Consider the following 68,714-nt stretch of genomic DNA (forward strand, 5'->3'; position numbering starts at 1 on the left):
CTAATGCGAGTCTAAATCGGCAGCCCAGCTATCAGAAGACAATCCTTGATTGAAGGCCGTTACCTGGTGATCTGTACAATTCAGTTCGCAATTCGCGTCGGGATGGATGCAGGTATGGGCTTGACTTTTCAGGGGCTTTGACGATGGTGTGCCATTCTCATTCTTCATTATACCGTTCTGATGCTGGAAAAGGGTTATTATTCCGATTCGATGAAGCCGGCCCAGGATACATCTCACGAGACTTAGACGATGCGTATACTTATTCCACGTTCAGTTTTTATTTAAAGACCGGTGATTATATATCTTTGCTCTCTCCTCCTCTAGCTAACATGCTCTTTCCGCAGTACCTCTTTCATGGTTCTCGCAATACCAGATGTGACGACTTAGTCCCTCTGTATGTCTGCAGCTAGTGGATTTCGATATTGTCGATGTTCCCGTTCGTGGTGTTTGCCATGATTATTGGTGGGTTCGACGCTCGACTCGAAGGACAGCTACGTTTGACATCAATAATCCTGGTGAAGAAAGGTTCGTCTGGATATCTATTATGTAACCAAGTACGTCGCTTTCACTATTACCGGTTCAATGACCAACATTGGATCTCAGGCTCTCCAATTTGGAAGAAAGTGATGGTCTTCCTATGTGGGTGTTCCGACTCTTAGCCGGGCTTCTACCTCACAAGGCGTGCAGACAACTATATCAACAATCTATTCCTGCGGACCATGGCAGATCACTGTCAAGATAACGCCTCCCAATCGATTGCCGGACCACGATCAGCTATGCAGCTAAGCCAGAAAACGACAAAAGCCATGTAACTTCGGAGTGCGGGGAAATAATAATAGGTCGAGTTACATCGAAACTCGTGAGTGCATACAGTTCTCTTTGCACAATAATTCATTACTAAATTTTCGTGTAGACAGATGGAGCGTACGCCAGTCCGCTGCCACCGAAAGACTAGTCGTTATCCAAACTTCGACATAAAATCAATGGTGTACTACCTGGAACACATTTATCACGTATGGTGCTAACCGTGCATTGATGTACTTGTCTATATGTCAGTATCCTTTCGTCTAACGCCTGATTCTTTGACTCATATGGAACATTACAGATTGTATTCGTGTATATTTTGATCAAAAATACGCCCTGTATGAGACCGTGAACCAGAGCTAGCATGCATTGTCTATGTTCGCTGCTCGATGGTATGGAATCCTGTACTTGGGACGGTACCCCCCTCCGGAAATGTTTATCAACAAACTTGGAGCTCCGGTTGACCGCTATGAGGGTTCCATGTAACGCTTGCGGTCCTGCTCTTCGCATCGAAATGTATCCTCAATATTATCCGCTGGAGGCATCAATCTATCTGTTCCTACCTTCATTTCGCTTCGTTGTGTTACACTTCAGTTCAGGACGTCTTTCAACATCGAAGAGTCAAGCCCGCTTTACCTTTGCTGACACCATAAGCACCATGAAGATGGCGAGGAAGACGACAGCGGCGTGCATCTCCGACGCCGAGAAGAGCGGATCACCGTCACACGAGTTTGTTTTCACATTCTTGATGCAAAGATAGATAAGTGAGCGATCATAAATACGATAGATGCATGGCTGATGACACTATTGTACATAATTACACTTGCGCAAAGAAAGCTATTAGCCTATTTCAACAAAGTAATATTTTATCATAGACTTGTGCATCATGAAAGGGCGAAAGATTTTGATGCTGATCAAGATCTTCCATTCGGATCACCGACACCTTCTCAAACTTCCCATCGTATCGCTGCCGCCCTACTACCCAATGCTCTGGGACTTCGTACGCAGAAGTTGGGTTGCCTATGAATGAATACGAGCCATCAGGTATCGGGTATGCGTGATCAGCCACGATCTTGAAAGTATGGGGTGTCCCGTTGCTATCTTTAACCACAAGCTCGCCCCGCCGATGCTTCAATTTATTGGATGCCGTTGCCAGTCCCAGTACTTCGGCTAACTTGATACATGGTCCCTCACAGCAGTCGGCACCTGCGTCCCCGGTCCCTAGGACCCCCGATTCCAAAATAGAGCAGCTTTTCGGTAGATCTTCCATCGCCATTACCTGGTTCCATGACGGTCGCCAACGTTTGTGTCCGTCCCCAGGCTCAGGGTAGAAAAAGAGAAAATCAGTGTGATGCCGCACAGACATCACGTCTACGAGCGCTCCCCAGGCATCTTCTTCGGATTGAGTCTCGTGGTATAATGGGATAGACTTCAGGGAGAGAAGATATGCCAAGCCTGCGACTCTATCCAGGGGCTTCGTTGATACGCAAGTGTTTATCAATGATGCCCCCACGTACTTTTCCCGTCCAGCTCCAGGTGGCATGTCCCGCAATGATATACTCAACACTGACCTCCTGTAGCGTCCATGCACGCCTGAACCAACACCGATCACTTTCCAAGTCCTCCGCCTTCAAACAAAATGGTCGACCAAGCCCACTGAGGTAATACACCATCATCCTCTCGGTATTGCGATAGATAGCTCCAATGGTGGGAACGTCAACCTTCCACTCTTCTCTGCGTAGATCCTCCCTCTGCCCACCCGCTTGCCTCAAACACAAAACATCTAACCACACATACTCCGCTCCAAGGTTCAGCATCTCGATCCGGATGAGATTGAGGTCTGCATCTTTGGGAATCGGCACAGGCCATTCATAGCCATTGATGGGTGTCCACACATCCTTGCGCTCCTCGTCAGACACCCATGCATGCGATATTGCACACAGCCGTGGTTCATCGGCGACCCATAATGGCACCACCCGATTGGCATACAGATCCCAAACGCGCCGGGGTGGAGCTCTCCGTTCGGAAACCCTGTTATTGATGATCATATTTTTTCGCATTTTGCGATCCCGATTAGACGCTTTATAGATGTGTTTGAAAGATGTCAAGTCGCCCCAATACGGACGCAAAATAGCATAGACATTGCCAAAGTCATAATTGTGTGAGATGAAGGATTCGAGAGCGGAGCGCAAGATGAAGTCATCTAGAGTATACAATGTCTTGAGTTTTGCATTGAGCTCCTTCAAGATACCATTGATACCCAGGTCGACGCAGGGAGTATTGGCCAAAGCAGATCGTATGACAAGCTTTCTACCAGTGTGGGACCGTTGTTTCGGCACTGGAATGTTTGATTCTGCTTGACCGGTCTCAGTGAGGGCGGAGAGGGTGACCTTGGGGAGTTTCTCATAATTTTCCATTGTTAAATCCCTCTGGAATATGTTATTACTCGCCTTTCTATACATACATTGAAGTGCTTACCAATTCAGCCGACTTACTCCCCCCACCCAACCATTCCTCCTCCTTCGTCCGTCCTAAGTAGTAGCGGAATAAGAATAGCAAGTATCCAAAGTCAGACAACAATACATACCCTCGACGATGTGAATTGGCGTCAAGATGTCGTGCATACAGATAGTGTTACTCGTGCTGTTCTCGCGGTAAGAAGGAAGCTATGCAGAGTAGCGCCCGGACCATCAACCTGTGCTACAGCTTTCCATCAGCCGCAATGCCGAAGGATCCACGGTAAAGCATCATGAACAATCAAATACCTGTGATCTTCCTCTCTGTACTGGCGGTGACTGGAGTAATCAACATGTCAGGGAGAAAAACGACCCATGTCTTCCTCAAAACTTCCTTGTATGTGGGGACTGGTTCGTTCGCTCGCTGAGCAAATAAACGTAGGAAAAACAATCAGTTATCTGACATTTATGCGTCTGTCGCTCGCTAGAGGTGCACCTGCACCCACGACAATCATTCGTCGATGGATTCGAAAAGACGAGCATCGAAAACTTACCAGAGGGTGACTACTTGGCCCTTTAATCTTGTCTTCAGAATTTCTCATGCTTCCAATATGCTACCAACTAAGTTCAAGAATTAGATAGCCAGGACCATAGCCTTGCCATGCCGTCGAAGAGATATTATCCAGCGTATCAAAAGCCTTAGAACGTCTCCTGTCATGTCATAATTAATATTCGAATATCGTATCCGCTTGATATCGCAAATTTATGTGCTCAAGGAGTACCTTGTGCACCTCGTTGAGGTCGCCGGGCAACAGATTGTTTGAAATTCAAGCTCACATTGTCACCAAGCCACAGCACTGATCATTAGCTGGAGTTCTTTGCATTGCCCCTCTTATATCCTCCTGCCGGCCGCCAGAACATGCGCCTCTGTGACACATTCGTGCTTTCAGTGCAAGCCGAGGACCAATAATATCCAGTGCCTGTAGCTCTGAAAATGCGAGATTACCTTGATGTGGCGACGCCAAAACACAGAGACACCCTTGTCTCAATTGTACTATCAATACACAAGTTAGCGGTGGAACGACTAAGATGGACTACACCCACTACCGAGCGTGAAAATAGACTGTGTCGCATGTGTCTGGCTGACGTCGAGACCCCCGAACACGTATTATTTCGTTGCATCGGTGACGACGAACTGGGGACACATGAAGAGAAGGCAATCGTGGTGAGAAAGTTGCAAGACTTATGCAAGAGCTTCTGGAGTGATCTCGCTCACATGGCTCTGCCCTCCGCACCCCGCGAGGATACAGCACTACTGAAAGCTTTGGTGGCCCATCGTCAATCTATCGAGGTAACTGCGAAATATTGCTACCGAGTGCCGAAAAACGTGTATAAGCTACCGATGCACCGACCTTAATGAGGGACTGCAGATAGCAGTCCTGGAGGCCTTCAACTGGACCCTAGGTTCTACCCAGCAACTTAAAGTTGACCGTGAGCTCGGGCTTGGGTTCGGTTGGGGGTATCAGTGGATAACTAAGTACATGAATGTGATGCTAGAGTGTTAGTGTACCAATCATGTATTATCTACACCCGGCGTTCCCAGTTGGACCGTGCCGTGTAATACTACCTACCTACCTACCTACACAAAACCTTATTGTCAACCCACGCAAACTCTCCTTCAGAAATTCCGCCCTCATCTTCTCCCAGTACGAATGGCCTGGTGGCCAAATTCCTCAACGCATTCCTCGTCTCGACCATCCTCGGCATCTCCTCGAACCAACCCGTCTTGTGCGTGATACGCAAGGCCTCGGGATGTAGAAGAATCGTTCAATTGAGCATATCGTAGACGCTCTGGTTGCTTATGAACAGATTTAAGCACAGGAATTCGACGAGAGAACGAGTGCTGATGGTGCCGTGTGCCCAGCTGATTGTGGGTCGATCACAGGGTCGGTAACACATTTTTAGGGTGTGAAGGATGGGGAAGGGAATGTATGCGAGGCTTTTAGAGATGCCGAGCAAGTTATAGGTGTTGGGTAGGGCGAGGAGAATTCTGCGTTTGCGTGCTGCGTGCTTGCGTTTGCTTGCGTTTTGTTCGCGTTCATTTGCGTTTCGGGTCCGTTCATTTGCGTTTCCATCATTGCGTGTATATGGTGTCATGTGCGTGCCATTATCTACGAATGCGAGTGCTATTTAATGTTCTTGAGTCCTTCGAATATATCTTAATTTTCGGATGAACATAGCATGTCAGAACAATGTTATATATACTTAATGGAGGTAATTCAGTTGTTTCAGACACAACATACATCAAATAAGTTACATACAAGGTGCCCCAGATACACAATTAATCGACTGCAGGCCTAACGCAAGTCCCATCCTATGAACGCAATGCATCAACTTCGTGATGGTTGCGTCTGAATCATTAACGCACGCGTTCACTTGATTTACGCATGCGTTCACATGGTAACGCAAGCGTTTTGAACATTCTCGCAAGCGTTTAAATATTCACGCAAATGCACAGGCAGCCCACGCACGTCAAGAGACAAAAACGCATGCGTTACAAGGTTTGAACGCAAGTGTGACATACTCGTCACATTTGCGTTTCACTGGAGTTGAACTTGCCCAACATGCTTTTCGTCCTTCCGTGGCCTCGTATTGATTTATTTGGCATATCTTTTACTATAAAATACCTTAAAATCGTCTAAACTTCCCAATCAATATCCATAATAATGGTTTAACGGTGCCTTCAAGGCATTCCCTTACCTACGAGGCTACCATTTCTGTGATAAGAAACAGTACAGTATTCTAGTGTCTACAAGTGAGAATCATTGCTCTCTGGTTGTCTTCAGCTTCGCTTAGCAGGTCGGCAATGATTTTCGTTAGTATCAGCTGTTCCCGAGTCATCCGATTTGGTAGGTATATCAGCCTCAGCCCGACGCTTTCCGGTACCATTTGACAGCATTCTGGGTCATGGATGTGTGGCTTTTTGCACTTGTTCTCTTTCCTCCTCCTTCTCTTGTTCCATCTTATGCCACTGCTCCAGCTCCTCTTTGTCAAAAATCCTTGGAATCGGAATCTGCTTCCAGCAGCCAGGTGCCTATCGCACGCCTAATTTTTTTCTGTTAATTGGAAGCATTAGGGAGACATCTTTCAAGTACATCACTGGGACTTACAAGGATACCCATGAAATTTTTTGAGGCAAGATCTGTGCAAGAACTCGTGGTTCACAAGTGGGCGGAAACTTGAACTAATGTTCACGGCAATTGCGTTAGCAATGCTGTACTAACTACAAGGATTTTACACTACTAGAATACATAGAATGTACTAGAATGTATGACGGTATCACTGATAAAATGAGTGCATCCGGGGAATATGGGGAGAATGAGCGAGAATATTCATGCAAGCTCCGACATCTAAAAATAGCGATCCGTATTCTAACAAGATCTCAAGTTGATGGGCTCCCGCTGCGGCATGAGAGACTGGGTTGTGTCATGCCGCGATGCGTCTGCAGGTGAAACGCAAGGATGTCACACACGCAAACGCAAACGCATTTCAACTAACGCAACTGACTATTTAGGAAACGCATGCGTTCGAACGCAAATGCAAACGCAGGAGCGATAACGCAAGGCAACGCATCCACGCATATGGGTAACGCAGAATTCACCGTGCCCTGTTGGGTAGCTTGAAGTGGGAATGGCCGTTTCGATAGTCGAGGTGAGCTGGTTTGCACCTTTGGGAGATGCGATATATTCTACGTGGCGGATGGAGGGGAGATACTTTGTAGAGTCGACCTGTGCGAAAGGTATGTACGCGAGGCACCCGGAGAGTTTCAAGCAGAGCCGAGAAGATCCATAAATCTGGCTTCTCGGGCGCAAGGTTTGTCGGACTACAACATTCGAATGCTGGGGTGGCAGAGACAGAAGGAATGACGGGCATAACACGCCCACACTCCCGAGTATGCTCCAACGCAAATCCCAACCAAAGAGCTGATGCGCATTGCAGACCACAGCATCTGTTTATGTGCAACAAGGACATGCCGTGATCTACGCATATACGTGGAACAAGGATCGCTTGATTTTTGGATCACATAGCGCTGTGTTCGAATTAACGGAACATTAACATAAGCTGCTTCAGTGGGAGATGACGGATGGCGGCGCACAACGAGCAATCTTTTCTCAAGTGTGAGCCTTGTAAAGGATCTGCCACGGGACGGGTCTTCAACCCAAGACTGAGTACGATTCGGGCGTATATTGCCAAGGTAGATAGAGTCAAAGACACGACATAGTGGTAGAAATCCTAGATGAAGTTGTGAAAAAGGCCAAAAAACGGCGCATACATAGTCATCCAAAGGAGTAGGTAAATAAAGATAAATGAATGATGTAATTATTGGTCCATAGAAATTCGCATCCCTTACAGTGAGACTGGAACTGTCGACTTGGGTGTGTTGGCAGGCGATGTCTGATTGGAGCTGATGGATGCTGTCCAGCCCGTGTTGGATGAGGCTGCCGAGGTTGATCACATCGGGCCACATATCTGACATCGTGATTTTGTGGAAAGAACTTGGCAAACAAAGGCGGCGATATCGGCATTAGAGGTATAGGGAGGCTATTTCGACGTCGTCGCTAAAACCTGAGAGAAAGTTAGGACATTCGTTATAGATTCATGGGAACGTACTTTTGGAAAACTAGTGACAAGGTAATTCTGAAGAGCAACAGCGCGCATCCTAGCGTTTCCCAGTGAACTATCGTTTCCGGTGGTAGTCGTAGTCTTTGATCCGTGGCTTGATTGCAAAGGCGATGACTACACAAAGTCGTCAATGCGATGATGGTTGCATTGTAGAAATGAGACTTACTTGAAGGGACGCCAGATCCGAATTCTGCCGAATTCAATTCGACATGGACGCTAGACATCCTGCAAGCATGTTAAGAATCAGGGTATTTCGAGCTAATACACGAAGTAATGAATACTCGAGTAAAACCTAAGTTGAGAGCGAGGATGTCCGAAAGCCGAGTTCCAACCACCAAGAGGGATCCGTAAGAGTGTTAACAAGCGCTAGGCGTAGTTAACGGGGCGTCAGCAAGCGCTAGGCGTAACTAACAGGGTTTCCGAAAAGCGCTAGGCGTAGTCGGGAAGCAATTGATTGGCAAGCGCTTGGCGTAACCGATCAGAGATGCTTAGTTCACACAGTTAAGTGGACTTCGAAGATGAGTAAAATAGCTTAAGATTCTAATACAAGGACAAGTACCGTATCTATATACCAATATTAAGGGATTGAGTCATTATTATTCTAGTATTAGCAAGAAGAAGAGAGAAAGTAAGAGAAAGTAAGAGAAATTACTAGTAAGCCGAGGTCAAGACCGAGAAGGCCGAGAGCAGGCATGTGGTGACTCATGTATAGACCGAAAAAGACACGAGATCCATAACAAAGCAAAGTATGAGCTGCGCAAAGCGAACAAAATGACAAACGAGCTCGTACCTCTTTCTTCCCGTCGTTCGTTTACCGTGTACATGCCACCAAAACGTCCATACCTAAAGCACAGTTCGAGCATCACGGAAAAACACGAAAGGTCATCCTACTTCCGGCGAAGCAGTGAGGCAGTGGGTGTGGAGAGGGCGTGGCCGGAAGTGGCAATGAGGACCAGGTGAGTACATCCCTTAACGCGTGGAAAGACGAGGATCTTCTGCGTGATACAGGGATCTTCGTCTAGTCAGGAGCGGGAACACATTGCAATTCTGCCCTTGCTGGTGTACCAGTACTGCTCGTGTCCACCTTGCGTGCTCCGTGCTTGCCGGGAAGCAATACGTGGCTTCTGCAGAATAATACGACTCCCACGCAGCTCAGAGTGCCATGGAGATCACCATACTCGTGTTCAAGGAAACCGGTCGAAAGGGAGAATGTGGGAACTTGGTTATGGCAGATTAGCCTCGCCGCTCTTCAAAACTAGTTACCGGGGTTCGTCCAGTTCGTAAACCAAGGTTATGTATGTGACAGTTGTTCAGGATATCGGTGTCCATATCCAGGATGATGGTGGGGCGTGAGATATGCTCGTTGGCACCAGGGTACTTCGATGCGAAGACAGCGTTCTAGGAGCTTACTTGGTACATCCAGACTGGGTAGGTTTTTACGCACAAAATTCTGACGTTCGACTCGAAGCGGGAGAGTTGATTGGTGTCTTCGAGGGAGGGAGATGAGCCGTGGCGAATGTATCATCGTATATTCGATGTTCGGAGGGTGTGTTACAGGCTAAAAAGTACATTTCGAGTCGACCAATATTCAGGGTATGTAGGCGAAGGCACTCGAAAAATGGAGAGGAGAAAGCGTAGCTGAGAAGACGCCCATATCGAGCTTCTCAAGCACAAGGTTTGTTGGTATACAGTCCTTGAATGCTGGGATGGCAGAGCAACAGCGATGGCGCGTAACGTGCAAGAGACATCTACTCTCCCGGATATACTCCGATGCAAACCCGAAATGCGAACAGCCCGTGATTATCGTGGACCACAAGCGTCGAGGTAGTAACAAGGCTACACATTCATGGAAAGGAGTCCTATCTGATTTTTAAACGACGTGGGGGCACAGTTCCACAGGGGAACCGGCAGGAGAGGTTGGGTTGGCGCGTGCAAAGAGCAATGTTTCCGAAGGTTAGACTGGGAACGTCGTCCTGTCGTCTTGTGTGTAGGCGGGCGATTTCTGATGATGGAGTCGTCTAGCTGGCATTGGGCGAGGATGATCACATCAAGGCTTACGTCTGCCATCCTGACTTTGTCCGAAGAGCCGGGCGAACGGATTACGAAAAGGAGGTGATATCGAGATTAGTGGTGTAGGAGGGGATTTGGATCGTGAAGAAGCTCGACATTCTATACCTTAGAAAGAGTTAGATGGCTCCTTAGAGAATCATAGGAACGTACAAATAGAAAACCCGTGACAACTAATATTTGAATGATGATAGCAGTGTGCATTCATAGCCTTTGCCAGTGATATAGGAATGCATCAGTGGTTAAGTGGTACCACATCACATAAAAACATCAAGCCTCTTACCATTCAAGTCCCTTTGCACAGGAGAATGAACGTCTGATAAACGGGGGTGGAGAAAGGCCCGACTCCATAGTTGTGTTCTTGGTTCGTGCCATGATTGCAAAGACGAGGGCTACACGTAGTCATGGTCATCAAAGCGACGAAGACGCATAGTAGGAGTAGAACTTACTACGAGGACCGTCAGATCGAACTCCACCGGATTCAACTTGTCACAGACGCTTGACTTCCTACAAGTGTCAGCGATGTAAAACAATGACTCGAAGAACGCGCACGTACCTCTTCCCTCCCACCCTTCATTTACTGGCTATATACCGCGAACACGACCATCCCTACAGCACAACTCGTTCGTTCACTGACGTAAACGAACGGCCGCTCTGAATTGGGCGAAGTGATGAGATGGAGAGTGCGTCAGCACTAGCACTGGCAGCGAAGACCAGGAGTGTGCAGGCCTTAACGCGTGGAAAGGGTGGGTCTTGCGTGTGATACGTGGATCGTCGTCCTGTCAGGCGCAGGAGCCTTCTTAGCGCACTGCACTTAATGCCCTGCACTCGTCATCCTCCATGCGTGCTCCTGGTTTTCCGAAGAGCAATACACCATTTTGGCAAAAACGTCGACTCGCAGGCAGCCCGGAATGATATGTAGGTCACCGTATTCGTGTTGAAGGAAATTGGTTCGAAGGCGGAATGCAGGAACTTGTTTACGGTAGATTAGCCTCACTGCTCTTCAACTGGGGTTCGTCCAGTTCATAAACCAGTCAGCAGTCTTCGAGAGAGCATAGAAGTCACAGCAGCATGAGGGCGAAAAAGAAAGAAGCACGCTTTGTTTGCTTCCCTGGTACCAAACAAGCCCGGCGCGTAGCGGGCCTGTGCGCATGGGGTGTCTGGGGTACTACCGTCAACACGCTTCGATCAAGGGACTTCTCGTAACCTTTACGTGGTCCCCGCTTCTCTAGTCCATCTCCTTTCCTCATCACTCTTCCGTGGAAAGTTTTCAACGGAAAGTGTACACTATGAAGATGACACGACGCGTCGTCCCAAAATCAGCTGCCCAACTATCCCACTTCACTGACCCATTTCGCTTCATCAATCTTCCATGTACCTGAACAATCTTGGTCCCAAAATCGGCGGCTCAGCTATCAGAGGATGTAAAATGAACGGACGCCCGGTGTCCTTACCTGATGACCTGTACCAAACAAGCTCACAATTCGCGTTTGGGATGGATGGTCCGTGGAGTTAAACATGGGTTGGATTCTGCAGGTAGTGTTGATAATGGTGAGTCGCTTTCTTTCTTCGTTGTAGCCCAACGACGCTGGAGAATTTGATGAAGCCAGACGAAGTTATGATACTGAGACAATGCACTTCCTCGTTCTACGTTGAGTCAAAGACTGGTATATTTATGTATCTTTGTTTTCTCTTCTGCTAGCTAACGTGCTCTTTCTTCAGTAGCATATTTTCTCCGTTTAGTCTGATGGCCCTCGGTGTATGCAGACATTATTCCGTCAGTCGCCTTGCATGCGTGCCGGAACTAGCGACAGACCGGACAAATGCATATCCTCAGGCATTCATTGGTACATATATTTCTCTCCAAGAATGAAATGTATCCTCATCCTCGCTTTAGATTATGAATTCATCATATTTCAGTAACGTGATACCAACAACCGATCCCCGCATGCCATTTCGTCTGATATGCAGATCACTCCCAGTCGATGGACGGACAGCCGACATCAGCTAAGAGGCTAAGCCTGAAAATGACTGGGGCCTGCTTTGGGTCCTGTACCCCGGGAGTGCCGAGATCAAATGGTCCTACGGGGTACACTGAAAATGATGAATGCACACCCTTCCCTTTCACGGAATTCGTTGACTAAATCTTCGCGTAGGTAAATCAAAAGTACGCCAGTCCACTGACACTGAAAGATGGTTGAACCCCTTTCAAATCGACCCAATCTTATAAGAATCTGTCTGACAAATATTCGACGTCGGCCTCCCAACAACAACAGATAACAATACTGCTTGCTTCGAGGTTCTTCCTCTATTTCCTGCGATCTGCTGAGTGCTTGCAGAATAAATAGTGTACCATGACGAATTTATTCATCGTGGATGCTTTGCGTACTGACTGTATGTTGGTATCCTTTTGTTTAACGACGGTTTCGCCTCACATGGAACATTTTAGGTCTGTATTCGTGTACACTGAAATCAAATATTACGACTTCTCAATTCTTCTGCACGCACGGTACACGACTGTCAGCCACAACAGGTAAACACGATCTATTTTGCCACGTAACGTTATAAATTGTGACTTTAAGATAACACGACCTCTCTGCAGCTTCTTATCAACACACTACGGAGCTAGTGGATTGCTTGAGATGTAGTACACCGACCCGTTTGTCTAGACGGAGACTACAGTATCCGTTGTAACCGCAGATATGAACGGTGCGGGGCAGTCAGTGAGGGGAAAGGAGACTCGGAGTTCCTCAAGAAGAAAAAGTAAGGATGCTCCCTGAATCGAGGTGAAGGGGATATGCTACGTGTGAAGGCGGCATCGTCGAACGCAGTCAACATAGCGAAGAAGGGAAGACTTTGACAATGCAGACCACGCACCCCTTCTCATCCAGCGTAATCAAATGCTGCTGACCTGACTACAGCTGCGTAATTTTCTGAGGCCCCAAACCCTTCACCAACATGGGTTCGTAAACGATATAACACGGCGTCTTGCTTCCCGTCGTAATACATTCGCCAGTCATGCCATTTCCGAGCTCGCCTTTCTCCCTGGAACGAAAGGCATAGATGGCAAGAAGAGGCAAAGTGAAAGAGACAAGCTAAAGAATGGTCTGCACCGGAACGATGCTATCTCTGGACTCCGTAAGTAGGGGAGAATGTGGGCTCGAGCAGATCTCCGCCGTGATTCGGAGTCTTTTTGTCCAAGGAATGCAGCTTCACAGTGGGTGCGATGATGCTAGCAATCTTCTGGGAGTCACCCGATAGTATCTAGTAGCAAACATGACAGTGCTCCTTCGAAGGCTTCGTAGATGCTGATGTTGGTTTTGCTACCAGCACAAGGAACGACATGAACTGCTGTATGGCCCGGTGTACGCCCCTCCGGCCCGTTCTTAAGGCCGCGGTTGAGTCTGCCATGGCCGGGCCTTCCATCTTCTCTCCTTGTATTTACTGTATAATTACGACCAAGTGTTCATGGGGTGTTACGCGTTACACCTAGTGTTCAGTGGGCAAAGTGTTCATACAGGGTTCAAGTGCTATATTTAGGCAGTCTTGGGCCGCGCAGCGACGAAAAATTGCTATATTTGTCGTGCACAAGCAAATTGGAGACCCCGTTACCCGTTACAGTTTCCCAAAAGTGTTCAGTTCACGGGTCACCGTTACGTGTTACTGAACACTTGGTCATAATCATACAGTACCTCCACTGATGGGCTTCCAGAAATCCACACGCTCCTCATAAGATATCCACGCATGCGATATTGGCAATATCACATGCATGGATATCTGACGAATTGCCCATGGCATTTCCTGGCAACCTAGAATGGCACTAGCATACAGATCGAGGTGGATTATTTCCGTCGGAGGGACACAAGTTTTTATTTCTGCAATGCATTCATCCTTGCCTTTCAAAGAGCCTGACAAGTGCGTACCAGCGTCGTCCAGTCGAAATCGAACAGTGACTCCGTGATCAACCATCCCTTCTCTTGCATCTGGGGGGTTTTCATCCTAGTGGTAGCGGAATGAGGATACCAAGCAAGGGTCAAAGGTCAGACGACGACACATACCAACGTAAGAGATGACATGGTTTGGTAACAAGCTGTGGTCGCATTAAACGTGTAATTGGTGCTGTCCTCGTGGTAAGAATGAAGCTGTGCGAACTAGCGCCCGGATCATCAAAACGCTCAGCATCTCCCGGCCGGCCGAGGAATAGATGCTGTGTTTGATATCTACGGCCTGATGAAGCCACCTTCGAGGAAACGTGCGCCAGTCGAAAATCTGGGGCTAAAATGAGGGAGGACAAACATGCTTTTAAGAGCAGGTTTTCCTACCAATAGACTTAATATAAACGTAGACGATACGGAGGGATTCGTGAATGGCAAAACTAGAACTGTCGAAGTCCTCTGAACGAAATGCAGGAAGTATCCCATCCGCAACGTTGCGTGATATGAAAACGAGAAGAAAAAGATGTACAAACCGTCGTCTCACTAAAGGCCCCGATTTCTGGAGAGGAAGCAATGTCATCCGAAACTAGAACCGGAAAGATGAACCTGAACGTGAAATCCAGCAACTTATATGAACATTAAAAGAAAATGAGAGCACACAAAAGTACCCGAATCTGCTGTGGAATAAACACAATAGCTAGGCAACGATACAATGAAAATATAAGTACCAGCTCGCTCGTGTTTCCACCACCAGCGGAATGAAACCACACTTGGTTTCGTTGATACTGATGTGGGTTGGTGGATGTGAAGACGAAAATTTGGTCTTATATTTCAGCCATGGTGAACGAGCAGACTATTAAGAGCACCTATCAAGATGAGAGTATATGAGCCGGTACACTCATTATAGCGAAAAAAAGTCTACAAAATCACCACACGATGGAATTATCAGTCCCCACACAACATGACATGAAACCCACGAGAGCTCTCATTCCGAAACTACGCATTATCTGCTCCCGGTATTGCAATCTGAAATCCAAATTCCTCCATGGCATTTCTCGTCTTCACCACTATCGGCACACCCCCGAACCACTTCGTCTTGCACGTAATGCGCAAGTCTCCAAGATGAGGAGAGTGTGTCGGATCGAGCACATCGTACATGCTCCCCCTTCTGACGACGGGATCGAAGTCGTGGATGTGACACGAGAGAAGTCTGGTTAGAGAACAGATGCTGACATAGTCGTTCTTCAACGACAGCGTTGAAGACGAGCATGCGCTTACGCGAGCAATCAACGTTGGCTTGGGATGTCAGATATATCAACATCCTTAGCCAGGGTGATGGCCGGGTGTGGGACCGACAGTGAGGAGGGGAGCACAGAGAAAGATGTATACGCGCGCGCACGGGAAGTTCGCTGAGAAGCATGTTCCAGGAGTTAGTTTGGTACTGCTGAAACTGAGAGGGCAGGCGCACAAAACCCTGACAGTCGACTCGAAGTAGTAAACTGATTGGTTCGAGGACGGTGATGTGCTGAGCAGAGCTGAATCGCCCATTCGAGGTCACGGAAGGAGTGGGAAATGCTAAAAGCTATGATGTACAGTCAGCTAATGCTGAGGGTATGTGGGCGTGGTGGTAGAAGAAAGGCGAGTAGAGATAGGAGGACCCGTATATCGAGCCTCTCAAGCGCAACGAATGCTGGAGCAGCAGAACTAGAGAGGATGACATGCATGACATGTCAAGGCTCCCAGGTACACTTTGATGCAAGCCCGACATACATAGGTGTCACAACGAGCACACCAGAGAACGAGCGGTTTCTGATCCACATGGGACCATGTTGCAATTGACGGAACATTAACAGAAGCGGATTCTGTGGGGGATGGGAGATGGGCGTATACGAAGTGTGATCTTGTTCAAGTGTGAGGCTAGAATGGTGACTTGTGTGTGGAGGCAGGCTATTTGTGATTCGAGTGGATGGATACCATCGAGCCGGCATTGTGCGAGGCTGCCGATCGTTATGTTGTCAGAGAAGGTAGGCGAACGGGTTAGGAAAGGGAGATGATGTCAATATTAGGTGTAGGAGGCTATTTCGGTGCCGTCGTGAATATCTGAGCCAGAGTTACTATCAGTTAGCTCGTTACAGATTCCTGAGGAACGTACGATTGCAAAACCAGCGTCATCTGATGTTTGAACAATGACAGCAGTCCCCGTTCGTAGCACTTTTCAGTGATCTATGAATGTGTCAGCAATTGAACAACAGCATATAATATAAAAACATCAAGAATATTACCTTCAAGATTACCCTCGCATAGGAGAGAAGGGCGGCTGATAAACACAGGTGGAGAAAAGCGTCCGGCCGTGGACTCGCCAGCTGTGGCCTTTGATTCGTGCCATGATTGCGAAGGCGAAGACTACACATAATCGTCAAATCGGTGAAGGAGTATCATACGAGAAAAACTTACTGGAAAGGACGCTAAATCGAATTCTACCGGATTCCATCCGACACGGATGCTTGACATCCTGTAAGAATAGTATGAGCTGCGGAAAGCCAACGACTTGACAAACGATCACGTACCTCTTATCCCTCAACCACTCGCTCCACAGTTCACTGAGCACACCCGGATATCCGGCCCTCCGGTCTAGCCTTTACCGTCTAGATGCCAGCGACACGTCCATCCCTACAGTATCGAGCCAATCAAGATGCGTTGCGTCAGAACACGAACGGCCTCTATCCACGATGAGACCATGGAGGTGGGGGGAACGCTCAGGCAATGGTAGTAAAGACTGGGTGCATGCATCCCTTAATGCGTGGAAAGAGTAAGTCTTGCGTGTGATACGCGGATCGTTGTCCTGTTAGGCGTGGTCCCTGGCCAGTGTACCTTCCCTCCTCGTTGTCCTCCCTCCATGCTCCATGCTGGCAGGAAAGAAATACACCGCTGAGAACTCGACTCCCAGTCATCTGAGTGATGTGGAGGTCTCCATATTCGTGTTCAAGAAAACCGGTTGAAGATGGGACCCCAGGAACTCGATTATGGTAGATTAGCCCTCATTTCTGTCTTCAAACTGGGTACCGCGTTTCATCTAGGTCGGCAGTCTTCGAGAGAGAACGGCAGCTTGGAGGCATGAGGGCGAAAAGGAAAGAAGCGCGCTTTGTTTGGCTTTTGGGGGGCCAAACAATCCCGGTGCCCAACGGGCCGTGCGAACTGCTCTCCAGGGTACCTTCGATCAAGGGCCTTGTCGTAACTTTTATCGCAGTCCCCGCTTCTCTAGTCCATCTCGCTTCCTCAAACCTCCATTCCCGTATTTTATAAAATCGATATTCTACACCATGGATCTTCCACAAGTCTTCGTCCTGAATTCGGCAGCCCAGCTATCAGAAGATTATTAAGGAATGGAAACTTAGCATCATCGAGGTCGCAACTCACTCTAGGGATCAATAACCAATGAGATAGAAATGGCTTCGAATTTTTGAACTTTGAAACTGAGTCATTTTTATTCTCTTGTAATGTTCTGACGTTGGAGAAGAGTTATTGTTTCGTTTCGGTGATTCTGGGCCAGAGACTTAGATGAAGCACTTCCCTATTCCGTGTTCAGTTAAACAAATACTGGTATTCAAATATCTTCATTCTCCTTGCTTGTAGGCAACGTGTTCTTTCTGTGTCAGGTCGTTTCCTTCGTATGGTACAATAATGGTCCTCATAACACCCAATGTGATTTCGCACCCCTTTGTACGTCTACATTGGACAGATTTCGTGACTATCGGTGTTAATGTCCACGTTGGCCGTGATTAACGGCCAGCATGACGCTCGACGCTCAGGATGGCTATGTTCAACGTCAATGGGTATCTCTTCACTGAGTTAGTCGCATTTTCTGTTCATTATTCTATCACTTACCTTGATACTCGGTGGCCAGCCTCTTCACATCAGCACCACCGTCTTCAAGGGAAATCAACTACACACCGGGGTTCCTTGGTACGTAAACCATTTCCCAGAATGACATATATCCTCATTCCAATTCTAGACTATGAACTCTTAGTCTTTTCACAACATAAGATTCCAAAATCTATTCCTTCAACCTCGGCTCTACTGTGAATCTTGCACTCCTCATCGATTAAAGGACCAATGACATCCACTCCGCTGTTAAGCTAGAAGGCAACGAAGGATCGTGTCGTCTCATGGACCTTCGGGATTCCAAAGCAGAATGGCATTGAAAATGCAGGTTACATCGAAACTTGTGAGTGTAGATGCTTCTCTTTTCACAGGCACTCGCTGACCATTTGTCTAGGTACATGGAATATACCCCTACCTACAGCTATTCAAAGACTGGCATCCACACAAAATCGACCAAGTCTCATGGGACCCTGTGCAACCAGCATTCAGCATTGGCACCAGATAGCGATGCGCAGATCCGCATGGACCCTTCACAATCATTGATAGGCATTCACAGATCCATGCGCTCCTCAGACATCCACACATGTGATATCAACGATATTGCATGCATCATCGCCATTCTTCGCGTCTGGTAGCCAAATGGATACACAATATGGGCAGACCTTACCCCATAAGTCATCTTATATGCACACTGGGACCAATGTTGATATTGACGACTGATCTGAAGGAGAATCTTCCTGTCCCATATCGAGTGTTCACTAGTGTGTACACCACGTCCCAGGTCGATATTATCCTCATTCCGACCTTAGATTTTGAACTCTTCATCTTTCAGTGACATAGTGTCCAACTGTGCAATCTTCCAACTCGGACCTCACCATGCAGACCACTTTGAAGATTATGGTCCCCATCAGTTGAAGGGCCAATGATATCTGCTACATGGTTAAATCAGAAACACCGAAGGATTGGGTCATCTCATGAAGCTTTGGAGTGACAAGAGAAAATGATAGTGTAAGTTACACTGAAACTCATGAGTGCATGTGCCCCTCTTTCACAGGCATTCACTCACCAATTCTTCATGTAGGTACATGGAATATACCCATGTTTGCTGCCACTTAAAGGCTTGTTTCGATTCAAAATCAAGGTAGTCTCATCGGAATCTGTGAATATTTGGAATTGACACCAACTAAAGGTGGAGCAGTTCGAGGTTCTTAGAATCTTCCATTTCCTTCCATCTGGTACATGCCTTTATCTGGATGCAGAATAAACAGTGTATCACATGGAATTCATTTATTGTGAATGGCGATAACTGGATTTGGTGTAATTGATGGTACATTTGAATCCTTTCATTTGATTTCAATTTACATGGATACTGATCTAAGTGAGTTGAAATCGTCTTTAAAGATTATGATGTTCTCAATTCTTCCACATGCTCTGTACATGACTACTGACCTTAGTGACAAACATTAACAAAGAAAGAGCTGTGTCCTTAAGTTAATTACTCCTTCGATCCATACAATTCTATATCTCACTTTTGGGAACCTGATTAGCATATGACAAAGAGCCCAACCATGGCAAGGCCAATTCTGCTCTGTATCATCTCTGTATTGTTAGATCATTTATCTTAATAACAACTTCTCTAACTTCTCATGCAACGTTTACATTGTATTCACATATGTTAGAATCATTACTTCAAAATAATATATTCTGCATGCATTGTATGTTGCTAGTGACTAAGGATGGAAAAGATAGAATGGGAGAGATAGGAACAAATTCAAGACTCTCAGGAGCTCTCTTGAGTACTGGTGTAAATGATATCCCAGGACTGTTGTCCATCCTGCATCTCCACTGTTACATGTATATTAAGAAAGCTATTAACCTGATTAAATCAGCAAAGAAACATTCTATGATATAGTGTTGCAATGTAATGTTGGGCAGGATTCCAATCTTGTTCAGGATCTGCAATACGGATGACCGAAACCTTTTCAAATGTCCCATGCCAATGATCCCATCGTTGCTGCCAGTGCCCAACTACCCAATGTTCTAAGATGTCAACAGAAAAATAGCCAGCACCTATGAGGGTATATGAACCATCAGGGATGGGGTATGCATGATCAGTGATGACCTTGAATGTGTGGGATGTCCCAAACAGATCTTTAATCATCAACTTGCCCTTTCGAGGTATCCCTGTGTTTGATACCTCACCCAATCCACGCACAATGCCCCACACAATACAGGTACACTCACACCAGTTGGCATCTGTCTCCTTAGGCCAAGTGACTGCTGAAAACAGAGCAGACCTAGTCTGGGGTAGATGTGGCATTGTCATTACCTGTTTCCATGATGGTTGCCAATGTCTGTGTCCATTCCCAGGCTCAGGGTAAAAGAAGAGCAAATCCCTGTGATGCCGCATAGCCATGACATCTACCAGCAAATCCCAAGCCTCCTCTTCAGACTGTGTTTCATCATATATTGGGATAGACTTTTGGAAGAGAAGGTACACCAGGCCTGCAACTTTATCCAGAGGCTTTGTTGATACCCGATTCTGCATCTCCAGCAGTATGTCAAGCACATTCCAGCCCCTCACATACTTCAATGATTGTAGGCGTTCATCGACAATTTTTCGCATGTATTCATCCATCCCATAAGTGCCGGTCATCCCACCAATGATATAATAGCTGCTAACCTCCTGTAGTGTCCATGCACGCCTGAACCAACACCGATCACTTTCCAAGTCCCCAGACTTGAAACAAAAAGGTCGACCCAGCCCACTGAGGTAATACACCACTGTATCAGTGCCATTGCGATATATAGCTCCAATGGTGGGAACATCAACTTTCCATTCTTCTCTGCGTAGATCCTCTCTCTTCCCACCCTCTTGCCTCAAACAGAGAACATCTAACCACACATACTCTGCTCCGAGGTTCAACATCTCAATCCGGACAAGATTAAGGTCTACATCTTTGGGGATCGGCACAGGCCATTCAAAGCCATTAATGGGTGTCCACACACTAATGCGCTCCTCGTCAGACACCCATGCATGCGATATTGCCCGAGGCCATATTTTATTGGCAACCCAGTATGGTACCACACGATTAGCATACAGATCCCAGATGTGCCGGGGAGGAATATTTCCATTGGGGAGTCTGTTATTGGTGACTATCTTTTGTCGCATTTTCTGATCCTGGTTCCATGATTTGTGAATGCTTTCGACACTGGTCAAGTCATACCAATATGGACGCAAATTAGCATAGAGAGTGCCAAAGTCGTAATCCTGTCTGATGAAGGATTCGAGAATGGAGGGCAAGATGGGGTTATCGAGAGTATATGATGTGCCGAGTGTCGCATTCAGCTCCTTCAAGACCCCACTCATACCAAGGTCGGCGCAGGGAATGTCAGCGAGAGCAGATGGTATGACAGGCATGGTACCAGTGTAGGACCGTTGCATCGGCACTGGAATGGTTGATCCTGCTTTCCCGGTCTCTGTGAGGGCGGAGAGTGTGACCTTGGGGAGTTTCTCGTAATTGAAACATGTTAATTCTCTCTGAAATGTGTTATTGCTTGCCTTTCTGCACATTCATCGAAATACTTACCAATTGAAGCCAATTAAGCGCCCAGGTCGGCAATGCAACCTCGTGCATCCCTCCTAGCCGTAGCGGAATAAGGATATCCAAAATCAAAGGTCAGCCAGCCACACATACCATCGACGATACAGATTGGCATCAAGATGTGGTCGTGCAGAAGGTGCTACTTGTGCAGTCCTCGTGGTAAGAATGAAGTTATGCAGACTAGCGCCCGGACCATCAAAGTGTGCCACAGCTCGCCATCAGCCGCACTACCGCAAATCCAGTAAACTTAATGCTGTAGATACAGCCTCATGATCAATAGCGTACCCGTAATTTATGTTCTCGATGATGATTTGACACAGAAATGACGGAATATTTAGGCCACAAGCGATTTATTGATTATTCGTGTTGAAAGCAATATTAGTTGTCCAGAGCACATTTCGACGTCTGATTTGTGAGTATTATGCGACGTAAGTCTCGTAGGGCCGTAGGCTCATGCTTCGATTCCGACTTCCCCATGGCCGTCTCTGCTACTATCACTTGAGTACAGCCGCCGGATCCTTGCACCAAAGCTTTACTGCACGCAAAAAAATATTACACATCGGCTTCACGAGGCTATATCTTGAGGGCTTTCTATCGCTAATAGCATTTTTACAGCGCCAAAGGTGCATAGTAGAAATGTTATCTATTATCATTTATTTTACGCAAACCCCGTAGGATGCGAAATCTCCTTCTCTACTGCTTACATTTCTCTGGGGAGGCGCAGCTGGCGCTGAAGAATGTTGATGCTTGCTACGTTCGGACCCCACGAAAGGAACTGAAAGAACGCCGCAAAACTTCAACGTCAACCATGAAAATCTCCTTCCAAAATTGTGTATTACCCTCTCCCCATATCACGACCCAACATCCAAATTCCTTCAACATTTCCTCGTCTGGTCATCCATAGCGACCGCTTTGTCTTGAGCGTGTCCGTATCCTGAGACAGGGAAGAAGGTCGTACATGTTCTCGTTACTTACGACCGGGTGAAACGGGTGATGCAGGCCTGAAATCGGGCGTGCTGTACATGCTCTCGCTTCCAACGACAGGATCTAAGCGGTTGATGGGGGAAGAGAGGAGCATGGCAAGAGAACGATCTTAAAGACGAACGTGTGCAGACATGGACTATGATAGTTATTCAGGATATCGACATCCATATAGCCAGGATGAGAACGAGGAGTCAGACCGATAGTGAGGGAGTGAAGCAGGGAGAGGGATATGCACACGAGCGTCCTGGTCCTTTGATGGGGAAAAAACATTCAAGGAGTTTTCTTAGTATGTCTGAGCTTGATAGATCGTTGTGCTGGCAATCGTTCCTCGCTTTGATCATACAAGGGATCTCCTCGTCTTGCGCGTACTACGCAGGTCCTCAAGATGCGGAAGAATCGTCAAATCCAGCATATCGTTGCTTATGAGCAGATATCGGTAGGTGATGGGGAATGACACGAATCTGGGAGAATGAATGTTTGAACGCTGATGACATCGTGGAAGATCAGCGCGGCATACTGATAGCCGGAGTAAAGATGACAATGTCGGCACACCAATTCGAAGCTGTGAAGGAGGTGGAAGGAAATATACGCGAGACTCTTCGAGATGGAGGCTGAGCGAGTTGTGGGTATTGGTAGCTTGCCACGGGGACGGCCCTTTCGATGGCCGAGGTACGCTGCTTTGCATCTTTCGTGGAGACGATAAGCCGTGTACAGTCGCTGAGTGCCTATTCTAGGTGGCGGATGGAGGGGAGGTACGTTGTAGAGTCAGCGAATGCTGAGGGTATGTACGCAATGCGCCCGGAGAGTGTCAAGCAGAGTCGAGAAGATCCATAAATCTGGCTTCTCGGGCGCAAGGTTTGTCGGACTACAACATTCGAGTGCCGGGGTGGCGGAGCCAGAGGGAATGACGAGAATAACACGTCTACACTCCCGAGCATGCTCCAAGGCAAATCCCGATCAAACGAAGAACCAAGGCTCATTGCAGATCACAGCATCGGCATATGTGCTACAAGGATATGCCGTAATCCACGCGCATACACGGGAACGAGAATCGCTTGACTTCTGAATCACATTACACCGTGTTCGAATTAACGGAACATTAACATAAGTCTCAGTGGGAGATGGCGGATGGCTGTGTACAACGAGCGAGCTTGTTTCGAGTGTGAGACTGGAAATATGGAATTGCATGTGTTGGCGGGCGACGTCTGACTGGAGCTGATGGATGCTATCGAGCCGGTGTTGATCATATCTAGTCATACGTCTGCCATTGTGATTTTGTGGGAAGAGCTTGGCAGATAAAGGCGGCGATATCGGCATTAGCGGTGTAAGAGACTATTTCGATATTGTCGTGAATACCTGAGAGAAAGTTAGGTCACTCGTTACGGATTCATGGCAGGGACATACATTTGGAAAACTAGCGATAATGCAATTTTGAACTAGAGCAACGCGCATCCCTAGCATTTGCCAGTGAACTATGGTTCCGGTGGTAGTCGTGGTCTTTGATTCGTTCCGTGCTTGCAAAGGCGACGACTACACATAGTCGTCAACGAGATGAAGGGTGTACTGTAGGAATGAAACATACTTAAAGAGACACCAAATTGAATTCTTCCAGATCCAAATCGACATGGACGCTTGACATCCTGCAACAATAGTATCAGTTGTGTAAAATGAACGACGTGACAAAGGAGCACGTACCTCTTTCTTCCCGTCGTTCGTTTATCGTCTACATACCACCAAAACGTCCATCCCTACAGCACAATTCGAGCATCACGGCAAAACACAAACAGCCATCCTACTTCCGGCGAAACACTGAGACGATGGGAGCAGAGAGGGTGTGGCGAGCAGTAGAGGTGAAGACCAGGCGAGTGCGTCCCTTAACGCGTGGAGAATGGCAGTCATTTCGCGTGATACACTGATCTTCGTCCTGCCAGGCATGGGAACGCACTGCGATTCTGCCCTCGCTAGTTCTCCTGCTCTCCTCGTCGTCCACCTTGTGTGTCCCATGCTGGCCGGAAGGTAATACATAATCTCAGCGAAAATTCGACCCGTGGCCAGCCCAGGAAGCCATCGTATTCGTGTTCAAGGAAGGGTGAAGCGCATGAACCTGATTACTGCTTGACAGCCGCGTTGCTCTCCTCAAGGGCTGGTCACTGCGGCTTTTCCAATTCATAAACCGGCCTGCAGTCATCAAGAGGGTGTAGATCTCGCAGCAGCACGAATAAAACTATTGGGGAGCCCCGCTCCGGGGGCTCCCCGAGGGGCTCTTCAGAAGCCCAGAACGGGGCCGAAATGATAAGTCCAGGACACCGTCCGAACCCAATCTGTCCGGGTGGGAGAATGGTGTTTAGATGAATAACTGAGAAGTTTTACATTTTTTATGTACCTTGTATGTTATGCAGCTGGGGAGGGAATGCCAGTTTATTGAGAAAGGACACTTGTCCTGTTTCACTGCCGAGCACCCGGCAAAGGAGCCTCACAGCCACAATCATTTCCGTTTGGCCCTTCTGAATGTGAGCAATACTTGAAGATTGACTCCAAAATATTAGAGATACTTATAGCTCCTATGAAATCGTGTATATAAAGGTATAAATGAATAGTAAGTGTATTTTTCAGTGCTACAACCCAAACTCGGGAGTGCGCGGGCACCCAAACCCATGAGCCACTCACATCATTACTCGCCAAGTCCGGCCGGTGCTCCTTGTTGGCGCCGGTAGGGCGGGGCTTTCAAATAGTTATTACCCAGCAGCACGGAGGAGGAAAAAGAAACACGCTTTGTTTGCTTCTCTACGTGCCAAACAATCGCGGCGCGTAGCGGGCCGTTGCCCACTGGTGTCTGGGTACCTTCAACGTGCTTCGATCAAGGGTTTTCTCGAAGTTACTTCCTGTGCACTTTCTACTGTACTGTTCCGTCTCACTTCCACAAGGTTCCATCCTGGTAGATTTGTCCAATTGAAGTTCTATACCATGACCTTACACGAGACCTCGTCCAAAAATCAGCTGCCCAACTATCGGAAGAACGGCGCAAGTGGTCCCCAGACTCCCCGCTTCACTGCCCCATCTCGCTTTATATAAGTTCCATCATTTACTTGAGACGAGTCGTCGCCCTGAAATTATCCCTATACCTCGAACGGTATGGGTATCGATGCGATCCTCCCATATCCTAGGGCGTTCCCTGGTACGTATCTTCGTTTACTGAATGAAATGTATCTTTATCCTAGCTTTATTAGATTATGAATTCTTCGTCTTTCATTCACGTAACATCAACAATCAATTGTCGGGTCCTATTTTGTCTGATATGCGGATTCCTGTTAGAATAGCTCTCCCAGTCAGTTGACGGACCACCAACATCTGCTATGCAGCCAAGCCTGAAAACGACTTAGGCCTGCTTCGTGTCCTTAAGCTTGGGGATTCCGAGAGACAATAGTAGAACGGAAATCGTGAATGCCAACCCTTCTCTTTCACGGGATTTGTTAACTACATCTTCGCGTAGGTAGATCGAACGTATGCCAGTCCACCGTGACTGAAAAGTAGTTCCCTTTCAGTGAGAATCTGTGCAACGGATATTCGTCTTTGCACCAACTAACGGCGTCAGCAATTCTCTTCTCGCTGAGGTCCTCCTTCCATTTCCTACAATCTGGGTATTTCTCCGCGATGCTTAATAAGTAGTGTACGAGGCGGAATTGACTTATTGCGGAACACGATAACTGCACTTTGTTCGCTTGACTGTATGTTGTTGTCCTTTCATGATATGAAGGCTTTCATCTCACATGGAACATCTTAGGTCTGTATTCATGTTCACTGAAATCAAAGAGTACGATGTTCTCAAAGCTTCTGCATGCGCTGTATACGACTTTCAGCCAGAACTATAAATCATGACTTTGGTAAAGCACCGCGCTCCCTTCAAATACTTATCAATGAACTACGGCACTGAGAGGCTTGCTTGAGTTGTAATACGTCGACCCAGTTGGTTAAACAGATCCATTGTAACCCCAGATATGAACAGGGAAGTCAGTAAGGGAAAATGAGACTCGGAGTTCCCGAAAAGAAAACGTAACAATGCTCCCTACATCAAGGCGAAGGGGCGATGCTACGTGTGAAGAATGAAGGTAACATCATCAAACGCAGCAAAAATAGTGAAGAAGGGAAGACAGTTGGACAACGCAGATAACGTACCCCTTCTCATCCAGCAGAATCAAATGCTGCTGACCTGACGACAACTGTGTAATTTTCTCAGGCACAATATCCTTCACTAACACGGATTCGGAGACAATATCAAACACCATCTCGTTCCCGCCACAATATGATCGCCATTCGTGCTATTCCTATTTGATTTCCTTTGTCCAAGAATTGCATTGTCACAGCGGGCCTGGTGATGGCAATCCAGTGGGAATACAACAACAATAGCCAGTAGGGAACACGGCAGCGTTTCTTCCAAGGCTTCGTAGGTTCGTTCCTAGCACAAAGAGCGAAAGGAAAGCAAACATCTCCATGAAACTGCTGTACGGGCCGGTACGCACAGTGTCCGTCCCGGCCTGGTCTTACAGCCGTGGTAGTCCATCATGGCCGGGCCTTCCATCTTCTGTCCTGACGTCTATAATGGTTCGACATTCGATGCGCTCGTGACTCACTGAACTTCTTCATCGTTCTTCATCGCGTATGTCTCTCTTATCCTGCGGATCTATGAATATTTGACAAAATTATTCCACACGGTTGAGGTAACTGCCGGTTCCAGGTTGCCCCCATGAACGAATTATTGCTAACTTCCTGCAGTGTTCATGCCCGCCTGAACCAAGACTGACCGCTGCCTAAAAATCCTGGATTCATTTAAAAAAAACTGACGCAACCCGCTGAGGTAATTCACCACCTTTGCGCTACGATAGATGGACCCGATGGTGGGCACAACGACTTTCCACTCTTCTATGCATAGATCCTCCCTAATTCCACCTGCTTCCTTCAAATACAGAACATCTCGCCACCACGTACTCCACTCCCACGTTCAATCTCTCGATCTGGATTCGGATGTTACCAGGGTTCGTATCTTTGGGGATCGGTGCTCAGCACAAATCATTCACATCCATTGAAGGGCATCCAGGAATCCACGCGCTCCTCATAAGATATCCATCCATGCGATATCGGCAATATCACATGCATGGATATCTGACGAATTGCCCATGGCGTTTCCTGGCAACCCAGAATGGCATACAGATCGAGGTGGAATACTTCCGTCGGAGGCGCAGGAGTCTGTACTTTCTGCAGCGCATTAATCCTCGCCACTCTATGAGCCTCGCGAGTGCGTACCAGCGTCATCCAGTCGAATTCAGACAGTGACTCTTTGATCAACCCTTCCCCTGCATCCGGGGGTTTAATTCCTAGCAGTAGCGGAGTTAGGATACCAAGGACAAGGTTAGACAATAACACATACCAATGTACAGAGACGACGTGGTTTGGTAACGAGCTGTGGTCGCATTAAACGTGTAATTCGTGCTGTCCTCGTGGTAAAGAAGCTGTGCGAACTAGCGCTTGGATTATCAAAACGCTCAGCATCTCCCGGCGTGCCGAGGAATAGATGCTGTGCTTGATATCTATGGCCTGATGAAGCTACCTTCAAGGAAAGGAGCATAATTCGAACATCTGGGGCTAAAATGAGGGAGGATAAACTTGATTTTAAGAGCCAACTTTCGTACCAATAAACACAGACGATACGGAGGAATTCATGAATGGCAAGCCCAGGACTGTTGAGGTCCTCTGATCGAGTTACAGGAGGTATCTTATCTGAAGCTTTGAGTATCATGAAAATGTGAAAAAAAATATGTACAAATCGTCGTCTTACCAAAATCCTGGATCTGTAGAGGAAGAACTGTCATCTAACGACACCCAAAGCTAGGACGGGAATGAAGTCTGAGCGTTTAATGATAATGAGTGTATGCAAACCCGGTTCCCCTGTCTAATGAACAAATTAGCTAAGCAAATAGAGATAGAGAACGAAGATCTAAGTACCCGTTTTTCATCAGCTTGCACGCGTTTCTTCCACCATCCTAGGCGAGGAACCACAGCCTCCCGTCTACCCTGACTATGTATGAAACGGGTGTTGTCATTGGCTGCCAAGAGGAAATGCGGACCTTACTTCAACTATGGCGAACGAGCGAACCGCCCTATCAATACAAGAGTATATTAGCTTCAGGTCAAAGTGGACATCTACACAGCACCTCACACGGTTCATCTGTGAGTAGCAAGGAATTTAAACAACTTTTGCCTTACACATACGTGCTGATCTGCAGAAATTTTATACCCGGAGAGTGAGAGAAAGAAGATAACGGTGGTCAGAGAGAAAAAGGCCCATCTTTGTTTCCACGGGCCGGTCCGACCCGGGAAAGACAATCCGCAACTCGCAATTGGGCGGTCATGCATTTCTGTATTTTTTTTGCAGCATATCATTCATTTATTCAGCGGTACAATCGTCGAAGCGAGAAGTAGCCTAGAAAATTTCCCAACGATGCACTTATCAGTCCCCAAACGACATGACACAAAACCTCATCGTCAACCCATGAAAACTGTCACTCCGAAACTGCGCATTATCTTCTCCCGGTACCGAAATAAGACATTCAAATTCCTGCAAGGCAATCCTCGTCTGGCATATCCTCGAACTACTTCGTGTCGCGCGCAATACATAAGTCCTCGGGATAAGGGAGAAGCATCAGATCGAGAGCCACTTCTTAGGGCTGCGCACCGTACCGTATACGGTATACGGCCGTAAAACCATAATCCCAGACGGTCACGGAACTGTCCGTATACCGTACCGTATGATCAGCTTGAAAGCCTTGTCGGCGTCGGTACGGGTACCTTACGGCCGTCTACGGCCGTTGACGACCGTGCACTGGAGGACAAGATGACTTTACTTATATAGAGTCACCGTAGAGAATTTATGGTATGGTCTGATGGCTTTTGGATGGCTCGAGAGATGAAGAAGATAATATAAGCATGAAGGCAACAGATTTCGGAGGGGAAGACAAGTTAGATGTGTCCGAGATCATGAAGGAACTGTAAATCGCACCTATATTGAACTAAGTGGACACACATATGTATCCGAAAGTTACACATGCTACTCTGAACACAAACAAGACAGCTGCATGGTGCCATTTTGCATGAAAATTTTGCTCTAAAGAAGGCTCTAGATAAGATGCAAGGTGAAGCCGTATTACGACGTTGTACGGCCGTATGTAAGAACTCTTGACGGCTACGGAACAACCGTACACCGTACCGTACACATGGTCATTAGTGTGCGTTCGGCTTCGGTCCGTCTTCCGTATAACGGTTACCGAAAACCGTATAATACGGTGACGGCGCGCAGCCCTACCACTTCTGACGACGAGATCAAAGTGGGACACGAGAAGTTACGTCAGAGAACAGATACTGACGTGGTCGCCCTTTAACGACTGCGGTGGAGACAATCGTACACCGACATGGGCAGTGAAGGTTATTTAGGATCAGCATCCGCAGCCGGCCGGGATGATAACGGGTGTAAGACCGAGAGTGAGGGCGTGGATCCCAGGGAAGAATATGCACGCAGGCGCCCGGTATTTCGATGCTACGACAGAGCTTCGGTATGTCTGAATAGGTTGGTTAGGGATAAAATCCCGGCAATCGAGGCAAATAGGTGAGCTGAATGGCATCATCATCGAGGAGGAAGATAAGCAGTGTCGAGCGGATTGTCGCACAACCGAGGTGGCAGAAGCAAGGAAACGGGCTTCGGCTAATGCTCAGAGTATATGGGCGACGCGCCCGGTGAGAGACGAGCAGAGTCGAGAAGACCCGTAAATTCGTGTCTTCGAGCGCAAGGTGTATTGGGATACGGTCTTCGGATTCCGGGGTGCCGGGGCCAGAGAGGATGGATGACGTGCATGACACGTCTATGCTCCCAGATATACTCCGATGACAACCCAACGTGCGAACAGTCGATGCACACCGTAGATCACAGCCTTGGCATATGTGCAAGGCCGTACCATGATGCACGCATACGCATGGGAACAAGCACTGTCTGGTTTTTAAACAACGCGGGGAACATCCCACAGGAGAACCAGCGGAAGAAGTTGGATCGGTGAGCGGAAAGAGTGATCTTTACGATGGTAATCCTGGAAACGTCGTCTTGTCTGTGCACGCCAGTGATTTCTGATGATGGAGATGTCTAGACAGCATTGGACGATGCTGCCGACGTTGATCGCATCGATCCTACGTCTCCTATCAGGACTTTGTCCAAAGAGCTGGATGAACACGCCAGGAATGGGGGGCGATATGGACTTCAGCGATGTAGCAGGTTATTTCGATGTCGTTATAAACACCTGATAAAGAGTTAGCCAGTTCGTTTCGGATTCCTGGCGAGGTACAATTGGCATACAGTCCAAGTCCCCTCGCATAGAAGAGAGGAACGGCCCATGAACGTGAAATGGGAGGAAGAAAGGCGTCCGTCGATTCATTCCCTGATCATGGTCCTTGATTCGTGGCTTCGTCGCAAAGGGAATAACTATATGTAGTCGTCAAAGTGATGAAGGGGCATCGCAGGAACAAGACTTACTGTGAGGAACGCCAGATCGACATCCATCCTGCAAGAATAGTATGAGCTGCTTAAAGTCAATGACTCGACAAACGATTACTTACCTCTTATCCCTTCTCTCCACAGCTCACTGAGAATGCGCCGAATACCCAACCCTCCCGTCCCTCGTTTACCGTCTAGATGCCGGCGACACATCCATCACTACGCAACTCGAGCTAGTCAGGATGCATCGCATCAGAACACGAACGGCCTCCGTACGTTCATCAAAATGATGAGACCACAGAGACGGGGAGAGCGCGTCGATAGTGGCAGTAACGACCAGATATGAGCGTCCATAGTCTTGCGTGTGATCAGCATATCTGCGTCCTAGATCAGGCGCAGGAACCTTCTTAACGCATTGCAATTCTTACCTGTCCTCCTCATCCTCCTAGCGTGTTCCATGTTGACGTCTCGGCAAAAAGTCCAACTCCAAGGCAGCTCGGGCTGACTTGAAGGTCCCTGTATTCGTCTTCTAGGAAAACCAGTCGAAAGGTGGAGCGCAAGAACCTGGTTATGGCAGATTAGCCTCGTTGCTCCTCCTGGGGTTAGTCCAGTTCATAAAGTGGTCGGGAGTTTTGGAGAGGGCATATACGGCACAGTAGCATGAGGGCGAAAGGGAAAGAAGCGTGCTTTGTTTGCTTCTCTGGGTGCCAAACAAACCCGGTGCGTGCGCACGGGGTGTCCGGGGTTCCCTCACAGGCTTCGATCAAGGGTTTTCTCGTAAAACCCTTTTCCTCACTTCACCAGTCCATCCCGCCTCCTCAAAGCTCCATTCCTAAAATTTTCTTCAATAGACGCTCTATATCATGGACTTGGCCCCAGTCTTCATCCTGAAATTGGTGGCATGGCTATCAGAAAACGATTCCTGGATGGAGGGGCTAGTGTCGTCGAGGTCGCAAATCACGGGTCAATAACCGATCTGACAGATATTGGTTGTGCTCTTTAAGTTTTCAATTCAAGGTCTGATGCTTTGAGGTGAGTCATCTTTATTCTCTGTTGTAACGCTTTGACGCTGTCGAAGGTTTCTTGTTCCAAATCTATAAACCAGACGAGCCGAGACTTTGACTTCTTGCCGAGGTCCGAGGACGTCACTCGCACTAATCCCAATGGGCCGTTCTTCTCAAAGATCGTTTAGTTTGTCGGGTTAGTCGCCTTTAGTTGATAGTTTGATACGACTCTCGCCTCACTTCTTGGTAGTGTTCCACCACAAATTGATTGAGTGCCACGTCAGCCTCGTTTTTGGTTCATAACTGTATGTTGCCGTCCTTCTGCTTGACAACCACTTGTCTGACTTACCATTCAGATTTTATACTGGAGTTCTAAACGATCGTGTTTTCAATTTTCTGTGTGCACATGAACCGAAAACCAAGAATTGAGACGACACAGGGCTCCTTATGGTCCGACGCCTTACTCTGTGCTATTTCACTGATCAATAGGTGGTGTGAACTCTCACACTTAGACTCGCCGCCTCTTATCAACATTTGAAAATCAGACATAAGATTCCCATTCCTCTGTTCAAGCAGTTGATTGCATTTCCGTGTGATATTTTCAGCTCACGAGGATATAAAATTTGCGTGCCCTCGTGGAGTTAAGTATACCTGTCCACCTGGATCTAGCCATGTCTACTAAAATTTCGCGATGCGTTACAAGAGTTTTCCGGAATCAGGTGTGTTTTTGTCGTATCGATATCTTTGAAAGCTAAAATCAGAATTGTAGCGATGTTTGGCTCCAAGTTCATCTTTCGCTCCGTGAAACGAGTAGATACCTCTCGCTTTCGTCTCGCACTTCTTATTTCTTTAGACTGCCTTTCTTCCTCTCGAGAGATCGAGGCTTTGCAGAACGATGTATTGACGTGTTCGTAGGACGTCGTTTTACTCGTTTTTCTCGTACTTATCATCATCGATACGGTGTTTTGACCGACGTACATCAACATTCCTGGGTTGCCATCCTTGCCTTCGCTTCCAACATGTCCTGATCAGGCCGCAAAGAGTGCGTACCCTTCTAAGAATGCTTACATGCCCGCTCGTCACGTCCGAATGCCAGACGAAGGCTAGGACAGTTATCACCCTGAACACCCTGTACGCGTATGTAGTCAAGATTAGTCTTCCTTGTACCAGCATTAACACTCCAGCTAGATCTCAGTTTCGTCAGTACGAATATCAGTTGTTAAGATCAAACTGATATCATTCTAGCCCTAAATGAATGGATTACGTGGGCTTCACTGTTCATGGCTCCGTGAACTGCGCTTCTGCGATGGGTAAACCCCTGTCAAGATAATTATCCTCACGAGGAAATGCAGTGACGACATTCATTACCTTTGGTACGCAGTCATATCAGAAATGATTGAGGGCGCCGCAGTATCCGAGGCATCTTTGGAGTCCCGGAAGCACATAGCGAGGTGGTTTACTCTTGTGCACATCTATTTCTCTTCTCGAAGCCATTTACTGATAGGATATGAGATCAGAACCAGTATATGGAACATAAGTGGAGGGCTAGTCCCAATTCCAAACATAGATAGAATCTAATACCATATGTACTCGGAATTGGCACCTTTGAACAATGATCCTTGTTCCCGCTCGTATGCGGACGCGGATTCAGATTCGGCACGGTTAACTAAGCAAAGCAAAGAAACGAAGGATGTCTGTTTCTCCTACCACCATCTTTTAGTGTCGTTATGCGATAGGATATAAGTATCTCTATGGCTATATCTCTAACATTTCATACATCTCATCTGTGAGGCCAGCCTTGTCCAACCTTTCCGCTGAGCTCTAAGACTATTTGACCAACATCTCCTATTATTTACGAAAATTGGTTAGTTTGAAATGGGAGATGATTCCATCACGAGTAGCCATAGGACTTAGTAAGGGCAAGAAGAATTCAGCGTGGTAGCCTGCGTGGCGGCGTGGGAGCGTGGAGCGTGGCGGCATGGCGGCGTGGTCATCAGCGTGGTCGACAAATTGTGGGACTCCGATCAAAAGTTGATCAAGTCCATCAAACGCTACTCGAGAGTCGACGCGTTCCGTTCTTTTCTGTCACTCCTTGCATAGAATTAGTTTGAGTATGAACATTGAATACCTGTAAGGTTTAATATGACATCTTTGGTGGGACATCAAAATGCTTCATCAGTAAGTTCACAGCCATATGGTTTGTATGGCAAACATGGTTGGTATATGGAATTCCGGGTCATGCAATGCTATGCATGCCCATGCATATCTGACCTTATTATACATGTTATACCTATATACATTCTGGTATGGTTAAATAGTTGTGTGATGTGGTATATCTCTATTTTCGGGTTGGTCTTGGGTTCAATTTCAGCTCGGTGTAACCTTTTTGGAACAAACTTTCTGACAAGCCCTAAGTCCCAACAATTTTGGGGCAATCATATTGGCTTGACAAATCATATATCAATTATGCTTTAAAATACTATTTCGTTTGCATGATGATCAATATTCACCGGCTACTTCCGGGATACTCAGATAGGCAGTAGCATACGATTCTCTCTCTCTAGCTTACCATCACCTGTTAGGCTCGTAGCCACGGAGCAACACTAGAGAACTCAATCACACGAAGTGCGAGGAACGAGCTCTGTAAGGACATCGAGACGAGACAGGTGATGGTAAGCTAGAGAGAGAGAATCGTACGCTACTGCCTATCTGAGTATCCCGGAAGTAGCCGGTGAGTAACCGGAGTCCCTGGTTACAACATAGAAAGCTTGGAAACAATCTAGAGAGTAGGAGTAGTGGAAATTGAGCGGCATAGACCGATGTCCAAAGACTGGAAGAAGATGTGCACCATGAAGCAAAGAATCCAGGTGAACCACACTAACCCATGGATGTTGGTCCCTCCCCCGATGATCCGGCTTGACGATCCACATTCCCGTTATCGTGTCGGGCCATTGTCCATGCTTCTTGAACCAGTGGACAAGTGCACATGGATATTTGATACCATCATGAACAAAAGAAAAGAATAAAAGAATATGAACAACGCTCATTCCCCAGAATCCAGCCCGATCCTCGTTCTCTACCACAAAATCACAATCATGACGGACATGTCCATACCATGATGGCATTGAGTGAACTCGCTCTTGATGCATACCACGGATACCAGATATATCACTCGGTGCATAGAAGCATGTGACCGCTGAGTGATATACATAAACATTGGAATTGATGAATGGGCACATGTCAATATCGATGAGATCTGCCGGGGCATCATACAGCTGTTCATAAAGAAATCGGCGAGTAAGCTCTGTCAGTAGCGGCTGCTTGATGTGCTGTGCAAGCACATCAATGTCTCTCGGATAACCACGCTCTAAAACCAGACTCAGTTTGGATGGTAAGGCATTACCACATGAACAATCCCATACCTCGTGTTTGTGCCCGATAGACATGTGCTAAGAGATGTTCATCGTCAACAGGGCCACTGTCTTCATCGCCTGTTTCGAATGGATCCGGAGGTGGTGCATGAGTAGGAGGGATTAGACCACTCTGAACGAGCTCAGAACGTAAAGCATTGAGCTTGTCCAACTGTTGATTAGTCAGTAGCATTTGGCTAAGAGCTTGATAGCGATTTGAACAATGCCAGGGCTTTTTGACTGCGGTAATATGACGGGATTCGGTTATCGATGAGCACAGGCCATTTGGGACACCAAATTCTATGATATGCTGCACATAATGGATCATAGCACGCTGGCATGGAAGGTTGAAATCATCGCGAATACCCATAGTAATGAAAATCTTGCGATGGTGCTGGAAGCGACCAACAGCCTCCGAGATTGAGAAAAGTGTATTCTCATCAATATCAGACCGCCGAACCAGATAGCAGAAGTCCAAAAAGGCAGCAAATGTGCGAACAATCTCGTCATCCACATAGTCAGCTATCGCTGCCAGATAGACCTATGGGCATGTATGAGCAGGGATAAGGACTATAGATGCATTCATACCTTCATCAATGCCTTTGAGTCATCACCAGTCCATTGCTTGAAGCGCCGACCATGAGGGAATCACCATAAACCAGGAAACAGAGGAGTTGCAGCAATGCTATCAATGATATAGTCAGTCAATGCTGTAAATAAGACGTAAACTTATACCCTACTGCTGGTCAATGTCATCCATAATTTCCTTTGCTCGTGCTGCCCCAACTGTCATCTCAAGGTACTCTCCTACCCATTCTATGAGATGATCTTTGAATGATCCTTTGATAATCTGGTGAAGCAGGTCTGATGTGAGCATCTCATGAATATCCGCTCAGGGGAATTCCAAAGTGAATGGCTATGCGGAACAATGAGAACTGTACACATCGCTGAGAACCAGGGGCTTACCCAGATTTCATCGTCGATGCCATAATTGTCCCATAACAAGCCGCTGTCCTGGCTGAATTCCTGTCGTAGCATTTCTGTATGTTCGCGAGAGCATAGGCCTGCTGGCTTGTCCAGATCTGAGGCCAGAGCAGTACACCTGAGAATAGTTAGACTTACTGTTGCCCAAAGAAGATCAACTCACTTTACACACCAGCCTGACATGACACCAGCAAGGAGGACCTGCTCAGGATAGTCTGCAATATATGCTGCCAAGTCATAGATAATCCTCCGAAAGTGACCGTCAGGGCAACGCTGCACCACTGGCGTAGTCATTCCTGGCTTGAGCGAATGGAGAATTGCAGCCAGTGACGCGTGATAGAGCTTGCACTTAAAGTTGCGAAACTGGACATCATTGTCATATTTGCGATCCGCTGTGGGCAATTAGTATGAGAATAACTCCAGTGAGAATGGCCAACATACATTTAGGTATGGCTAAGAAGGCAAAAGGTATAACAGCATTCCGATGGGCACGCCAAGCACGGTTAAGGATGTTGCCAATAGAGATATAGGCTGGATGATACTTGACGTTTCCAGTTGCTACAGAGACTGTTGTCTTGTCGCTGCCGAGAATAATAGGTACTAGCATGGTGCCATATGTGGTGGGATCCGCTTCATATATTTCAGTCTGCATCAATATCATCAGTAAGAAGAACAAGAATTATATACATTTGGCATACCGCATGTCACCATGAGAAGTTCCCGGACATGAACTCGCTCCAACGTCACTTTCCATCAGGTCCGAGGTGAATGTATGGAGTTGTCTCAAATTCCTTTGCAAAGTCCGGATTGGCCAACATATTTGCGATAAGCACTGTAGGGTCACGATACCACACCTGGTATGACTGGCATTGCCAATCGGGTGCTGATGGAGGGAGATCTGGATCGGGAGGGCATATGAAGCACTTCCATGGTGCACTGCCTAGCTGAATCTCGTCAATCGCCTTGTACATGTCGTCATGATTTTGGAATGGCCCAAAAGCATCGTGATCCAGCATCGAGAGGTTCCAAAGCTCCATCAGGTGGTTGATATCTCCCTGTGACATCTCAACCTTCTGAAAAAGAAAGTCAGCGATGCGGAACTGAACCTCATCTTCAAAAGGAGCCCACGCATTTTCATTCTGTGGTGGAAAAGAAGGCGGTGGGGAATTCGGTGGCAAATCTTGCCCATGTTCATCACAAGGAATACCTAGAGATTCGAGAAGGTATGTGAGTACCATGGTTTCTTGTATACGAAGATTTTTACCATTTAAATAGGGATGGTATTTCTTTGAGTCATACGAGTTTTCAGGCTCTGCATGTTCATGCTCAGGAAAGTCATTTTCATCAACATTAGGTGATGGAGGACGATCTGTGCGTGGAGAATGTGAAGAATGTGGATATCGTGTGGTTGATGTCATAGTGGTCGCTGGCTCAGGATAACGTCAGATTGGGTCCTGCCTGTGAATAGCAACATGCTGAGTACATCCTTGTTGCGAACAAAAGGTCCTTCCACATCCATATGGGCATGCAATCTGGTCTGTAACATGTCTGGGTGCACTGCGAGGCATGGTGGTAAGAGCTAAGCATGCAATTTCGATTTTCAAATAGCTTACCCAACCATGCAAAAAAATTCAACTAAGTTCCGCACTCTCCTGAACTAAAATCCCTTCCCATATTTCTAGTCTCTTTGTCCTCTCCAACAATGTCCGACCGTCCTGCGACTTGTGCACGCCAAGTTCAGATCCCTACCGAACTCCGGAAGCGTACTCGTGAACAGATACAAGAGGAAAAGGAGGCCAAGGAACGGCTGGCAAAGGAAAAGAAGGAAAAACTTGCAGTGGAAAAAGCAGGGAAGCAGAAGGGGAGTGAGCGAGTGCAGGCTCGAGTAGCTGCTTTTGAGGATAAGCAAGTGTTGGTGGCTAAGACTTGTCATTCCTTGTGCCCTGATTTGGAGAGCGACAACTTACCAAAAGCACCTCGACAGAGTAGCCGATATGCCATGGGCGCTGTCAGCCAAGAACCGACACCATGCATACCCAGCACAGATATAGTTGACACTTGTCAGTCTCTGAAGGTGGACTTGGACCAAGCCATCAACATCATAGTTGGACTCGGAGAGGATCCTGACGATTCCATTGAACTGCCACCAGTCGCACCACCAGACACCGATTCCGAAGGTCTCATGGATGTTGACAGTGCAGTCCTCGCCATGGACAGTAGCGATGGCCAATCAGAGAGTAGGCTGGCTGTGGGCGATGATTATGACAGTGACAATGATGAGAACTGGCAGCCCTCATCTGACCTGGAGGATAGCAGCACCCAAAATCTCACGAAGGCCGAGGCGGCTGAGCTTGAAGCATTCCATGAGTGGAAAAGAGTGCAAACCATTGAGCAGAGAAAGACGATAGCTCAACATGAGCGAGCACTCAAAGTGGAGAAGGCTAAAGTATGTCACTAATTAGTACTCTTCTAACTAGCTAACGGACTTCTTACAGAGAGCTAAGTGTGCTGCGAGAGAGTCAATTAATGCTATACGTGAGGTCCCTCCCACTGTCGTTGGAGTCTCGAAGGGAAGGCCAGGTCAGAAGCGTAAAGAAACCAGCTCTTTAGATGATAGGTGAGCCTCGCGTGCAAGAAAAATGAATTTACTCACTGCATGGAATTCTCAGAGTCGAGCCTCAAAAGCATAGTAGAGGGAGTGCTGTCGGAGGACTTGCTAAGGATTGGGAGGCAGTATACACACAGCCCAATGCCTTGGTATCTAATACCTCCATTGATGGTGCTGCCGAGAGCCAGTTTGACCAAGGCAGCATGCTAGAAAAAGAGGAAGCACACGAAGTCACAGAGGCGGCCAGGGCAGCAAAAGGCGGCCGTAAGAGTGAAATCAAGGTTCGGTTTCGTTTATGGGAGAGCATATCAGCTAACAGGTCCCTCAGAGAGAGCGTGAAGTCGTTCTCCAGCCTGTGGCAGTGGCTGACATCAACAAGAAGGAGCATGAGAAGAAACCGGCAAAAGCGCGGACTCAATGGACAAATAAGGACTTACCTCTTTCCTCCCACCACCTCCAAACCTGGCAGCAAAAAATCATCCCTCGTGTCATCGACTGGAGCGCTTCTCTCGGTGACCCCTTTGGCTCGAATAATCACCCCAATTTCAAGGATGTTGTCGTGCAAGAGTGGATCCGATTCTTTGGGAACCTCCAGGAAACTGTACAGTACGAAGGAAAAACCATCAAGCGAGTAGATCATCCAGCCATCTATTGTGTGGTCAGTCATCCTTTGCCTCTGATAAGTTTTTGAATATATTTCTGTATCCAGACCATGTCTGCAATGCAAACCTATAGGAGTGAAATCGGAAAGTATGCCATGGCCTGTATGGACAACCTTTGGCTTCAAGAGGACATGAAGCAGTATGATACGGTCGAGCGTCGATGCGATTGGGTTCAAGACATGCTGGCATCCTTCAGGTATTTATATGAGTTTCCAGATAAGACGGTAATGTGAATGTTCTTTTGTGCTGTCTGACGAGCAGCTGAGACAATGTACAGGAAAATCGTGGAGCATTCCGTGGATGGCTGGTGATCGATGTCTTTGCCTTCCACATGAATATGGTTTTCACGGCGACTTCGCAACAAAATGGAGGGAACTATGGAGATCTGGCAGGAGCTATGGCATTAACTTGTGCCACGGTGAGTCCTCCTTATTTCTTGCGATGATGGCTATCTACATCCTTGAGATATAGGTCAGACGAGCGCTCACACTGTGGCAATTGGGCTTTAACTCTCTTGCTGCGAATGGTGCAAGTACAAGCAGCAATGGATGACGAGGTGCAAAGAACACTCCCAACAGCTTCAAGGACGATCCCTGGGGGAAAGAGGCACGATCTTTCTACTATCCCCATGCCTCTGCTCTCATGGCGGAAAAATGGGACGACATCTTTTCCCATGCTGAAGTTATAATCAAGAAAAAGGGCTTAGCAACGGCGGCACAGTTGGAGCAAGCCATGGGGGGTGTGAGCAGCGACAAGGGAATGAAACCGCTGTCTGCCAATGATATTGAGCTATCAGACTAGCCTAGGTTTGTCTTCACTTCATTATCATTGAACAGTGCCAATTCTCAGTGGTTCCTTCAGTGATATTCAAAGAATCAGCAGTACAGATAGTGGGATGACTCGTAGCGTACGCTTTATGGTTGTATCGTTGTCTTGGAAATAGAATATCAAACCGTTTTTTATCAAATCTGTGCCTGTGCTACAGGCAAGCTGTATACAAAAGCCAGCTGGTATGGAAGCATGGCTGTATACTAGATATACGTGGCATCGGACAGGTGTATAGCTGTGCGTGATAAGTATAATCAATTATACAGAGTGTATAAATTTACGCAGGTACCTTATCAAGCCATACATGTGCATACTGGTATAGCTCGCATGATTCACATGGCCCCATGCATATCATACAGATGCTAACTTACTGATGTTCAAAATATGGTCAGTATCATGAAAATATCAAACATCAAAAGGATTGTAGCTGAAGTAAATAATTTTACAAGTATCCTAACAGTATGAAAAGGTCTTAGAGGCAGTCTGCTAAGCTATAAGTAACAAGGTGCACAATGTGGGGTTTCCAGTGAAGAGGAGATGATGAGAAGATGATGAGAAGAATATGGAGTTCTAATATCTATATTTGGTATGAATGACACCAAAGAAACAAGCCAATTAAGAGGTAATTGTACGAATGATACACTTTCTGAGGGGAGCCTTATAGGGGCTGGCATGGTCTCTATATAGTGCCTGTGTGGTCGGCATGGCAGCATGGTTGGTCAGCGTAGCTGTGTGTGGTCTGCTGGCATGGTGTGGCAGCGTGGCAGCATGGTGGCATGGCTGCGAGGTACACTGGCATGGTCACTGGCGTGGTCCAAGGTATAGTGGTACATATCGAAGGACTGTTCTGGTGAGAATTAAATGATCAATTCCGTCAGTATTGGAGCATTCAAAGAGGAATTGATGTGATGTCAATGTTGAATCAATGTTCTAGTGTTGTGACATCTTTGGATTAGCAACTTCAAGCTGGTAAAATGAGAGAGTAGCTAAGTTTTCATATTTATCCTTTTCATAATCATAGATACACATGGAAGAGACAATGGCACCTAGGAATCCGAGATTTGATGGTATGAAACCTCTAATTAGCAAAATTTGAGCTTTAAAACATTTTCAAACAAAGGCCTGTTTGTTCCAGACAATTTACTAATGAATAAGAAATAGATACAAGTATATGTTTAGTGAAGTATTCTTATCATTGCACAGTATATATGTACAGTCAAGGCAAGTTCAACTCAAGTTCAACTAAGGACTTGTGTGGCTGGCATGGCACATGACCATGCCAGCATGGTACCACGCCGGTGACCACACTGAATTTCTAGTGCCCTGTCCTTATTGGCTTTTTCTCCACTTCCTCAGGTACTGAAACGTCCATTCAACAAAGGGATCCTAGGAATATAGTATAAGAAAGTAGGTTGAGAGAAAGAGACACAACATTGTGGCTATTGAGAACTCTTCCAAGTTTAAAAAATGCCCCAGGCCTACTCTTCATCGTGCTTCTCCATCGTTAGACTGACACAAACCAAGCCATTGGCCTATTTTCAGCAAAGAACTATATCACCACACAGAGAGTCCAGACATATTTTCCAGAGCTTCAAGCGTTCGTCACGATCTGCCAGTTGAATCACCGAAACTTTTTCAAACTTCCCATCCCATCATTGCTGCCTGACAACCAAATGTAATGAGGGATAAATGCTATGGTTGCCAGAGGGTATACGAGCCATCAGGTATGGGGTAAACATGATCAGCAAGGATCTTAAGTGTACAGACCCCAGTTTCTCCTGAAACCACCAACTCGCCCGATCAGGGCTTCACTTTCTTTTTCTTTGATACTGCTCCCAATCCATGCACAATACCTGACTTCACACCCCAGCACTGGTACAACATGTCAGTACCTTTCCGATCAACACTAAAGGACACCGATTTGGAAACTGAATGAGAGCGAGGCCATGATAGAGGTCACATTTTCATTATCTGATCCCATGATGGCCTCCAACATTTACGTCCATTCCCAGGTTCAGGGTATATAAAAAGCAAACCCGCGTGGTGTTCCATACGCATGGCATCCACTAGTGATCCCCAGGCATCCTCTTCAGACTCGTCTTCATTGTATATCAGGATAAACTTCTGGCAGAGAGGATATGCCAGGCCTGTGACTCTATCCCAAGGATTTGTCGATACCCGATTCTGCATGTTCTGCAGGATCAAAAACACACTCTTAAACATCAAATCCTGCAACGATTTTAGGCGTCTGTCGACTATCCTTTGCATTTTTGCATCCATCTGGTGAACGTCGCTCTCCCCAGCAATGATATACATATTGCTGGCCTCCTGCAGCATCCATGCACGCCTGAACCAAGACCGATCACTTTTCAAGTCTCCTGACTTCAGGAAAAAAGGTCGGCCCAGCCCGTTGAGGTAATACACCACCCTTGTACAGAGATAGACAGCTCCGATGGTAGGCACGTCGATCTTCCACTCTTCTCTGTGCAAATCCTCCCTCTGCCCACCTTTTTGCCTCAAACACAAAACATCTAACCAAACATATTCCATTCCAAGGTTCAACAACTCAATCCGGACAAGATTGAGGTCCGTATCTTTGGGAATCGGCACAGGCCATTCATAACCATTGATGGGAGTCCACACCTCAATGCACTCGTCATCAGACACCCATGCATGTGATATTGGTGATGGACACATGTCCAAGGGAACCCAGCATGGTAACACCCGATTAGCATAGAGATCCCAGACTCGTCGAGGGTAAGCCTTTCTCGAGTCGGGGAATTTGCTTTTCATCACCAAATATTCTCGTCTTTCCCGATCCTTATTCCATGATTGGTGGATGCATCTGAATATTTCCAGGCGATACCACTACGGACGCACATGAGCATAGAGAGTGCCAAAGTCATAATCTTGTCTGATGAAAGATTCAAGAACGGAGGGCAAGACGGGGTGGTTGAGAGTATATGATGTGCCGAGTATTGCATTAAGCTCCTTCAAGACCCCATTCATACTGAGGTAGGCACAGCGAGTGTCTGCGAGAGCGGATTGTATGACAGGCATGGTGCTAGTGTACTACCGTTGCTTCAGCACTGGAATGGTTGATTCTGCCTTTCCAGTCTCAATGAGGGCGGAGAGGGTGACCTCAGGGAGGCTGTTATAATTGTCCCAAGTTAAACGTCTCTGAAATATGTTATTTTCTGCACTTTGCTTACATTTAAGTGCTTACCATCTTATACAAGAACTCCCGCCACTCATGCCCGCACCGTTGCACCTCTGCAAAGTAGCCGTAGCGGAATTAGAATAACAAGGATTGAAGGTGAGACAACCACATGTACCATCGAATTGGATAATGTGGATAGGCATTAATATGTGGTTGCACAGAAGGTATTGCTCATGCTGTCCTGGTGGTGAGAACGAAGCTGTGCAGATTAGTGCCTGGACTATCAACGTGTGCCACAACTTTCCATCAGCCGCACTGCTGATGATCCAGAATAAAGCATCATGACCAATCAAGTACCCATGATCTTTTTCACTGTCCTAGCGCTAACTGAGTAATTGACATGTCGGGAAGAAGAATGTCCTTGTCTTCCTCGAAAACTCCCTTGTATGCAGGAACTGGTTCCTTTGCTAGCTGAGCAAATCAATGTGGAAAAAAATCTGTTATCTGGCATTTGTGCTTCTTTCGCTCGCTAGAGATGGTATCTTCAAGCACGACAATCATCCTCCGTTGGATTCGAAAAGACAAGCATCGAAAATGTACTAGAGTATGACTACTTGACCCCATCAATCTTGTCTTCGGAGCATTCCTCGTCCCTCCAATATGCTACAAACTAAGTTTAAGAATCAGGTAGCTTCGCCATGGCATAGAAGAAATCCTATCCAGTGTATCAAAAAGCCTTAGAGCGTCTCCTGTCTGTGTCGTAATTCATATTTGAACATCGTATCCACTTGGTATTGCAGAGTTATTTGCTTAAGGTGTAGCTTCTGAGGCTCGTCGAGGACGTCGGGCAACGAATTGTTTGATATTCGTGCTCAACTTGTCACCAAGTGACAGCACTGATGATTAGCTGGAGTTCTTCGCATCGCTCTTCTTATTCCTTGTGCTGTCTGGCAAAACATGGGCCTTTGCGAGATGCTCATGCTTTCAGTGCAAGCTGAGGACCAATAATAACAATAACAGCCTTTGTATGTGCATCTCGTTTGAATAGCTGGTGTTGTCCTTGCCTATAGCCGTTGCTGAATGACTCTTTGTTACCCTTGGTTGCCTGTACCATCTGCTTACTCTTGAGCGGATATATATTGAAGTCACAAAGCATGCCAAAATATCTGGCACAGGCCCTGTAAAAGATGAAAGAATGTTCAATTCGAGATGCCGATTATTGTAGGAAATGCATACCAGATATAGGACGAAATACAAGTTCGTTCAACTAATGTACATTCGATCCACAAATCCAGACATCGATTTGGCTTAGAGATCTGAACCAACGACAATATGACTGGCCTATATAAATTGTCTGGGTAAATGTCTGAATTAATGAATGAGCTGAGAAGACAATAGCGAACGTGGATTGAAATAGTAGTTGTAGACAACTGGGAAAATATTCTGGATAAACCAGCCCGTAAGCTGCTGCTTTGATCCTGACTTCCCGCAGCTTTTCTCTCTGCTAATACGACTTCACCCATGCTGTCTCCTCTCAACAAAGCTTTACTGCACGTAGCAAAATATTACATATCGCTTTGACGACGCTATAGTTTCTGTCACGAATGTCGTCCTAGGAGGCATGAGCCACGAAACCCCATCGTCAACCCATGTAAATGCTCCTTCAGAAACTGCGCCCTCACCTTCTCCCAGTACGATGACCTGGTATCCAAATTCCAGAATGTTGGGATTTGGCAATCCGGCATCATGCCGAGTTTGCTTATTAAGGTAGAAGTCTGAGGAAAAGCATGGAAAGTTCTAGTAAAAGTACATTTAGTATAAAAGTAGGTACTGTAGCATAGATCCTCATGCGTTTGCAGAGCTCAGCCAAGCGCAATACTATTGGCTTGCTACTGCACATGTGACACTGGGAACAAACCGATACCCTGTTTTCCAACACAGAAGGTATTCCACGTCTCGACTATCCTCACCACCACATTGAAACACCTCGTCTTTTGCATCAGACACAAGTCCTTAAGACGAAGGAAGAACTGCTGAATCAAGCACATTGTACCCTGTCATTGATGTAAATAGGGTGCGGGGCCTGAAGGGAATATGGAGAGGAAACGTGTACTGATGGCATCGTGGATGATCAGCATGCCTAGCTGATTGAGGATATCGATAACAGGAGTGATGATCACATGGTCGGCAGTCTACTTTGAGCACTGCTGGGGTGTGCCGGTCTTTTGACCCGAAAACCAGCATGCAAAAACTGGTACTATTTTGGACGTGTCTTTGGCCCAGAAGATTTGGTGTGAAAAGACCATGACAAATATAGCGCACTTTGTACTTAATTCTTTGTATCTGTATTTCAACCGAAAAAGAGCAAATGGAAAACATGCGGTCTTTGGACAGATCTTCGATCCAGTGGTCTTTGGAAACCAAAAACCTCTGATCTGATTACTGGTTTTTGGTTCGGTCTTTTGATCGGTTTTTGTATTGGTCTTCGGATCACTTCCTTTGTTCTTTCCTTTGTTCCTCTGGTCTTTTTGCCCAAAAGACCGGTTCCAAAGACCAAACCAAAGACCAGTAATCAGATTGGAGGTTTTTGGTTTCCAAAGACCACTGGATCGAAGATCTGTCCAAAGACCGCATGTTTTCCATTTGCTCTTTTTCGGTTGAAATACAGATACAAAGAATTAAGTACAAAGTGCGCTATATTTGTCATGGTCTTTTCACACCAAATCTTCTGGGCCAAAGACACGTCCAAAATAGTACCAGTTTTTGCATGCTGGTTTTCGGGTCAAAAGACCGGCACACCCCAGCAGTGCTCAAAGTAGACTGCCGACCATGTGATCATCACTCCTGTTATCGATATCCTCAATCAGCTAGGCATGCTGATCATCCACGATGCCATCAGTACACGTTTCCTCTCCATATTCCCTTCGGGCCCCGCACCCTATTTACATCAATGACAGGGTACGATGTGCTTGACCAGCACACCCCAGCAGTGGAGGGTACGAAGGACGAGGAAGGAAATATGTATGAGCCTTTTCGCAATGGACGTCGAGAAAGTTGTTGGTTATGCTTGAATTGGGTAGTTCATCGCTGATGAAACCCTTTCCACGGCCGACTCAGAGAGGTGAGTTTCATCCCGTAAATTTCTTCAATCGAAGTTACACGTTACACCATGAACCTGACACGAGGCCTCGTCCCGACATCAGCCAACAAACTGTAGGGAGATATAGCGGTCCCGACTACGCTGGCCCATTTCACGTCATCAAAGCCGCAGTGTCGTTACCTGGTGATCTGCACGATCGAGCTCGCATTTCATGTGGGGATGGAGCAGCAGGAAGCTTTGAGGGTTGTGCTTCACTTTCATCCTTCATTGTAGCGTTCGGACGCTGGAGAAGGATTATTGTTCCGATTCGATGAAGCCAGGGAAGGATACTCGTACGCCCCAGAAGACTCAAATGATGCATTTCCTCAAAGCAATCTATTCCTCCAAATTGGCCCTGCCATACAGACTGCTGCGAAGATTTCAGTCGGCATCAATTGAAGGACTACCGACATCCGCTACGTGGTTAAGCCAGAAAATAACGACGGTCTGCATTGCATTGGTAGCAGGGGTTATATCGAAAATTGTGAGTGCTCACCCTTCTCGTTTATGGGAATTCGTTGACTGAACATTCGCCTAGACAGATGGAACGTACGCGTGTCCCTCACCACCAAAAGACTGGTTCCCATTCAAAATAGACCCAGTCTCATGAAAATCTGCATAGCAAGTATTTGGCATAGTGCAGTCGTGCTCTTTCTTGGAGGCTTTCCTGCTATTTCCTGTGATCTGCATACCTTTCCGGGACGCAGCATGAATACTGTATGATGCAGAACTCGTTTATTGTGGACAACAATGGCTGGGCTTTGTTGATGGTACATTGATATCCTTTGGTTAAAAGGTGACTTTGGAAACTCACCGAGTCAAGTGCATACCATTCTTTAGTACTGATGAATGTCGAGCAAGAGCTGTCAAAGCGTCAGTGAGGGTAACGTTCTCTTGCGTTCTGACTGAGAGTGGAAAGGGTACGTCTCCATTGTCCTTATCTCCCTCTCTCTGACGCTAATGTCGTGTTCTGTAGTCTATGCCTTTGGTTCCGATGAGAAAGGCCAGTTCAGCAATGGAACGGCTGGGGAGGGTATCAAGACTGGAAACAAGACGACGTTCGATATCATTTACGAACCCTACTTGGTGAAAGATTTCAGTGCTGAGACGATTACGCAGCTGTCGTCAAGTCAGAAGCATTTGATTGCGCTGGACAAGAAGGGGTCCGTAATTCATGTCGTTCTTGCCTTGGAACCCTTTCCTTCTTCACTGTGTCGCCTGTGCCCTTTTCACATACCCTCATGTCTGTTTAGAGCTCGTCCTTACTCTTCTCATTCGAGACCTTTCAATGTCGTTCTCCATTGCTAACTGCTCTTTACAGTACCATTCATGTCTAGGGATACAACGGCTACTGTCATCTCGGTCTAGGCAATCAGGTCGATGCGCTCCAACCCAAGCAGGTGCCTCAATTCACTGGAGTGAACACAGGTGTACTCATCGTGGGGGCCAGTAACTCAGTCATCGTGGATAAGGGCAGAATGTACTGGATGACCGGCGTGGTGCGTACCCCCTTTGTTAACTTCATGCTGTGGTACTCACTGATGATTGGCCAGTGGAAGAACTCTGGAGATGGGTCATCAGACTCACCGTATAGCAGCTTCCAGTACGTGCCTGACATCATGGGCTGCAAAATCACTGCTGCCGCCGCTTCTGGAGGTGTGACACATTGGGCTCTAACACCAGACGATGAGGATGAGGGTGTGATGACCATTTCATGAGGGTCAGAATGCTGCGAATGGTACAGTCTTCCCTTCCGTTCCATACTAAACCTCGACACTAATGTCTGGATAGGTGAACTCGGTCCGGGACCATCTGAACCCAAATCAGCAACGAAACCTATCAAACATCAACTGTTGGCCGGTTTCGACCTGCTGTCAGTCACTCCTGGACAGAATACGACGCTTTTCCTCATTCGACCATCGGACAAGATGAGCGAGCTACCACGACATCCTGTCGAGGTTGAAGTGAGTGACGCCTGCATTATATGTCGCAAGGAGGAGGAGGCGCTAGAGTGTGATAAGGTGTGTTGATGTTTTCTTCCCTCCTTCCTCCAGTACTGACATGAGTGATTTAGTGCAATAACCGTACCATCTATCGTTCCTCACCCCACCTTGGATGACCGTACTGGAGGGTGAAAGGTTCTTCCCACAATGTATCAGCACGCCGGTGGAAGGCTGATGGTGATTCGGGTAAGATGAAGGCGCCACCAAATAGTGATGGGAAGGCAAGTGCACCGAAGAAGAAGAAACAGTAGCTGTTATCACGGTGGGCATGGACTATATGTTATTTTATATGTATCACCTCAAAATATTCATCAAGCACCGCTGTAACACGTTTCTTCGATTGAATTTATTATTACTGTGGACTCTATATTGGTATATTGCGTTATGCAAGAACAGGAATGATGATGATGATGATGATTCTCTGGGATGAATTGGTTTATTATCCTCTGCAGTATGGTAGGAAACGAAGGGTATGTCGTTGTTCTAATCATTTTCATTCCAGCTGATAATCTAACTTCCTTGTATATAGGTCTTCACTCAGCTGCTGCGGTATCCATTTGTACGGCTACTTGGGGTAAGTTGAACACCCCCCAAAAACAATGATAATTTTGTCGCATAGGTGCATTATAACAAGGAAGATAATCGCTCAAGGACATACTGGAAAGGGTGCTACCAACTTAACAATATCGCTCTGTTACCGTTAATCAGTGAAGACCGTCTCCGGGAGCATATTCCTGCTCGTACTATCGCCAGCCCTATCGACACACCTGCATAACCATGCAGGGGCTGATGCGGCATTTTCGATACCCGTCGACTGTCGCCACCAGTCATTCTCGACTTCTATTCATCTCTATTGCGGTGCACTCCCGCCTAGTGCTGACCTGAATCACAGATCACAAGAGAATCCTGACCTGGTAGAGTGCAGGGGACCTATTCCTGACAGTATGCTTCTTGACTCTCCGACTCTCCATCGGTATTCTTCTGCTGCTGTTTATGCCTTTGGAAGGGGAGAAATGTGACGAGCAGGCGAAGGTGATGACACCGAGCACAGTCTCCATGATCACAGCAGTACGAGACAATGTTCGAATGGCGCAGGAAACGAATGACGTGAACATACTGTTGGTGTTATCTTCCATCAGCGAGCGGAATAAAGAATTGAATTGAAAGAGGCACTCTGTTATGTTTCTAAAGACAGTCATCATGACGAACATTCCCTCCGAGTCATTCTTGGAATGTTCAGACGATGGTTTATGTCTGGAAGAAGACGTTAAACTCCAAGGTTTCGATTCTGGGCTCAGAGGTGGTACAAGACTCGGTATATTTCTTCAAGCCAGATAAGAAGCCTCACCATTTCGATGGATCGTCGTCATACCAGTAAAAGGATACGATAGGATACAATACTTGATGACCCAAGTCAACAAGTCTGTCAGTTCGTTGGAGAACTACCTGGGTACAAAGCATTGTATGCTCTGTCATCCCACCTAAATTGACGCCTTTCCAAGCTTCAAGCCATTGAAAACTCACGGGGGTGCGTCATCTCACTATATGTTGTTCACCTCGTTCAGTAATACCCCTGCAGCTCACAACAGAATTCTGTGCCCAACGTAAACAGGAAAAAAATGAAAACCCAGTTACCTGATTTACGTAGTGGTTGGAATCTGGCTCCAGAGTTCGACGTTAGAGACACTAGGTGCGTTCTATTTGTTTCTGTGCTGTATCTAAATGAAAGCTACCCTGCTAGTCTCACTGTTACGGAGGAAGGCGAGTAAAATGAAGAGACTGCCACTAACCTACCTGGAGTGGTAGGATGACAGGACGTGCTATAGAATCAGAAATGAGCTTAGCCAGATAGGCAATGACTCACTAGCATGAATGTATCTTTATCCCACAAATTACAATGACACTCTTTGTCGTCTAAACCATTTGGATATAAAACAGACCACGCTCCTCAGCTACGTGTCTGCGGCGTCCATACAAAGGTTAAATGCCTTCCAGGGCCCAACATGGAAGGAAGATACTAATTAGGAGCCCATGCCGGAGGGGCAATGAGACAAGAGATTCATCGATGTTTGTCACTGGTGCTGCTTCATAATTGGGTCAGCAACCAAAAATCCACAGATAAATAAGATCCTACCCACTATCATGACACCCAGATGAACAACAGTTGTGGATACACATTCAAGATGACTGTTCTGGTCTCTTCATGATTCGCATCACAGTATAGAGGGGCTGGGGTCGATGATATTCGTCGGTGCGGACTCGACTGTAGCGCATAGAGCTGGGCGCATTGAGGTTGAGTAAGTAAGAGAAAGGGAGTTTTCTGACAATAATGTACGACACTGGAAAGTAGTGGACAGGGCACCTTTGCACAGTGTGGGCTAAATACTGGAGAAAGGAAGCCTGAAATTGAAATTCCCGACGTCGGCAATCAACGCTTTCACTCCGGCCCTAAATAATACTGCACTCACACAACGAAACTTGAACACAAGCTCTGGCTAGTCAATGGTAGATCACCCGACGTGGACTTGGATCTAGAATCTGTCAGATGGTTTTCGCTTGCTCTTTTATATGAGCCGGACTTTGCGCACTGACAGTTTAGTCAAACGAACAAAAGTCCCTGACTCCTTATATAATATACGCATGCGGCATCTGTTGTAGTTGAGACTAATCTGCGGGTCAGGAAGTATCGTGAGAAGGATACTTGTATAACACATAGGTAGTCGTAATGAAAATGGGTTCAACTTTACCTTGGAAGGGAAAGTTTAAGTATTTGATAAGCTGATTAACTGCGAAGGTTCAGCAAGCACTCAAGATCACTCAATGGTAATATGTAGACTGCAAAGTAAATTGTAAGGTGGTTAATACATGAGCTGCTGAGCGTATATATACCTGTAACATTAGAACCTTCTTCTATCTTCCAGTAGGTACTATGCGACTCAGTATGAGGAGCATCACTGCGGCACAGTAAACTAAAGAGGTAAAGATAGTGGATATGAGTCAAATGGAATATTGTCTTTGATAGGTAGTGATATGGGAAGGAAGACGAGAGGGATACATGAGATATTACCAGAATACCATAACAGCATCCACAGACCCTCAAAAAGGAATTGTTGGTTTGGTTTTCAGGCATTGTCAGAAGACAGATTCGAACCGCCTAGTATACTTCCTCGGATTTGAACTACTCATCCAAGACCTCAATCTCAATTTAATGAACGATGATCACTTTATCAAGCGCGACATTTTCAAGGCACCGAACATCCAACTTCGGTCGTTCTACTTCCAGGCAGGAAATCAACTAGCTAATACTGCAAAGTCAATATAGAAGAAGTCACCCATTCGCAAAGAGTACAAAAGGTACTGGTAGGAGTATCTCATTAGAAGCGAGGAGCGCAGGAAACTCGTGGGGAGAAAATAAAATTTTCCTTTTCTAGGAGAATATTAATTGCCGATGGAGGGATTCGAATCATCCCATTTGGGGACACGTTACCACTAACCGGTGGTTGGCAGTGGTATTCCAATGCCAGACGACTCTCGTGGTTCCATTGCTACAGTTCTTTCCTAGGAGGTGGTCTTCGAATCAGGCTTGAAAGTGGCATCGTGGTTTTATTCTTACTCTGACTGTCTATGTGAAAAACGGAATATTACGGTAGATCTGACTTCCCATTTCTGTCGGTCAACAAAAATGAACATGCCATGCATGAAGTATTACCTGCCAATCAGGAGATTCAAACTTGTTAGTAGGATTATACCCCCTTCACGATGATGGCCGGCGAAGATGGTTCTTGCAAGACATCCTTGGTAAGATTAAAACCCTTCCCTCCTGCATCTCTTCGTTTACAGGATCGAAGTCACCACTGCAGTGTGGATAGCTTAGGGAGAGAATATCATGTTCAATTCCATGAAAGTCGTAAAGGGTATGAATGACTGAAAGGAGAATGTGGTTAAGAATGGTGGGTGAGGAAGGAACACGAGTAATGCAGGAATCACAAATATCCGGACTGTTCCGAGCGATATGTCAAAATAGATAGATGATGGGCATTTCCTCCGAGTCATTCTGGGAAGTTTCAGATAATGGCTTATGTCTGGAAGAAGACGTTAAACTCCAATATTTCAATTCTGGGATTAGAGATGATACAAGACTGCCTATATTTCCTCAAGCCAGATAAGAGGCCTCACCATTTCGACAGATCGTCATCGTCCCAGTAAAAGGATACAATGACCCAAGCCTGGAGGACCATCAGTTCTTCGGAGAATTATCTGGGTACGAAGCGTCGTATGTTCTGCTATGCCAATTTAAATTTACGTGTTTCCAAGCTTCAAGCTATCAAATCTTGAGCCACAACCAGTCAGAAAACTCATGGAAGTGCCTCATTTCTCTGCTTGTTGTTCGCCCCCTTCACTCATACCCTTGGAAATGAATACCCAGTTACCCGATAAGAAAATGGCCTCAACTTGGCCAAAGGTGTGAAACTGTTCGGCTTCGATTCTGATCTCAAAGATGGTCCAAGACTGGAACATAATTCTGCAAGCAAAACAGGAAGCCTTGCCATTCCGATGAATCATCGTCGTCCCGGAAAGAGGATGCAATAAACTGTTTCATGCAGAGTCGTACGAATGGATCCAACATGCGATACGCCAAGCCTAAAAGACTGACAGGGCTTTGCAGGACTATTTTGGTACCAATCGTGTGTATTCTGTGATCCCATTCATATTGATGAGCCTCCAAGTTTCAATCCATCGAATCTCGAGTAGTAGCCGGTCAAAAACGCATGAAAGTGTGTCATTTTCACCTCATGTTGTTTGCTCCATTCACTCATCCCCTGCAGTTCTTACCAAAATTCTGCACACAAGGAATGCTTGACAAAAGAAAGTGTCCTGTTACCTAATCAATGCAGTATTTGGGATCTGGCTCCAGAGCTCGAAGTTAGAGACACTAGGTGCATCCTATTTATTTCCGTACTGTATCCAAATGATATGAGACCCTGCTAGTTGCATTGTTACCTCAAAGACGAATGCTTTCGCTGATGCTTCGCTGACATGTGCTATTCATTTGCTTCATGTGACTCCACCCATAGGTCCCTTACATCTTTCATTGGAATGCGTCTGATTTTGATACCTACCCCACGAACCGCAGAGAATGTCTTGAATGCAGGGGTAGCAACTGTAGCAACAAATTGCCATCTACAACCTTGATGAGGACCGATATAAACAACTCGGAAAGGAACAAAGAACAGTTCGGCAACGCAAGAAGGGCATCAATCAAAGCACTCAACGAAGATGACTGTAGTGATGTGCAGGCTTGGGCTTGAGCCTAAGCCGACCCTGAGCCGGCCCAAGCCCAGTGAGGCCCAAGCCTACTGTAGTGGGCTTGGCTTGTTGATCTGAAAGCCCAAGGCCAGCCCAAAGCCCTGGGCTTTTGGTATAGTATTTTTCCACTCATTTACTGAGTGTTCTGCTATGATTTCAGAGGGAATTACCCATATATTGCATTTCTGGCACCACCCCAATAATTTTAGCATGATGCCGGGCATTTGCTGACTTGCATTTTGCCTTCACTGGCTGCCTGAGGATGACATCATTACTATGCCGAGGATAGCGGCATCTTGAATTAGCATTTATTCACTCTGTGCAAGTTGCACATACCTTCACAATAATAAAATATGCTAACGAGGTGAGTTATAACTTTGTTTCATTACTTAAAATAGTGCTAAGTATGACTTCTCTCTGTGCACTAAAAGCCCAGGCTCAAGCCCAAGCCGGCCTGAGCCGAGCCCTGTTTTCAGGCTTAGGCCGGGCTTGCTATTTCTTCAAGCCTGAGCCTGCCAAAGCTGAGCCAGTTGAGCCCAAGCCCAGCCTGCACATCACTAGATGACTGTAGTATCCCAGGAACCGTGTTGGAACAAACAACATGAAACATTAAAGAATACGCATACAAAGAACTTCAAGACGTTATTCAATTGTAATTAATCGTTCGACCACTCATATGCTGACAATGTTAATCGTTCTTGACCTCCGCGCTTAACAACCGTCAGGAACAGTCTCATCATCAATGTAGTTGGCAGTGTTCATTCCCAAACCACGGCTCGCAAACGCGTTCCAGAGGATGCAAGAATTGGCCCCATTGTAACAGTTCATGTCAGCTTGGATCCAGGCATCGCGTGCGTTCATGACTACAATTCAAATTCAATGAATCAAACTCAATTTGAAGAAACATGGATGAGCACTTACAGGTAGGATTGCAAGGCTGCAGGGCAAGCCCATCGATGAAAAGATGGAGGTAAACGACATTTCCTTCCGACCCAGACGCATCGTCCATAGCAGTCGCCGACCATCCATGCGCTTCAACAAGCACTGCATATACGTTGTGCAGCATGTTAGCCCATACCTCCCTGATATCTGGGCATGACTCCGTTAGCACACAGTTTAATTTTTACAGAGAGGATGAACCATGAACTTCGGAGAGTGAAGCAAGTGACGAGTAACAGAGGGGATTGACAGCAGGATCTGTGGAGTATGGGAAGCGGCATACACTGGCAGTATTGTTCAAGACCCAGGTTCCTGTTACAAAGTCGGTTATGTTCCCGCTCTTTTGTTCCGTCCACCTAAACGTTTAGCATAAGTGTCATGATCAAAAGGAAAGGGAATTCGATCGACGTACTCTGCCATCGCATCAGACCAACCTGAGAGAAATGAAAGTCAAAAAAGGCGCTTTCTGAATGCTAAGATACTGCACCTTCACCCAAACCCCGAGATTCAGTGATCTGCAAGCACTGAGCTGTTCCGCTGCCAGTCATACGATTAGTGAGAACCATGCATAAACTCATGAATGATGATATCATTCTGAAAGTCTCCATCATGATGGGGGGTAGTCAAAGTAAAAATGTACATGTGGCAAGTACCATTCTGGCCACTATAACTAAAATGAGTATGCTTGTCAAATAATTTAAACATGGACTTACTCGGGAAGAGTCTGAAAATTGGCGTTATTGAATCCAGAGGAGTCCTGTACCGACATCTGCACGCGATCTCCTTCTGCTCCTCCCTTTCCGAAATTGTCCAATTGGAAATTGTACGTCGCCTCAGTCCAGCCATACTTGTATGTGAAGTCGTGGACCTTGTTAATGATATAGAAAGTGTTGGTACGGGCTGCATCAATGTTACCTCCCTCCGTTGGGTCGAAGTCGACATCATATGGATAATCAAATGTGTCGGTGGATGATTCTACAGTCGTATTCGTCGGAGTTCCCTTATAGGCCATGACATTGTTTCCGCTATCAAACAGTAAGTGATTTTACTCTGAAAATGATGAAATGAAAGACTAATGCGGTCTCGGCATTCTGCACCCATCCTATGGGAGAAGAATCAAGGTCCTCGGGATCGACCAGAGTTTCTTCGCCCTCCAACACATTCTGTTTAGTTATAGGTAACACCGTGTACTGTAGATGTATAAGACATACATCTGAAAGCAAGAGGTGGAGGAATATTTACTGTAGCTTCAGCGAGGAAATCAGTGAGGGCAAGGATATCTCCTGAATGCACATCAACAAATGCTTCGTAGCCTGCATTGGTAGTGACGTTTTGGACTTGAACTACATGAGTGAGTGCAATAGACCCATCCGACTGGACGAGATATTCGAGCGAGTTCATGCCACTGTAGGTGGCAGAAAATGCGTCCTCAACCTTACTAATCATCGAATCGATAGCGATGGATGGCGCGGATGATGCTATGTTTGCTATGTATGACGTCAATGGTAGAAAGGAAGACAATAGTCCAGTTAACATACAGGTATCCACGAATGATGACCCAAAGACAACTGCTTTGCCATTCTTGAAAGCCACATTTGCAACCGCGTTCGCCAGAGGAACCCCGTCCTGCAAAAGATTAACAAGTGACCTCGTAAGAGGAGAGAGGATGCCGTACGTGATACTGCTTCGCATACGCGTAGCTCATTCCGTTCTCTGCAGTGTGGCCAGAGCTATAGGCAACGGCGGAAGAATCAATGCCGAGCTCTGAGGCAACAAAGGAAATGGTAGATGTCTGTAGGTCACCGTTAATGAACGAGGTGACCTCTTTCCCTTCTCCATAAGTCTACAAGACACTATCAGACTTGCAAAATTAATCAATGAACCCAGATAAGTTACCTTATATGACGCCGTCGGATGGTAGCTCTCGACCTTCAAGTTGCGACTGATGATCTTGACTTGGTGAGTAGAGCCCTTTGAATAGGCTGGGCTGGGCGCAGCCTTGACAAGGAGTACAGCAAGGAATACGGTAGAGAAAAAGTTGGTACCAAAAGTGCGCATATTCTGTTCCGCTTGAGTGGATGATAGAAAGACGAGGAAATATCCTGTGAAGCTAACTCAAGCTGTCAAGACAGGTTATATACGAGTAACCATTTTCTACAAAGGCTAGCCATGATAATGGAGAAATATTTGGTTCCACAACTGATGAAATGGCGAGTCCATTGAAGTTCGAGTCACCACATGCACACATCCCTGAAGTGACAGAAATAGAGAATTCCGGAATCCAGGCAAATGGCTGATACGTGGCGAAAGCAAGACAAAGAAAAGCAGGTAGACCAATGTATACTATTTCCCCCATTCCAGGAACACTGATACTGTCATGGGTTTCAAGACACCGATCAAGTACCACGGGAATAGTCATCTTCGTATCATAAGTTTTTGTAGTTGCACTTGCAGCGGATAATCAATACGGCATCAGCTACTTATTACGAGAGGAAGCATGTCTCTGGTCGACGACAAACGCAAGGGAAGAGCTAGAGAAAGGAAGTGAAAAGAATTGAGCTGTCGAGACCACCTCGCACGGTCCAGAGGAGAGGGAACAGCGCTACAGCATTCATGGGTAAGGTTGCACTGGTCCAAACAGGGAATCTATGCTAAGCCTGACGTCCGCCCTGAATGCCATGCAGTCCCAGCCCGATGTCCTTGCCAGTTATGTTCCATTGCTTGAATCTGTACATGGTTTGAATACCTTGCCGTGGTGTTTGGTTTTGAGGAACAATCATCATCGACATTAAAGATGTAAAGAAGTATAGTCAACAAAGTAGGATGGGCACTGTCATGTTGTGGTGTGGTGCTCCTGGCATCAGCCGCATCACTGCACATCACTGGGAGGAAGACTCATTAACATATAAAAATCTTATTGAAGTTACTGGTGAATGTATGAGCGGTGGGGATTAACCAACTCTGAACGTATCACTTACCATCTTGTACTATTCCTTTCTTTACCGTTCCCAACATGTCGGCTAAACAAGGTGCTATTTTCATCCGCCCCCAGTACTCAAACCTCAGCAAATCTGTCGCTAGAGAAATGGAAGTCGAACCAGGTACATTTCATCGAACAATGTCAGCCTTGTGCTTCAGCTATTAATGTCCTGTCAGAACGGTAGAACTTCATCTGTGGTCAGCTATTTGCATATGAAAGCACCACAAGCTGTATTCAAGGGACTAACTGGATCTTTATTGTCACATCCAGATACATCTTTTGAATTCAGGTGTTTTTGGAGCCCGGTAATACAGAAGAATATCAGAAAGATCGACTACATCACCAGACAATCGAAGAGCCAGTGCCCTGAAAAACAGCAGAAGTAATGAAGACTTCATGGCACTATTTAATAATGTTTATGGGTGTGGAATTCCACTGTAATGAATCCATAATTTACCGAAAAACAGAGCGGCACTTAGCGTAATTGAGGCATAAGATAGTGTCATATTTTCAATTTTCAAGGTGAAAGCGGCCAGCGTCTATGATCACACCTTCAGGTCGACTAACTCAACAATTTAGGGAGTAGTGTCTTGTATATCATTTCTTCAGCAATCCGTTGTCTGCTTGAACCATAACCAGAGGATACCAGATTCCCGAGAAACAGGAGCAATGCGACAAGAGAAAGACAAAGAAAATCAGGATGGCCAGGATACACGATTTACATCACCCCAGGAACACTACTGATACCACATGAGCATACAAGACGCCGATCTGATTTAAAAATGGCCGTCTATATGCTCGTAGTTGCCTTTGAAACACCATATGAGATCAATCATTACGTGAAAGTAACGTCTTGGTTTTGTGCTAAAAACAAGGACAGCACTGGAGAGGTGCAGTCCAAAGATGAGAGCTTTGTAGGTCCAATTGTCTTCGTTTGCATTGCACTTCTTGGATATGTACCATGGGGCTGAGTATCTTCCCGGTGAAACTTGAGCTCGATGAACCATCAGAATTGGACTTAGAGTTGTCGAGAAGTAAGAGTACGAGCAATGAAATGAAATAGAACGGCATTGATATTGTGCAGAGTGCTACCACCACCGGCAGAAATACTAGCCAGACTAGCAAACGTGCGCATGCTCAATACGACTCAAGAATCTGTCAATAGGGAATGGAAGTTGCACCAGGTACCTTTCTCACCGAACAAAGTCTACCTTGGGTTGGAAATCCATTCATGGCGGTAGAACTTTTCCATCGTCAGCTGTTCCAACATGAGAAGCACAGTAAGTATCAAGATGTATTCTATGGAATACTTTCGCATTCTTGCAACCACCGCTTTGTTTTGTATTCAGGCGTTTTGGGTGCCCAGAGGTGTATCAGAAAGAATAGCTGGGTCAGCAGACAGTACTCATATGCAATCTTTATGGTCGAAGAGTCAGCACCATAATAAACAGAATGTGGAACGACTCATCGTAGCAAAAAAAAGTGTACAAAATCACCACACGACGGGATTGTCAGTACCCTCACGACATAACACGAAACCGCATCATTAACCTGGCGCACGAATACTCTCCTTCCAAAGCAGCGCATTATCTTTTCCCGGTACCACAATCTGACATCCAAATTCCTCCAAGGCTTTTCTCGTCTTGACCACTATCAGCATATCTCCGAAAAATTTCGTCTTGCATGTAATACATAAGTCTCCAAGATGAGGAGAGTGTGTCAGATCGAACACATCTTGCGTGTTCCCCGTTCTGACGACAGGATCAAAGTGGTTGACGGGACACGAGAGAAGTTTGGTCAGAGAACCGATGCTGACGTACTTGTTCTTCACCGACTGCGTTGAAGACGAGGGTGCACCTACGCGGGCAGTGAACGCGTTGATCCAGATGTCAGATATATCAACGTCCGTAGCCGGGGTGATGGCCGGGTGTGAGACCGACAGTGAGGAGTGAAGCACAGAGAAAGATGTGTACGCGCGTGCACAGGAACTTCGGTGAGAAGACAGCATTCCAAGAGTTATTTTGGTACTTCTGAAACTGGGAGGGCACACAAAGCCCCGACTGTTGACTCGAAGCAGTAAGCTGATTGGCCTCGAGACGGTGACGTGCTGGGCAGAGCTGATGACCGCCCATTCGAGGTGGCGGAAGGAGTGGGAGTTGCTAAAAGGTATGATATACAGTCAGCTGATGCTGAGGGCATGTGGGTGGGGAACCCGAGGAAAGACGAGCAGGGGTGAGGGGACCCGCTTCTTGAGCTTCTTGAGCGCAACGAAAGCCGGAGCGGACTGCACCAGAGGAGATGGAGCGCATGACACGTCAAGGCTCCCGGATATACTCCGATGCAAGCCCAACATACGAATAGCCCATGCTCATCGTGAGCTACAGCATCGGCATATATGCAACAATGTCATGCTGTGATGCACACACAAGGAGAACCAGCAGGAGAAATAGGGCCGGTGAGCATAAAGAGTGATGTTTAAGATGGTCACCCTGGGAACGTCGTCTTGTGTGTGTAGGCAGGGCGAGCAGGGTTGGGCGAGGCTGCCCATGTTGATCACGTTGAGCCTTACGTCTGCTATGCTTGGTTTTATCAAAAGAGCCAGGCGAATGGGTTAGGAAAGGGAGGTGATATCGATGTTAATGGTGTAGGAAAGGCTATTCCGTCGTAAATACCTGAGAAAGAGTTAACTAGCTCATTACAGATACATGGAAACGTACGATTGGCAAACCGATGTCAACTGATTTTTAAACAACGTTAGCGATGCACGTTCCTAGCGTTTCCAGCGATCTATGAATACATCAGCGATTGAGCGGAGACGTATAACAAATAAAACTCAATAGTCCTACCGTGTAAGTAGCCGTGCATATGAGACGAAAGACCGATAAACGAGGGTGGAGAAAAGCACCTGGCTGTCGACTCTCTAGGTCGTCGCCCTCGATTCACTCCATGATAGAAAAGGCAGGAACTACACATAGTCGTAGTCGTCAAAGTGACAAAGGTATATCATACAAGCAAAACTTACTTTAAGGGACGCCAGATCGAATTATGCCGGATTCAACTCGACATGGACGCTTGACATCCTGCAAAAATAGTATGAGCTGCGTAAAACGAACGACCCGACAAACAAGCCTGTACCTCTTTCCTCCTGTCCTTCTTTTACCGTCTATATACCGCCGACACGTCCATCATCCCTACAGCAATATTCGAGCGTCATGGCAGAACACGAACGGCCAATGTACATTCGGCAAAACGATGGAAGGGCGGAGGTAGAGAGGGTGTGGTCGGCAGCGGTAACAACGACCAGACGCATGCAACCCTAAGTGGTATGGAAAGGGGTAGGTCTTGCGTGTGATACGCGAATCTTTGTCCCATCAGGTGCAGAAGCACACTGAATTTCTGCCCTTGCTGGTGTACCTGCTCTCCTCCTCGTCCACTGTATGTACTCTGTGCTGACCGGAAAGCAGTACATCATCTCGGGAAATTTTCCACCCATTCCTATCACAGTGACACGAAGGTCACCGACTTCGTGGTCAAGGAAACCGGCCGAAACGTAAATCGCAGGAGCGTGGTTCATCCAGTCCATAAAACGCTTGGCGGTCTTCGGGAGAGGGCGGATGTCATAGTCGCATGAAGGCAAAAAAGAAAGAAGCGGGCTTTGTTTGGTGCCTTCGGTGCCAAACAATCCTGGCGCGTAGTCGGCCCGTGCGCATGTGGTATCTCGATCAATAGCCTTCTCGTAACCTCCATCGCACTGCCCACTTCACCGTTCCATCTCGCCTCCTCAATACTCCATTCCCATGATTTCTTCAGTCGAAGTCCTATGCCACCAACCTTGCACGAGTCTCCGTCTCATAATCGGCAGCCTAGCTTTCAGAAGATGATTCATGAAAGGAAGCCTAGCGTCGTCGAGGTCGCAAATCACGCCAAGGATGAATAACCAATGAGGCGTAAATGTGTTGGACTATTTGAGGTTTGAATTTGAGTGGTCACTTCCATTCTCTGTTGTAATGTTTTGACGCTGAAGAAGGTTTCTTATTCCGAATCCATAAATAAGACGAGCCCCGCAGGGTGCATCTCACGATGCTTTGACGATGTACTTCTTCATACAGACGACTTCTTGTGGAGGCCCTGTGGACGTCATTCGGACTAACCCCAATGGGCTGTGCCTCTCAAACTATTTGAGAGAAAAACAACTGGTTTGTCGAGTTAGTCCCCTTTCGTTGATAAGAGTCTCACCTCACCTCTTGATAGTGTGCTAGGAAATTTTCATTGGGTGCGAGGTCAGCCATGCTTTTTGTACATAACTATACGGTTGCTATCTTTTTTGCTTGACCGCACATGTTCTGAATTACGGTTCTGAATGTATTCGTCTATATTATTTCAAAGCTATCGTGTTTTGTTTTCCAATGTCCTGAATGCATGGGAACCAAGAACCAAAGACCAAGAATTGAGCCGGCGGCTACCTATAGTCCGACACCCTGTCATGGATTTCATGTCTTTTCCGGTCTGTACACGAGTCAACACATGCCTACTCTCGGCCTTCTCGGCCTTGACCTCGGCTTACTGGTATTTTCTCTCATTTTCTCTTACTTTCTCCCTTTTTCTTTACAATACTAGAATAATAATGACTCAATTCCTTACTAGTGGTATATAAGTATTGTACTTGCCATTGTATTAGGATCTCAAGCTAATTTTACCCATCTTCGAACATCCACTTAACTGTGTGAACTAAGCAACCCTGATCGGTTACGCCTAGCGCTTGCCAATCAACTGCTTCCTGACTACGCCTAGCGCTTTTCGGAAACCCTGTTAGTTATGCCTAGTGCTTGCTGATGCCCCGTTAACTACGCCTAGCGCTTGTTAGCACCCTTACGGATCCCTCTTGGTGGTTGGAACTCGGCTTACGGACATCCTCGCTCATGACTTGGGTTTTACTCGAGTACTCATTACTTTGTGTATTAGCTCGAAAGACCCTAATCCTTAACACACCCTCCTTAGTCTGCCATTTCTTCTAATCAGCAGTATGACCTCCCGCACTCAGACTCGCCGTCTCTCTTGTCAGTGTTTGAAAAATAGACATCCGTTTATCTCTCCGAGCGCTTGATAACTGCATTTCTCAGTGATTTACTTACCGATTTCCGCTGACGTCAAGCTGAAGTTCGCGTGTCGTCGAGGAATCATACCTGTGCACCGGGTTGTTTAGTCGTGTATACTAAGATTTCGTGGTGCATTGCAACAATTGTCAAGAAACTGGTACATTTTTATTGCACTGACATATTTGAAGGCTAAATTAAAACTGTAGGAACATCTAGCTTTACATTTCAGCTTCGAATTCATAAACAAAACAAGCACCCTTCACGTTTGTCCCGATTTCAGTTCTGTCTTTGGATTACCCATATCCTTCTAATACAGCTGACGTGAATCTCAAGTTGGCATGTCGTCGTGGAATTATACCTGTGCACCTGGATCTAGTCGTGTTTACTAAGATTTCGCGACGTGTTATAAGGGTTTCCCGGAAGCAGGTACATTTTTGTCATATCTATATCTTTGAAAACTAAAATCAAAAATGCAGCGACATCCGGCTTTCGAGTTCAGCTTTGGCCTCATGAATGGAGCAGGTACCTTTCACGTTTGTCTCGAGTTCGGATTTCCCTAGACGGCCTTTAATGGCAACAATGTGTTAACATGTGCGTACGATGTCGTTTCACTGGTTTCTCTCGTACTTATCATCATCGATAGGGTGTTTGACCAATGTACATCAACAGTCCTGGGTTGTCATCCTTTCATTTGTCTTCAGCATAGCCTGATTATGCCGTGTGCCGTGAAGAGTGTGTGCGCTTCTAAGAATGCTTGTATGTGCCCGCATCGCATTCAAATCCCAAATGAGGGCGAGGATGGCTATTACCTTAACCGCCTTGCATGAGTATCCAGTTAAGGGCAGTCTTCCTTTCACCAATGTCAGCACTCGGGTAAGATTTCAAGTTTCGTCGGTATGAATATTAAATGTTAAGATTAACCTTATCTAGATGAATGGATTATGCGGACTTCACTAGTCGTGGCTCCCTGAATTCCGATGTCCTCATCTCCTACGACATGTGAACCTCGGCTAAGAGAGCTATACTTACGCAAAATGGAATAGTATTGCCCCTCGGCTTCCCTATACGGTTCACTCAGAGAATAACTGCAGCTGTTACATTATCCAGGCGCACCGAGAGCACGTAACAGGGCTGGGATACTTGTGCGGACATTTCTTTGTCTTCTCATATGTATTTACTAATGGGATCTTGGGATCAGTATATGGAATATGTAGGTCGATGTCTGGACTGTATCCTAGACATGGACGGAGCCTAATACAATGTGTATTCGTCATTAGCTTTATCGAGCAATGTTCGTTCCTCCTGTGTGGGTTTCATTGTCTGATGGTCGAAAACTGACCCGGACGAGAATTTCGGGTCGGCGTGGTTCACAGAAAAGTCGAAGTAAAGAAAGACGCCTCTTCACCTCCCACTGCCATCTTCCCCGACTGTTTCTATCATCATAACTCTGACAACAGAAAAACAGAACGAAACAGGCCAGAGTACACCTCACCATTCTCGAGGATGTACTTCCACTGGATCTTTCGTCTTGCAGACAGAATCTATTGACCTCGTTCACACTGATCTCAATGGCTCGTTTTTCCCGACGTGTTTGACAGGCAAATATCCGGGGAGTCGGGTCCCCTTTTGTTCATATAATTCTGTATCCTAGTGTGTGCGTTGCTGTCCTCAGCTTAATAATGACTGTTCTCACTCATTGCGCAATGGTTTAGATGGTAGTTTCGTATATTGGAATGAGAAACCGCAACGTCTTCAACTTCTGCGTGCACTGTATATTCCTATTATGACGCAAGGAATTCAAGATCGAGACCGCGCAGTGCCGAAGTAGCATCGTATAATCTGAAGCGGCCTGCCCTGCGTTATTTCTTCCACTAATCTCCAGTACGAATTACTGCACTTGGGCTCTCAGCTTCCCTTGTAAATTGCCAACAACAGTGGCTATGTCGCTAACCTTCAGTACATTTCATGTGTGAGGCCAGCCTTGTTCCTTTCCGCTGTGATCTGGGCAGATTTGAATGCCATCACCTATTCTTTATGTAAGAGAAATGGTTAGCTGGTCATGTACCTGTAGCCTTCCGAAACACAAATCAGACTGAAATAAGAGCGGGTTAGTTCAAAGTTAAAGGGAGACAGGTCACCACATCCTCTTTGACAGTTTGAATTTCTCCACTTCTTCTGGGATTTCTCAGTAAGGATCAAGGCTGAAACACGCATTGAACATAGAAAACCTGAAAGTATAGCATAAGAAAGTAGGTTGAGAGAGATAGAAACAAAATAGAGGCTATTGCGACCCCTTCTAAGTGTAAATGATGCCCCAGCCCTGCTCTTCATCCTGCCTCTCCATCATAATACTTGCGCAAAACAGGCCATTAGCCTATTTTCAGCCAAGGAATATTTTACAATCGACTTCTACATCACGAATCGACCAAGGGTCCCCAAATCCGTGAAGATCTGCAAGTTGGATCACCGACACTTTTTCAAATGTCCCATCCCGTCGTTTCTGCCCAACTGCCCGATGTCTTGAGATTTCAGAGGGATAGGAAAAAATACTGTCGCCGATGAGAGTATATGAGCCATCAGGTATTGGGTATGCATGGTCAGCGATGTACCTTGATTATATGGGGTGGCCCGGTACGATCTCTGATCACCAACTCGCCCTGCCGAGGTATCCCTTTGTTTGATATCTCGCCCAATCCCCGCAAATAACCTGACTCGACACAGGGGCCCTGATATGAGTCAGCACCTATCCAGTCAGTCCGAGGTGTCTCTGACTGCCACCAATTCCTAGTATGTGGTAGAATTGCCATCACCATTACCTGGTGCCATGACGGTCGCCAACGTCTGTGTCCATCTCCAGGTTCAGGGTATAAGAAGAGCAACTCAGAACGATACCGCTCAGACATCATCTCCGTAAGCGCCGCCCAGGCATCTTCTTCGGATTGCGACTCATCGTATATCGGGATAGACTTCGTGGAGAGAAGGTATGCCAGGCCTGCCACTTTATCGAGAGGCTTCGTTGACGCACGAATCTGCATCTGCCGCAGGATGTCAAACACATTCTGTCTCCTCAAACTCTCCAACGAGTGAAGTTTTATATCGAACCTCCGTTGTACGTTTTTAGTCCATCCTGTGAGTATGAGTCGCCCCACCTATGATATATTCTTCGCTGACCTCCTGTAGCGCCCATGCACGCCTGAACCAACACCGATCGCTTTCCAAGTCGCCCGGCTTCAAACAAAATGGTCGACCCAGACCGCTTAGGTAATATACCACCTTCTGGATGCCATTTTGATAGATAGCCCCGATGATAGGCACGTCAACCTTCCACTCTTCCCTGCGCAAATCCTCCCTCTTCCCACCTGCTTGCCTCAAACACAGAACATCTAACCACACATACTGTGCCCCGAGGTTCAACATCTCAATCCGGATGTGATTAAGGTCCGCATCTTTGGGAATCGGCACAGGCCATTCATAGCCATTGATAGGCGTCTGCACGTCGATGCGCTCCTTGTCAGACATCCACGCATGCGATATCGCAGATATATCCCATGACATGAATTGATAGGAAGGCCAGCCAACGCAGAATGGCAACACCCGATTAGCATACAGATCCCAAACACGTCGAGGTGGAATATTTCCATCCGAGATCCTGTTATTGGTGACCACATTTTGTCGCATTTCCTGATCCAAATTACATGCTTCATGGACGCTTTCGACAGTGGTCAAGCCATACCAATACAGACGCAAATTAGCATAGAGAGTGCCAAAGTCGTGATCTTGTCTGATGAAGGATTCGAGAATGGGGGGCAAGATGGGGTTGTCGAGAGTATATGATGTGCCAAGTGTCACATTGAGCTTCTCCAAGACCCCATTCATACCGAGTTTGGCGCAGGGAGTGTCGGCGAGAGCGGATCGTATGGCAGGTATTCTACCAGTGTAGGAGCGCTGCATCGGTACCGGAATACTTGATTCTGCCTGACCGGTCTCAGTGATGGCGGAGAAGGTGACTTCGGGGAGTTTCTCATAATTTATACGGGTTAAAAATCTCTGAAACGTGTTATTCCTTGCCTTTCTGTACATACATTGGGGTGCTTACCAGTTGAGCGAACCTATCCCCTCCGGACCACCATTCCTCCTCCTGCATCCCTCCTATGTAGCCATAGCAGAATAAGAATCGCAACGATGGAAAGTCAGACAACCACACATACCATCGACAATGCGGATTGGCATCGATATGTGGTCGCACAGAAGGTGTTACTCGTCTTGTCCTCGTGGTAAGAAGGAAGTTATGCACACTAGCACCCGGACCATCGAAGTGTGCGACACCGTTCCATCAGCCGCACTGCCGAAGATCCAGTAAACTTAATGCTGTATACAAATCATCATGACCAATCACGTACCCGTGATTTGTGTTCTTGACGGTGGTTTGGCCCAGAAACGACAGAAAGCTACGTGCGACTCGTTGAGAACTCGTGTTGAAAGTTATGGTATTGTCCAGAGCACACATTTCTGGAGAAGAAAGTTTCCGAATTCCTCGATAATACTCTTGTCTGCCGGACATGTCATTCATACAGTCGTCAGTCAGGCTGACTCTTGCGCTCACTGCGAACATCAATGTGGAGAAAAACAATCAGTTACCTGACGTTTATGCTTCTTTCGGTGGCCAGAGGTGGCGTCTACAAGCAGGATAATCGTCATCCACTGTATCTGAAAAGACGAACATCAAGAAGCTACCAGGACGCCAGCACTGAGGGGAATTGAACGTCAGTCTTCCAGATTTTCCCCTGTCAAGAAGTGAGATTAATTCAAATCGGAGTCTTGATGGTTGGGATTCCACCCTCTGAGGTATATATGTTCGTTTACATAGAACGGCTGTCAGACGTCAGTGAGCTTGCGAATGCTCCCTCTTCTGAGTCTCAAAGTTCTCCATATCTCGGTTTTCAACTCCAAGAGTTGATGTCGCGTTCTCCTCTTGCTTCCATCCTTCTCTAACCGTGGAGTTCTTTGCAATGCCTTTTCTATATCATGGTTCCATCTACCTGAATGGATCCGTGCATGGCGACAAAAAGGAGGGCTTGATCCGCTCTTTGTTCCATTCTGATTCGCCTGTGGATACATGTTGAGGTCTCGAGCATACCAAAACATTTCGCACGAATCCTGTAAAAGACGACAGAATGTTCAATTCCAGATGTGGATTATTGTAGGAAATGCATACCAGATACAGGACGAAGTACAAGTTCGTTTAACAAATGCGCGTTCGATCCACGAATCCAGACATCGAGTAGGGCTAGGAGGGACAACTATTGCTGTCATATATAAATTATCTAGGCTAGACGTCCAAAGAAATGAATGACCTGAGAGGACAGTAGCGAGCGTAGATTGAAATCGTGGTCTACCGACAGCGAAACTAGTAGAGCATACTTAACTGGATTGTTCCCTCTCACCTCATTTTTCCCATTTCTCAATGAATGTGAGGCAAGAACGTAGAGTGTTGTCAGCGGAAGTCGGGGTTAGCGAGATTCCGTCGTACGGAAGGATTATCCGTACGGTAGTGTAGCTCGAGGGGAAAGAGCACGAATGCTATATATTTGGCTAAGCTTCGTGTGATTCAGCTGTGATTGGCGTTCGGTGTTGCAATAGATTTGATT

At 46.6% G+C, this 68,714-nt stretch overlaps 15 protein-coding genes across 15 annotated transcripts; 4 read left to right on the forward strand and 11 right to left on the reverse strand.

The window, feature by feature from the left end:
- Nucleotides 1–218: 218 nt before the first annotated feature.
- On the forward strand, nt 219–855 carry EV420DRAFT_1168020 (uncharacterized protein). The gene is made up of 4 exons (XM_060466175.1): nt 219–291; nt 345–525; nt 625–639; nt 688–855. Exons 2-4 carry the CDS (start codon nt 429–431, stop codon nt 810–812), a joined length of 237 nt encoding a protein of 78 aa, XP_060323402.1. The 5' UTR covers nt 219–291; nt 345–428; the 3' UTR covers nt 813–855.
- A 668-nt stretch (nt 856–1,523) lies between these two features.
- EV420DRAFT_1733408 (uncharacterized protein) lies at nt 1,524–3,428 on the reverse strand (the record flags this gene model as incomplete). The annotated part of the gene is made up of 4 exons (XM_060479952.1): nt 1,524–2,278; nt 2,322–3,233; nt 3,283–3,335; nt 3,392–3,428. The coding sequence occupies 4 exons, from the start codon at nt 3,426–3,428 to the stop codon at nt 1,655–1,657; spliced, it is 1,626 nt and encodes a 541-aa protein (XP_060323403.1). The 3' UTR covers nt 1,524–1,654.
- Nucleotides 3,429–4,248: 820 nt separating this feature from the next.
- EV420DRAFT_1232973 (uncharacterized protein) lies at nt 4,249–4,665 on the forward strand (the record flags this gene model as incomplete). Its single annotated transcript, XM_060466554.1, has 1 exon — nt 4,249–4,665. A coding segment is annotated over one exon (417 nt), but the record flags the coding sequence as incomplete, so codon positions are not given.
- Nucleotides 4,666–6,225: 1,560 nt separating this feature from the next.
- Nucleotides 6,226–8,167, reverse strand: EV420DRAFT_1486137 (uncharacterized protein; the record flags this gene model as incomplete). The annotated part of the gene is given in 8 exon segments (XM_060470348.1): nt 6,226–6,354; nt 6,431–6,462; nt 6,922–7,048; nt 7,068–7,269; nt 7,417–7,553; nt 7,672–7,816; nt 7,932–8,037; nt 8,110–8,167. The coding sequence occupies 8 exon segments, from the start codon at nt 8,165–8,167 to the stop codon at nt 6,226–6,228; spliced, it is 936 nt and encodes a 311-aa protein (XP_060323405.1).
- A 7,840-nt stretch (nt 8,168–16,007) lies between these two features.
- On the reverse strand, nt 16,008–16,684 carry EV420DRAFT_1650720 (uncharacterized protein; the record flags this gene model as incomplete). The annotated part of the gene is made up of 6 exons (XM_060478491.1): nt 16,008–16,059; nt 16,098–16,168; nt 16,214–16,348; nt 16,400–16,457; nt 16,513–16,545; nt 16,620–16,684. 6 exons carry the CDS (start codon nt 16,682–16,684, stop codon nt 16,008–16,010), a joined length of 414 nt encoding a protein of 137 aa, XP_060323406.1.
- Nucleotides 16,685–19,712: 3,028 nt separating this feature from the next.
- On the reverse strand, nt 19,713–21,547 carry EV420DRAFT_1769361 (uncharacterized protein; the record flags this gene model as incomplete). Its single annotated transcript, XM_060481022.1, has 3 exons — nt 19,713–21,368; nt 21,418–21,470; nt 21,526–21,547. 3 exons carry the CDS (start codon nt 21,545–21,547, stop codon nt 19,713–19,715), a joined length of 1,731 nt encoding a protein of 576 aa, XP_060323407.1.
- A 4,245-nt stretch (nt 21,548–25,792) lies between these two features.
- On the reverse strand, nt 25,793–28,636 carry EV420DRAFT_1486141 (uncharacterized protein; the record flags this gene model as incomplete). The annotated part of the gene is made up of 15 exons (XM_060470349.1): nt 25,793–25,936; nt 26,001–26,043; nt 26,590–26,665; nt 26,697–26,869; nt 26,934–27,007; nt 27,050–27,086; nt 27,400–27,454; nt 27,489–27,666; nt 27,715–27,785; nt 27,839–27,920; nt 28,115–28,194; nt 28,247–28,259; nt 28,414–28,486; nt 28,536–28,568; nt 28,623–28,636. The coding sequence occupies 15 exons, from the start codon at nt 28,634–28,636 to the stop codon at nt 25,793–25,795; spliced, it is 1,146 nt and encodes a 381-aa protein (XP_060323408.1).
- Nucleotides 28,637–34,421: 5,785 nt separating this feature from the next.
- On the reverse strand, nt 34,422–37,762 carry EV420DRAFT_1623156 (uncharacterized protein; the record flags this gene model as incomplete). Its single annotated transcript, XM_060475910.1, has 11 exons — nt 34,422–34,463; nt 34,707–35,317; nt 35,373–35,901; nt 35,949–35,984; nt 36,148–36,251; nt 36,288–36,307; nt 36,364–36,462; nt 36,508–36,736; nt 36,786–36,925; nt 37,092–37,551; nt 37,609–37,762. The coding sequence occupies 11 exons, from the start codon at nt 37,760–37,762 to the stop codon at nt 34,422–34,424; spliced, it is 2,424 nt and encodes an 807-aa protein (XP_060323409.1).
- Nucleotides 37,763–38,046: 284 nt separating this feature from the next.
- On the forward strand, nt 38,047–40,415 carry EV420DRAFT_1486144 (uncharacterized protein; the record flags this gene model as incomplete). Its single annotated transcript, XM_060470350.1, has 8 exons — nt 38,047–38,790; nt 38,840–38,961; nt 39,014–39,233; nt 39,272–39,610; nt 39,662–39,838; nt 39,892–40,032; nt 40,086–40,146; nt 40,171–40,415. The coding sequence occupies 8 exons, from the start codon at nt 38,047–38,049 to the stop codon at nt 40,413–40,415; spliced, it is 2,049 nt and encodes a 682-aa protein (XP_060323410.1).
- A 1,983-nt stretch (nt 40,416–42,398) lies between these two features.
- On the reverse strand, nt 42,399–43,502 carry EV420DRAFT_1650728 (uncharacterized protein; the record flags this gene model as incomplete). The annotated part of the gene is made up of 2 exons (XM_060478492.1): nt 42,399–43,262; nt 43,323–43,502. The coding sequence occupies 2 exons, from the start codon at nt 43,500–43,502 to the stop codon at nt 42,399–42,401; spliced, it is 1,044 nt and encodes a 347-aa protein (XP_060323411.1).
- A 4,199-nt stretch (nt 43,503–47,701) lies between these two features.
- Nucleotides 47,702–48,860, forward strand: EV420DRAFT_1733429 (regulator of chromosome condensation 1/beta-lactamase-inhibitor protein II; the record flags this gene model as incomplete). Its single annotated transcript, XM_060479953.1, has 5 exons — nt 47,702–47,908; nt 48,079–48,240; nt 48,295–48,439; nt 48,533–48,762; nt 48,816–48,860. The coding sequence occupies 5 exons, from the start codon at nt 47,702–47,704 to the stop codon at nt 48,858–48,860; spliced, it is 789 nt and encodes a 262-aa protein (XP_060323412.1).
- A 5,902-nt stretch (nt 48,861–54,762) lies between these two features.
- EV420DRAFT_1631675 (Fungalysin metallopeptidase-domain-containing protein) lies at nt 54,763–57,048 on the reverse strand (the record flags this gene model as incomplete). Its single annotated transcript, XM_060476165.1, has 12 exons — nt 54,763–54,914; nt 54,973–55,140; nt 55,192–55,346; nt 55,403–55,424; nt 55,478–55,519; nt 55,554–55,654; nt 55,704–55,990; nt 56,064–56,180; nt 56,233–56,477; nt 56,529–56,616; nt 56,666–56,833; nt 56,887–57,048. 12 exons carry the CDS (start codon nt 57,046–57,048, stop codon nt 54,763–54,765), a joined length of 1,707 nt encoding a protein of 568 aa, XP_060323413.1.
- Nucleotides 57,049–57,056: 8 nt separating this feature from the next.
- On the reverse strand, nt 57,057–57,389 carry EV420DRAFT_1583093 (uncharacterized protein; the record flags this gene model as incomplete). Its single annotated transcript, XM_060474718.1, has 1 exon — nt 57,057–57,389. A coding segment is annotated over exon 1 (213 nt), but the record flags the coding sequence as incomplete, so codon positions are not given.
- Nucleotides 57,390–59,350: 1,961 nt separating this feature from the next.
- Nucleotides 59,351–60,158, reverse strand: EV420DRAFT_1168178 (uncharacterized protein). The gene is made up of 2 exons (XM_060466176.1): nt 59,445–60,158; nt 59,351–59,386 (listed from the first exon to the last, which is right to left on the reverse strand). Exon 1 carries the CDS (start codon nt 59,976–59,978, stop codon nt 59,517–59,519), a length of 462 nt encoding a protein of 153 aa, XP_060323415.1. The 5' UTR covers nt 59,979–60,158; the 3' UTR covers nt 59,351–59,386; nt 59,445–59,516.
- A 5,187-nt stretch (nt 60,159–65,345) lies between these two features.
- On the reverse strand, nt 65,346–67,423 carry EV420DRAFT_1583097 (uncharacterized protein). The gene is made up of 5 exons (XM_060474719.1): nt 67,275–67,423; nt 67,163–67,215; nt 66,216–67,113; nt 65,719–66,193; nt 65,346–65,675 (listed from the first exon to the last, which is right to left on the reverse strand). Exons 1-5 carry the CDS (start codon nt 67,294–67,296, stop codon nt 65,447–65,449), a joined length of 1,677 nt encoding a protein of 558 aa, XP_060323416.1. The 5' UTR covers nt 67,297–67,423; the 3' UTR covers nt 65,346–65,446.
- Nucleotides 67,424–68,714: the final 1,291 nt, after the last annotated feature.

Source organism: Desarmillaria tabescens (assembly GCF_030435595.1).
Source record: "Desarmillaria tabescens strain CCBAS 213 chromosome Unknown EV420scaffold_81, whole genome shotgun sequence".
Classification (NCBI taxonomy): Eukaryota; Fungi; Basidiomycota; class Agaricomycetes; order Agaricales; family Physalacriaceae; genus Desarmillaria; species Desarmillaria tabescens.

Bases quoted from the DNA above. Each gene is read 5' to 3' on its own strand.
- EV420DRAFT_1168020 (XM_060466175.1), top strand. From the start codon at position 429: ATGTTCCCGTTCGTGGTGTTTGCCATGATTATTGGTGGGTTCGACGCT.
- EV420DRAFT_1583097 (XM_060474719.1), bottom strand. From the start codon at position 67,296: ATGCCAATCCGCATTGTCGATG. The intron at 67,216-67,274 runs GTATGTGTGGTT...ATGGCTACATAG, and splicing joins GCCAATCCGCATTGTCGATG to GAGGGATGCAGGAGGAGGAA. The intron at 67,114-67,162 runs GTAAGCACCCCA...AACACGTTTCAG, and splicing joins GGGATAGGTTCGCTCAACTG to AGATTTTTAACCCGTATAAA.
- EV420DRAFT_1168178 (XM_060466176.1), bottom strand. From the start codon at position 59,978: ATGCTGTCTTCTCACCGAAGTTCCTGTGCACGCGCGTACACATCTTTC.